We start from the raw sequence: 72,089 nt of genomic DNA, 5'->3' as shown, positions 1-72,089 counted from the left end.
ATAAAATCCTTGTGGGTAGAGATAAGAAACTGCAAGGGTAAAAAGACCCTGATGGAAGTTATATACAGATCCTCTGAACAGTAGCCTGGATGTGCAATATAAATTACAACAGGAGACAGAAAAGGCATGTAATAAGTACAATGTTACGATCATCAAGGGGAATTTCAATATGCAGTAGATTGTGGAAAATCAGGTTGGTGCTGCATCTCAAGAGAAGGAGTTTGTAGAATGCCTACAAGATGGCTTTTTAGAGCAGTTTGTGGATGAGCCCATTAGGGGAAAGGTAATTCTGGATTGGATGTTGTGTATTGAACCAGATTTGACTAGGGAGCTTAAGGTAAAAGAATTTTTAGCAGGTAGTTATCATAATATGATAGAATTCACCCTGTAGTTTGAGAGGTAGAATCGAAAGTCAGATGTATCCACATTACAATGCAGTAAAGGGAACTACAGAGGCATGAGAGAGGAACTGGCCAAAGTCAATTAAAAGTGGACACAATCAGGGATGATAGCAGAACAACAATGGCTAGAGCTTCTGGGGGCACAGTTTAGATACATCCCAAAGATGAAGAAACATTCTAAAGGCAGGATGATGCAACCATAGCTGACAAGGGAAGTTAAAGACAACAAAAGCAAAAAAGAGGTCACTTAATATAACAAAAATTAGAGAGAAGTTAGAGGATTGGAAAGTTTTAAAAAACTAATGGAAGGTAACAAGAAGACAATAAGGAGAGAAAAAGATTAAATATGAAGGCAAGCTAGCCAATAGTATAATAGAATACAAAAGGTTTTTCAGATATATGAAGAGTAAAAGAGAGGTGAGAGTGAATACCAGACTGTTGGAAAATGATGCTGGAGAGGTAACAACATTAGACAAAATAATGGCACGCGAACTGAGTAAGTATTTTGTGTCAGTCTTCACTGTGAAAGGCACCAGCAGTATGCCAGAAATTTGAGAGTGTCAGGGGGCTAAACTGAGTGTAGTTGCTACTCCTAAGGGGAAAGTGCTCAGGAAGCTGAAAAGTCTAAAGATAGATAAGTCATGCAGACTATATGGACTACGCCCAGGGTTATGAAAGAGGAGACATTAGTAATGATCTTTCAAGAATCACTACATTTTGAAATGGTTCCAGAGGACTGGAAAATTGCAAATGCCACTCCATTCTTTAGGGAGGAAGGGAGGCTAAAGAAAAGAAATTATAGGCCATTTAGCCTGACTTCGGTGGTTGGTAAGATGTTGGAGTCCATTACTAAGGATGAGTTTTGGCGTACTTGAAGGCCTAAGATAAAATAGGCAAAAGTCAATATAGCTTCCTTAGGGGTAAATCTTGTCAGAAAAAATCTGTTGGAATTCTTTGAGAAAATAACAGATAGGATAGACAAAGATTATTTACTTGGATTTTCAGAAGGCCTTTGACAGGATGCCATACATTAGGCTATTTAACAAGATAAGAGCCCAAGGTATTACAGAAAAGATACTAGCATGGATAGAAAATTGTTGAGTGGCAGGGCAAAGAGTGGGAATAAAGGGGAACACGAGGAATTCTGCAGATGCTGGAAATTCAAGCAACACACATCATTCATTCGTAAGGCCAGTGATGTTGTGGCGATGGAACTGGACTCTCTGACGGTGGTGTCTGAAAAGAGGATGCTGTCCAAGTTGCATGCCATCTTGGTCAATGTCTCCCATCCACAACATAATGTACTGGGTGGGCACAGGAGTACATTCAGCCAGAGACTCATTCCTCCAAGATGCAACACAGAGAGTCATAGGAAGTCATTCCTGCCTGTGGCCATCAAACTTTACAAATCCTCCCTTGGAGGGTCAGGCACCCTGAGCCAACAGGTTGGTCCTGGACGTATTTTCTGGCATAATTTACATATTACTATTTAACTATTTATGGTGTTATTACTATTTATTATTTATGGTGCAACTGTAATGAAAACCAATTTCCCCCAGGATCCATAAAGTATGACAATGACTATGACTATGACTATGACTATGATGACTATGACTATCAAGGTTGCTGGTGAACACAGCAGGCCAGGCAGCATCTCTAGGAAGAGGTACAGTCGATGTTTCAGGCTGAGACCCTTCGTCAGGACTAACTGAAGGAAGAGCTAGTAAGAGATTTGAAAGTGGGAGGGGGAGGGGGAGGGGGAGATCCAAAATGATAGAAGAAGACAGGAGGGGGAGGAATGGAGCCAAGAGCTGGGCAGTTGATTGGCAAAAGGGATACGAGAGGATCATGGGACAGGAGGCCCAGGGAGAAGGAAAAGGGGGAGGGGGGGGAACCCAGAGGATGGGCAAGGGGTATAGTCAGAGGGACTGAGGGAGAAAAAGGAGAGAGAGAGAAAGAATGTGTGTATATAAATAAATAACAGATGGGGTACGAGGGGGCTTTGTGGAACAATCTATGTTCCAAACCTATTCTGGTATCTGTCCCCCAATTTTCCTTCGCTACATCGACAACTGCATTGGCGCTGCTTCCTGCACGCATGCTGAGCTCGTTGACTTCATTAACTTTGCCTACAACTTTCACCCTGCCCTCAAGTTTACCTGGTCCATTTCCGACATCTCCCTCCCCTTTCTAGATCTTTCTGTCTCTATCTCTGGAGTCAGCTTATCTACTGATATCTACTATAAGCCTACTGATTCTCACAGCTATCTGGACTATTCCTCTTCTCACCCTGTCTCTTGCAAAAATGCCATCCCCTTCTCGCAATTCCTCCATCTCCGCCGCATCTGCTCTCAGGATGAGGCTTTTCATTCCAGGACAAGGGAGATGTCCTCCTTTTTTAAAGAAAGGGGCTTCCTTTCCTCCACCATCAACTCTGCTCTCAAACGCATCTCCCCCATTTCACGCACATCTGCTCTCACTCCATCCTCCTGCCACCCCACTAGGAATAGGGTTCCTCTGGTCCTCACCTACCACCCCACCAGCCTCCGGGTCCAACATATTATTCTCCGTAACTTCCGCCACCTCCAATGGGATCCCACCACTAAGCACATCTTTCCCTCCCTCCGTCTCTCTGCTTTCCACAGGGATCGCGCACTACGCGACTCCCTTGTCCATTCGTCCCCCCATCCCTCCCCACTGATCTCCCTCCTGGCACTTATCCTTGTAAGCGGAACAAGTGCTACACATGCCCTTACACATCCTCCCTCACCACCATTCAGGGCCGCAGACAGTCCTTCCAGGTGAGGCGATACTTCACCCGTGAGTCGGCTGGGGTGATATACTGCGTCCGGTTCTCCCGATGTGGCCTTCTATATATTGGCGAGACCCGACGCAGACTGGGAGACCGCTTTGCTGAACACCTACGCTCTGTCTGCCAGAGAAAGCAGGATCTCCTAGTGGCCACACATCTTAATTCCACATCCCATTCCCATTCTGATATGTCTATCCACTGCCTCCTCTACTGTAAAGATGAAGCCACACTCAGGTTGGAGGAACAACACCTTATATTCCGTCTGGGTAGCCTCCAACCTGATGGCATGAACATTGACTTCTCTAACTTCCGCTAATGCCCCACCTCCCCCTCGTACCCCATCCGTTATTTATTTATATATACACATTCTTTCTCTCTCTCTCTTTTTTCTCCCTCTGTCCCTCTGACTATACCCCTTGCCCATCCTCTGGGTTTTTCCCCCCTCTCCCTTTTCCTTCTCCCTGGGCCTTCTGTCCCATGATCCTCTCATATCCCTTTTGCCAATAAACTGTCCAGCTCTTGGCTCCATCCCTCCCCCTCCTGTCTTCTCCTATCATTTTGGATCTCCCCCTCCCCCTCCCACTTTCAAATCTCTTATTAGCTCTTCCTTCAGTTAGTCCTGACGAGGGTCTTGGCCCGAAACGTCAACTGTACCTCTTCCTAGGAATAAAGGGGACATATTTTGGTTGAATGCTGGTGACCAGTGTTGTTTTGCAGGGATTTGTATTGACCACTTCTTTTCATGTTATATGTCAACGATTTGAATGATGGAATTGATAGCTTTGTGGTGAAGTTTGCAGATGGTACAAATATTGGTGGAGGGGCAGGTTGTGTTGAGGAAGGAGAGAGTCTGCAGAAAGACACAGATAATGTGACAGAATGGGCAAAAAAGAGGCAAATGAAATATAGCATGGGGAGTATATGGTCATGCGCTTTGGCAAAGGAATAAAGGCGTAGATTGTTTTCTAAATGGAGAAAATTTTAAAAATCGAAGGTGTTCTAGGACTTGGGAGTCCTTATGCAGGATTCCCTAAAGGTTATCTTGCAGGTTGAGACTGTGGTAAGGTTAGAATTCATTTTGAGAGGACTGTGATAAATAAGCCAGGATGTGATGCTGAGGCTTTGTAAGGCATTTGTCAGACCATACTTGGAGTATTGTGAGCAGTTTTGGGCACTTATGAATGAATGAATGAATGAAATTTATTTTGGTCAGTACAAACATAACAAAAAGCATCATTTTCAACGATGATGTTATAGGACAAAATTAGAATAAAAACCATAAATATTCTTTAAAACAGACCGAAAGGGTGTAGGCTGAAGCTACAGCTTATTACGCCTACCCCTCTTACTTATACAACAACATATTTGGCATCAATCATCACATCAAAACAAAAAAATTTCATAATCTTTTAACACAAAATCCAATTCCAAGTATCATTTATTTACATTACTCCCATTCATTTAAAATCATATATTTTATATTTGTTCATTAAGTTATTTTTAAATAATTTTTTAAACTTGTTAAGTGTGGTGCATGTTTTTAAATTCTCACTACAACTGTTCCATAGATTCACCCCTCTGACTGAAATACAATGACTTTTTACGTTTGTTCTTATCCTTTGTTTTTGAAATATACATGTTCCTCTCAAATCGTGTTGACTTTCTATCATTTTAAACAACCTTTGGATACTTTGTGGTAGCTGTCCATCTTTTACTTTATACATAATGTGTATTATTTTAAAATCTACGAAATCTTTGAATTTTAAAGTGTTTAGTTGAATAAATAGTGGATTGGTTGGCTCATAATAACTTGTCTTATTTACAATTCGTATGACTTTCTCTTGGAGTAGAAAAATTGAGTTTGTATTTGTTTTGTATGTATTTCCCCATACCTCTACACAGTAAGTCATGTAAGGGACTATAAGTGAACAGTATAATGTATACAAAGATTCCTGATTTAAGAAATCTTGTGCTTTGTACAGTATTGTAATAGATTTTGACATTTTTGCTTTGACATAATTTATATGTGGTTTCCAGCTTAATTTATTGTCTATTACCACTCCTAAAAATTTTGTTTCAGATACCTTATCAATTTCAACATCATTTATTCTAAGTTTACTATATGAGTTTGGTACATGGTTTCCAAATATTATGAATTTAGTTTTACTTAGATTCACTGATAATTTGTTAGTATCAAACCATTTCTTTATAATTTTTAGTTCTTTCTTCACTGTATCCAAAAGTTGTTTCAGATGTTCCCCACTACAAAATACAATTGTACCATCAGCAAATAATATACATTTTAATGTCTGAGAGACCATACATACATCGTTTATATACAAAATGAACAGCAATGGACCAAGCACTGAATCTTGTGGAACCCCACAAGTTACCCTCAAAAGTTTTGAATTCGAGTTGTTTATATGTACATACTGATACCTGTCTTCCAAATAACAACTTAACCAGTCATGTGCCACCCCTCTAATACCATGTCTTTCTAATTTTGTTAATAATAATTTATGGTTAATGGTGTCAAATGCTTTTTTTAGATCAAGGAATATTCCCACTTTGTATTCATTTCTTCTACAAGGAAATTTGTTTGATATCTCTTCTACAAAATCTATTAATGCTATTGTAGTGGTTCTGTTTTTTCTGATTGCTGTTCCCAGAGTATATTATGTTTTGATATGAAATCATTTAACCTTCTTACAAATATTTTTTCCAATATTTTGGAAAACTGTGAGAGCAAAGAAACTGGTCTATAATTTGAAAATACATGTTTATCCCCAGCTTTGTATATTGGAAAGACGGATTACAAATATGAGTCAGTGGTTTCACAACACAGTCAATGATGTTTTTAATTAAATTATTATCATAGCCCTTCCAATCTGTTGATTTCTTGCTAAGAAAAGATGTGCTGCATTAAAAAGGGTCTCGGGGAGGTTCACAGGGGTGATTCTGGGAATGAAAGGGTTAACATATGAGGAGCATTTAATAGCTCTAGTCCTGTAATTTAGAGATCAACTGGAGTTTAGAAGAATGATACTTGATTTTAATGAAACCTATTGAATAGAGATAGAGTGGAATTCCAGCGGTGGGTGAGTCTGGGACCAGAGGGAATAGTAGGATATCTATATCGAACAGGGATGAGGAGAAATTTCTTTATTCAGAGGGTGGTAAATCTGTGGAATTCATTGCCAGGGATGGCTCTGGAAGCCATGTCATTGAGTATCTTTAAAGCACAGGTTGATATAATTTTGATTAGTCAGGGCATCAAAGGGTACAGGGAGAAGGTGGAGAATGGTGTTGAGAGGGATAGTAAATCAGACATGATGGAATAGCAGTGCAGAGTTGATGGGCTGAGTGGCCTAATTCTGCTCCTATGTGTTATAGTCTTATAGTCATGTTACAGTTGTACAAAAAGTTGGTTAGGATGAACTTGAAGTATTATGTGCAGTTTGGCCACTTCACTTTAGAAAGGATATGATTAACCTAGCGAAGGTGTAGAAGAAGTTCACAGGAATGTTGCTTGGATTGGAGGGCTTAAATTAATGTAGAGATTGGATAGGCTGGGACTGCTTTTTTCCCCAGATAGAAAGAGATTGAGATTTATATTAGATCTTTATAAGTTTTGAGGCTAGTTAGTCCCAGTCTTTTTCCTAGGATAGCAGAGCCTAAAACTAAGGGACGAAGGGTTTAAAGGGAATCTAAATGTCAAGTATTTCCCAGAGAGGATGTATATGGTAGGAGCTGCCAGAGGAAATGGTAAAGGCCTATACAACTACAATGCTTAAAAGACATTTGGACAGATAGATGGAGGTAAAATGGTCTAGAGGGTTATGTACCACAGTCAAAACCAATTATTGTTAGTAGGCATTTTGGTAGGCTTGGATGAAATAGGCTGTACGGACTGTTTCTAACCTGCATAACTCTATGTTCTATGTATCAACAAAGGGACGAAATATCCACAATGTGATCTTTACTGTGATGGCTACTTTTGTGTGTGGCTGCAACAAGTGGGTCGAGGTGTTGAGATTATTTCCATGCCCCGCTTACCTGTTGTAAGGATGGGTCCGACCACACTGCCTTGAATGCTTCTTTTAATTGCATTGTGTCGCACCACCAGCCTCACATTGAACACTTCTCCATAAAACTCACTTGACGACAAAATGATTATGCGGTACAGTAGATGAACAAAATGTCATGGAGTCCTACAGGAGAAGGAAACTGTTGGATCAGTGGTCAGTTTCCCTGAGCAGACTGTCATAGTCATTTGACAGAATGCCTCATCACCAAAGTTTTCAAACAAGCAACACGATCTTGCTGAGTTAGCGATGAGGAAGGCCTTTTCCATGGATTTTTTTTTGTGTATGATCGGCATATTGACCTGACTATACACCATCCTTTGGATGTCCGTAGTTGAGGTGAGACTATTGCCCATCTCCTCAGAGAATGTCCTTGCCAAAAAAAAATCTGGGATGAGGTACAAGTTTTTCTTCAAAAAAAAACCCCTGCATGACATGGAACTCCGTGTTGTTTATGCTTTGGGGACATACAGGTATCAACGTCACTCTCTAGGTGGCACAGTCTATTTCCAGGACTGTATGCTGTATGGTATGCTGAACATGATGTAGCCACTGCAAGGGCTCAGTAGACGAGGGTCAGTGTTCAGGCCTCTTGCATTTCCACACAAATTAGTCGAAATCTGTGTTGGAATGCACCCCCTTCACTCCCCCCCCCCCACCCACCCAGCAACATCACCTTTAAATTACAGTACTGCTTTCAATATGTAACTGAATGGCAATTAATGATTTGCTAATGTTAAATAACAGGAATAATATGACTTATACTGGAATTTTAAGTTATTATTTTGACTTTTTTTAAATGAAAAAATATATTTTGAAACAGCAAACGTAAGACTTGTAGCTGTATTTGTAAATATTCTAAGTAAATATAATGAAATCAATCTAAAATCTTGGAGTCAGACAGCTCAGAAACAGACCCTTCAGCCCACAGTGTGTATGCCAATAAAGCAACTACAGTATACGAATCCCATTTGTGAGAATATGTTTCTTAGCTCCATTGTCCTGATGATTCCAAGTTATTTGTCTGGATTCTTCTTGAGTATTGCAAGGGGATCTTCCTTCGCCTATAGAAACATAGGAACATAGAAAATAGGTGCAGGAGTAGGCCATTCGACCCTTCGAGCCTGCACCACCATTCAGTATGATCATGGCTAATCATCCAACCCAGAACCCTGTACCTGCCTTCTTTCCATACCCCCGATCCCTTTAGCCACAAGGGCCATATCTAACTCCCTCTTAAATATAGCCAATGAACTGGCCTCAACTGTTTCCTGTGGCAGAGAATTCCACAGATTCACCACTCTCTGTGTGAAGAAGTTTTTCCTCATCTTGGTCCTAAAAGGCTTCCCCTTTGTCCTCCAACTGTGACCCCTCGTTCTGGACTTCCCCAACATCGGGAACAATCTTCCTGCATCTAGCCTGTCCAATCCCTTTAGGATTTTATACATTTCAATAAGATCCCCCCTCAATCTTCTAAATTCCAGCGAGTATAAGCCTAGCCGATCCAGTCTTTCATCATATGAAAGTCCTGCCATCCCAGGAATCAATCTGGTGAACCTTCTTTGTACTCCCTCTATGGCAAGAATGTCTTTCCTCAGATTAGGGGACCAAAACTGCACACAGTACTCCAGGTGTGGTCTCACCAAGGCCTTGTACAACTGCAGTAGTACCTCCTTGCTCCTGTACTCGAATCGTCTTGCTATGAATGCCAGCATACCATTCGCCTTTTTCACCGCCTGCTGTACCTGCATATCCACTTTCAATGACTGGTGTATAATAACACCCAGGTCTCGTTGCACCTCCCCTTTTCCTAATCGGCCACCATTCAGATAATAATCTGTTTTCCTGTTTTTGCCACCAAAGTGGATAACCTCACATTTATCCACATTAAATTGCATCTGCCATGAATTTGCCCACTCACCTAACCTATCCAAGTCACCCTGCATCCTCTTAGCATCCTCCTCACAGCTAACACTGCCGCCCAGCTTCGTGCCATCCGCAAACTTGGAGATGCTGCATTTAATTCCCTCGTCTAAGTCATTAATATATATTGTAAACAACTGGGGTCCCAGCACTGAGCCTTGCGGTACCCCACTAGTCACTGCCTGCCATTCTGAAAAGGTCCCGTTTATCCCCACTCTTTGCTTCCTGTCTGCCAACCAATTCTCTATCCACATCAATACCATACCCCCAATACCGTGTGCTTTAAGTTTGCACACTAATCTCCTGTGTGGGACCTTGTCAAAATCCTTTTGAAAATCCAAATATACCATATCCACTGGTTCTCCCTTATCCACTCTACTAGTTACATCCTCAAAAAATTCTATGAGATTCGTCAGACATGATTTTCCTTTCACAAATCCATGCTGACTTTGTCAGATGATTTCACCGCTTTCCAAATGTGCTGTTATCACATCTTTGGTAACTAACTCTAGCATTTTCCCCACCACCGATGTTAGGCTAACCGGTCTATAATTCCCCGGTTTCTCTCTCACTCCTTTTTTAAAAAGCGGGGTTACATTAGCCATCCTCCAATCCTCATGAACTAATCCAGAATCTAAAGAGTTTTGAAAAATTATCACTAATGCATCCACTATTTCTTGGGCTACTTCCTTAAGCACTCTGGGATGCAGACCATCTGGCCCTGGGGATTTATCTGCCTTTAATCCCTTCAATTTACCTAACACCACTTCCGAACTAACATGTAATTTCCCCCAGTTCCTCCATCTCACTAGACCCTCTGTCCCCTACTATTTCCGGAAGATTATTTATGCCCTCCTTAGTGAAGACAGAACCAAAGTAGTTATTCAATTGGTCTGCCATGTCCTTGTTCCCCATAATCAATTCACCTGTTTCTGTCTGTAAGGAACCTACATTTGTCTTAACCAATCTTTTTCTTTTCACATATCTATAAAAGCTTCTTTGCAATTGATACTATCCCTAATTTCCCTCGTCAGCCACGGGTGCACTACCTTCCCTGATATATTCTTTTGCCAAACTGGGATGAACAATTGTTGTTGTTCATCCATGTGATCTTTAAATGCTTGCCATTGCATATCCACCATCAACCCTTTAAGTATCATTTGCCACTCTAATCTTAGCTAATTCACGTCTCATACCTTCAAAGTTACCCTTCTTTAAGTTCAGAACCTTTGTTTCTGAATTAACTATGTCACTCTCCATCTTAATGAAGAATTCCACCATATTATGGTCACTCTTACCAAAGGGGCCTCTCACGACAAGATTGCTAACTAATCCTACCTCATTGCTCAATACCCAGTCTAGAATAGCCTGCTCTCTAGTTGGTTCTTCGACATGTTGGTTCAAAAAACCATCCCGTATACATTCCAAGAAATCCTTTTCCTCAGCACCCTTACCAATTTGGTTTACCCAATCTATATGTAGATTGAAGTCCCCCATTATAACTACTGTTCCTTTATTGCACGCATTTCTAATTTGCTGTTTAATGCTATCCCCAACCTCACTACTACTGTTAGGTGGCCTGTACACAACCCCCACCAGCGTTTTCTGCCCCTTCGTGTTATACAGCTCTACCCATATCGATTCCACATCCTCCTGACCAATGTCCTTCTTTTCTATTGTGTTAATCTTCTCTCTAACCAGCAACGCTACGCCACCTCCTTTTCTTTCATGTCGATCCCTCCTGAATATTGAATATCCCTGAATGTTGAGCTCCTATCCTTGGTCACCCTGGAGCCATGTCTCTGTGAACCCAACTACATCATAATAACAACCTGCACTTTTAATTCATCCACCTTGTTACGAATGCTCCTTGCATTGACACACAAAGCCTTCAGGTTTGCTTTTGAAACACTCTTGGCCCTTATACAATTATGTTGAAAAGTGGCCCTTTTTGATTTTTGCCCTGGGTTTGCCGGACTGCCACTTTTACTTTTCACCTTACTACTTTTTGCTTCTACCCTTCTATATGTGTTATGAATAGAAAACATTTTTAGACATTGTTAAGAATCAAAATTATTTACAAGATTATATTTTCATTAATTTCTAGATAAAATTTATGTTCGCTAAAAGACACAAAATGTGTCAGGAGTGGGATTCGAACCCACGCCTCCAGGGGAGACTGCGACCTGAACGCAGCGCCTTAGACCGCTCGGCCATCCTGACTTGTGAAATAAAGTTTCGTTAAACACACTTCTGACTGATAAATAATGTAGTTCTCTCTTCCAAATTTTTGTTTATTCTTGTGCATTGACCCTTCACAAAAAGGCCTCGCTGCTCTCCCATACTCAACCGTGAGAGCGGCACCGATCGTGGACATGCTGTATCCTAAATTAGCGCTACAGGCAAGCGGCAACCTGTCAATCACATCACTGACCCGCCCTTTAAAACTACACGCCTTCCTGGTTGGACGATTGACCGTATGTTGATAGGCTGAGGTTTGGAGGCACGATTTTTATTTTAAGAATATTTCAGATTTGCTTGTGCGGTTAAACTGGAGGAAACCGAATATAATTCGGTGCCCGCACCTATGGTTTATCTATTGTTTCATTGAGCTGGGAAATTATCACTGCAGAACTACTGTTCAGTCAAGAAGGATTACAAGAGGATAGAAGTGCGAGGGGGCAAATAGGAGGCTGAAAAAGGACAGGAACTGAAGAGAAGTGAAACAAATTAAGGAATGATCCCTATCTTGTGGGTAAATTCCCTGATACAGACTGGGACCTTCTTACAGATTTTCGCTTGAACGGGAGTCTTTCCCATTCAGGGTAAAATGCGATTTTGCATTCTTCAATTCTTAGCCGTTGACGTAGCTAGGACTTTATAGTTTCCTACTCAGTCCCCAAAACTGGTCCTAGTGCAAGGTTGGGAGATTTCGAGGTAAATAAAACTTTTGTCCCTCAGCATGGAAATTGGTACAAGGAAGTGCTGGCGGTCATTTCCGTCGAGGAGACGTAGATCTACTCAAAAACATGCACTTATAGAGTATCTTCTAATTGTAAAATATCCCAGAACATTGTCCAAAAATCTGTTCAAGGTAGAATTTTGTCACTCAAATCTGACCCCAGCCCTTCATTCCACATTGGCTTTCTTACATTCTAGCTGGATCCCACATACCAAAACAACTCTGTTATTCACAGCGACGAGAAAGTCTGCAGTTGTTTGAAATCCAGGCAACGCATTCAAAATGCTGGAGCAACTCAGCAGGCCAGCACAGCCTAGATGAAGGGTCTTGGCCCGAAACGTCGACTGCTTACTTTTTTTCCATAGATGCTGCCTGGCCTGCTGAGTTCCTCCAGCATTTTGTGTGTGTTGCTATTATTAACAGTGTTCAATCTGATCGTGTGTCCAGCTCTGGCTCTATCCCTCCCCCTCCTGTCTTCTCCTATCATTTTGCATCTCCCCCTCCCCCTCCAGCTTTCAAATCCCTTACTCACTCTTCCTTCAGTTAGTCCTAACGAAGGGTCTCGGCCTAAAACGTCGACTGCACCTCTTCCTATAGATGCTGCTTGGCCTGCTGCGTTCACCAGCAACTTTGATGTATGTTGCTTGAATTTCCAGCATCTGCAGAATTCCTGTTGTTTGTCAGTTGTTTTCATCTTTTTTTGATGTACTCCTCCATTGCTCTCCTCCAGCACCTCTTCAAATTGGCAACAATCAGTGCCTGAGAAGAATAATGAGAGCTGCCTTAATGACTATCACCCAGTAGCACTCACATCGACAGTGATGAAATGCTTTGAGAGGTTGGTCACGACTAGACTGAACTCCTGTCTCAGCAAGGACCCATTGCAATTTGCCTATCGCCACAATAGCTCAACGGCAGATGAAATCTCAATTGCTCTCCACACAGCTTTAGACCACCTGGACAACACAAACATCTACGTCAGGATGCTGTTCATCGACTATAGCTCAGCATTTAATACCATCATTCCCACAATCCTGATTGAAAAGTTGCAGAACCTGGGCCTCTGTACCTTCCACTGCAATTGGATCCTCGACTTCCTAACCGGAAGATCACAATCTGTGTGGATTGGTGATAACATATCCTCCTCGCTGATGATCAACACTGGCGCACCTCAGGGATGTGTGCTTAGCCCACTGCTCTACTCTCTATATATCCATCACTGTGTGGCTAGGCATAGCTCAAATACCATCTATAAATGTGTTGATGATACAACCATTGTTGGTAGAATCTCAGATGGAGACGAGAGGGAGTGAGATATACCAACTAGTGGAGTGGTGTCACAGCAACAACCTTGTACTCAACGTCAATAAGACGAAAGAGCTGATTGTGGACTTGAGGAAGAGTAAAACAAAGGAACACAAACCAATCCTCATAGAGGGATCAGAAGTGGAGAGTGAGCAATTTCAAATTGCTGGGTGTAGAGATCTCTGAGGACCTAACTCGGTCCTAACATATCCATGCAGTTATAAGAAGGCAAGACAGCCACTATTCTTCATTAGGAGTTTGAAAAGGTTTGGCATGTCAACAAATACACTCAAATACTTTTATAGATGTACTGTGGAGAGCACTTTGACAGGCTGCATCGCTGTCTGGTAAGGGGGGGCGCGAAAGGAGCCGCAGAAGGTTGTAAATCTAGTCAGCTCCAGCTTGAGTACCAGCCTGCAAAGTACCCAGGACATCTTCCAGGAGTGGTGTCTCAGAAAGGCGGCGTCCATTATTAAGGACTTTCAGCACCCAGAAAAAGACTTTCATCATCTTTTCTCACGGTTACCATCAGGCAGGAGGTACAGAAGCCTGAGGGCACACACTCAGCGATTCAGGAACAGCTTCTTCCCTTCTGCCATCCGATTCCTAAATGGACATTGAACCCATGAACACTACCTCACTTTTTTGATATATATATATTACTTCTGTTTTATTATTATTATTTCTTCTTCTTCTTCTATATTAGGTATTGATTAAACTGCTGCTGCTGCTAAGGTAATAAGCCTTACGACACATGCCAGTGATAAGAAACCTGATCCTGAATCTGAAATTGGACTATCTAAGTGACACCAAGCTCACCTTATATGTACAGTTACCTAAAAAAAAATCAGGTTGTCTGTTGATTGCTTTGGAAGGCCGGTTAAAAAGTGTACAGCATTGCAGTAATCTAGTCTACTGGATATAAAGACGTGAATTAGTTTTTCATCATCATTACGTGACAAATGATAACGCAGAGGACAGAATATGTACCACAAATTTTAAACATATGTAGCTTAAAACTTGAACATTTTTGACACAGAAGATTGCAACTAATTTTTTTTAAAACTCGGTAGCATACCCGCCACCTCGGCCACTGGGCCTTGGTACGCTGAATTGAATAACTTTTCCTAGCCTTCGTATCAAACTAAACACAAAACTGAGCTTTGGTCACACATCCGGACCAACATTGAATGACTGTCTTTATCAACTGTCTCCACCCTTGCTGTAAGTTATCGGGAGCATGTTCCTGTTATAGCTCGGGGGGGGGGGGGAGAGAGCAAAGTATTCGTAGAAGAGTCCTTGTATTTCAACAGTTTCCTCCATATTTCACAGATAAATTGATCATTTATGCAGGAAGTATGTTAACTGTTATTTTCCAATTTTTGTGTTCATAGTTGTATTTTTGTATCCCATGCGTGTATTCAAAAAAAAATACTGGAGTTACTCGGGAAGGTGGACTAGAAGAGAACAGGTGGAAATATGAAGAATAGGAAGAAGTATTATTATGGAGAGAGGAAAGAGAGCTAACATTCACCTTGATAATTATCTATCAGAACTGTAAAAAAGTAAAAGATGTCTGTAGCCGAAATTAGATTAAAAGCGGCGGACAATGCTATTGCAAACTGTAATATCTATATAAAACAGTGAAAAGCTATGAGACTTGAGATGCTTCCCAGCCGCAGGAACCCTACTGCCAACACTATCAGAGTCAGCAGGAAACCTCCCACTCCCCCATGCAAGGTGACGCGGACCGAGCTTTCCCGGATGTGACGCAGACAGCGTCCCCTAGCAACCATGAGCTGGTTAACAGTGGAGGACCTGTGGCAGGTGATAAGGCTTCAGGTAAAAGAAAGCCGGGCTGGCGGCGTGTACCCGCGCAGGACTGGGTGTCCGCAGCAATCCCGAGGCGGGAGTGAGGTTAGGGAGGGCTGGATAGGTTGGGAAGTTGGTCCTCAGAATGGGGAAGGTGACGAGAATGGATTGAGATGAATGGGGAATCTCCAATGCTACTGCCGTGAGGATAGACTCGTGCAGATTACACTGAATATCAAAAGAAACGCGCTTGTCTCCCTAAGTATAAGGAAAGACGAGCATTTATGCAATACCTTTTACAGCCTCAGAGTTGTGTAAATTTGAGTTCATATATAAACCTCTGATTTGCAGCCAATAAAACACTACTTGGAGCATTCATAATGATTCAAAAGTGTGGCAAGTTTAGATAGATAAAAAGTCTATAAACGTTTAAAAAGTACACACCAGGTAATAATATTTTTCTAGTGTGTATAGAAAAAATAATTTAATGGTAGACTAAACTACCCTCACCGCTTAAGGACTTGACTAGCTCTCGTAACTTCCGTGAGGATTACACTCCAGTAGGAATTTTAAAGGATAATGGATGGGAAGAAGTTTTAAAATACTGTATTTGTACCTGTTATTTCATTAAATGAGTGAATATTGTAATCGTTATTTTGTACACAATGAAATACTGAAAATGTAAGTTACATTGATTCACTTTATGTCCTTCTGATTCAAGGGGATTGACAGGACAGATAATTTAATGACTTTCCAGGTTCTGGATGCCAGGTATTATATTGAACTAACATTTAACAGCGCCTATTGCCAGATTTGCATCAGATATCACTACATCATTGTGGTTAATATCACTTGAAATTAGTGGGGCATTTTGCTACCTGTAAAATTAGGATTAGTTTGATAATTGAGGGTTAAATGGTGGTCAGGACATTGGGGCAAACTATTGGTGCTATACCGTTATGGTGCAGCTCAGTTTGGCTGCCGTGAAGAAGCTATTACTGTGTGCAGCTACTGGAGTAAGCAGAGTAGATCTTGACATTATTCATCATGTACTGCTGTCACATCAGGATGATTGGTTCCAGCTAACAGCGTCTTTTAACCTGGATTTATTGAGGAGATAATTGCATTTTGTTATCCAGCATTACACTGCTCGTCTTCTGCAACTGCAGCCTAAAAACATTATTCCTCCTTGATCTACGTTGTCATTGAAATGGGTGATCATGTCTTCTGACCCACAGCACATTAAGCCTTAGATGGTATATCCTAAAGGCCCAGCTTTGGGACACCCTGTTGGGCTTTTGACAGCATGCTTTTGTCAAAGACCTTTTTCACTGGTTTCAAGTACTGCTGAAAGTCGGAAACATTTCAAATCAGGTTGAATAAATTTAAACCAATATCAGAAGAATTAACTAACCTCTTTTGTACTTACGTTTTTAATCAAGGATGGTGATCTGTGTGAAGCACATCCAGCTCCTCGTGTTTGTGTCCCAATGCAAAACTCATTGATGATTCAAAGAGCAGAGTTGGAGTTTGGAAGGGATATCTTGTGCTTAGTGTTTTTGCAGACGCTAAACAAAAACATATATTTGAATAATATCACAGAAATAAAAAATATTACTCAAAAGAGAATAAAAAAAGTTAAAGTCAAAATGTACTTTTAAGTTTATGGACTTTTGAAAAACAAAACAGTCACATTTCAGAAACAGAAGTTTAAAATTGGATAAGGTGTTTTAGTTGTAAAACCTTCGCCCTAGTTGGTTCCAATGAAAAAACATTACCTGCTCTGCTCCGTTTGATAAACACATTCTGTCATGTCTTTCCTTGTATTCTGCTTATCTTTGAATCACATTGTTTTCCAAGTATGTTGTTCAGACAGTTTGGTATGATCTACTCAGTGCATACTTACACCCTTCACTATTTGTCCTTTACTATTTCCTTTCCTTAAGTAGAATTTCTGGATTTTGTTTCACCAAAAGTTTGTGGAGGAAATAGAACATTTCAATGACCCTCTAGAATTCTTCTGAACTTACTTTATTGCTTTCCTTGTGTTTACACTAACTATTTTTTATTTCTTAACAGACGCACCCAGTGCCAGTGACTTGGAAATTAAATAACAGTGTATGGTTTTAATGGGCAGACCCTGCTGCTCACTATCTAGCTGTAGCTAGTACATTTCTGACTTCTCTGTGAGTTGAGTGTGGAAGTCAGGAACACTTTGAAGTTCAGATGTTGGTGTCTCTGATCTTGGTGCACCACGAGAGTCTGAGGCCTAGTGACCTAAAGTCTTCCTATTTCACAGGTAGTGAGGCTGAAGAATTTTTCAGGTCATGGGATGAAAAGAAAATTACATTCATAGGAATTGTGAGGGCGTGTGAGTGAGCCAGATCAGGTATAATCCAACCCATTGTACATAGAACAACACAACACAGGAACAAACCCTTTGGCCCATGATGTTGTTCTGAGCTAATTAAATTAGGAATTAAATTCTTAACTAAGTTGATTGCTTCTGCCTACACAGTGTCCTTTCCCACCATTCTCTGCATATTTGTGTACCTTTCTAAGAGCCTCTTGAACATCTCTATCATATTTTTTCAAGGAAGTTACAAGCAGGGTAGACAAAGGAAATGTAGTAGATGTGGTGTACTTGGATTTTCAGAAGGCCTTTGAAAAGGTGCTGCACATGAGGCTGCTTAGCAAGATAAGAGCCTAAGGAATTACAGGGAAGTTACTGGCATGGGTAGAGCATTGGCTGATTGGCAGAAAACGGAGAGTGGGAATAAAGGGATCCTATTCGGGCTTGCTGCCGGTTACTAGTGGAGTTCCACAGGGGTCGGTGTTGGGACCGCTGCTTTTAACGATGTATGTCAATGATTTGGACTATGATATTAATGAATTTGTGGCTAAGTTTGCCGGTGATACAAAAATAGGTGGAGGAGCAGGTAGTATTGAGGAAACAGAGAGCCTGCAGAGAGACTTAGATAGTTTAGGCGAATGGGCAAAGAAGTGACAAATGAAATGCAAAGTTGGAAAGTGTATGGTCATGCACTTCAGTGGAAGAAATAAATGGGCAGACTATTATTTAGATGGGGAGAGAATTCAAAATGCAGAGATGCAAAGGGACTTGGGAGTCCTTGTGCAGAATACCCTAAAGGTTAACCTCTAGGTTGAGTCAGTGGTGAAGAAGGCGAATGCAATGTTGGCATTCATTTCTAGTGGTATAGAATATAAGAGCAGGGATGTAATTTTGAGGCTCTATAAGGAACTTGTAAAACCACGCTTGGACTATTGTGTGCAGTTTTGGGCTCCTTATTTTAGAAAGGGTATAGTGACATTGGAGAGGGTTCAGAGAAGATTCACGAGAATGATTCCAGGAATGAAAGGGTTACCATATGAGGAATGTCTGGCAGCTCTTGGGCTGTATTCCCTGGAGTTCAGGAGAATGAGGGGGATCTCATCGAAACCTTCCGAATGTTAAAAGGCCTGAACAGATTAGATATGGCAAAGTTATTTCCCATGGTAGGGGAGTCTATGACAAGAGGGCACAACTTCAGGATTGAAGGATGTCCATTTAGAACAGAGATGTGGAGAAATTACTTTAGTCAGAGGGTAGTAAATCTGTGGAATTTGTTGCCACGAGTGGCTGTGGAGACCAAGTCATTGGGTGAATTTAAGGCAGAGATAGATAGATTCTTGATTAGCCAGGGCATCAAAGGGTATGGGGTGAAGGCAGGGGAGTGGGGATGACTGGAAGAATTGGATCAGCCCATGATTGAATGGCGGGCAGACTCGATGGGCTGAATGGCCTACTTCTGCTCCTATATCTTATGGGCTTATGGTCTTATATTTGCCTCCTCCACCACCCTGGAGTACATTCCAGGCACCCAGCAATTTCTGTGTTAAAAAAACTTGCCCTGTACATCTCTTTTGAACCAACCCCCTTTCACTTTAAATGCATGTCCTCTAGTATTAGATATTTCAACCCTGAGTAAAAGATATCTAAGCTTCTCATAACCTTCTAAATGTCTGTGTAATAATAATAATAATTTTTGACAGAAAGTAAAACATATCTCTTACCTTAAGGAAAAATCACAAATGACCCATCAAAATATATCCTATTACTTGTTTATAAACAAAATAAAAAATTGTAACATCATGGATTTCGCAACTACTCACCACTCACTTAGATACCCACAATATACTTGCAGAAGCACAGAGAGGATGTCGTCAGGGTACGAAAGGATGTAAAGAACAAGTGATAATAGATTCTGTAATTCTAAATCAAGCCCGGAGGATAAGCAGAAATCTTTCATGTTGCCATATTGAGTACCAAAAAGCATTTGATTCTGTCCCACACTTATGGCAAATAGAAGTTCTTAATATATATAAATTACACCCAATATTCTGAAATTCCTATAATATCTGATGAAGCATTGGTGTGCTATAATCATCCTGTCTATTAACAACCAAAAAAGAACAACCACAGTTATCAAAATAAACTGAGAGATTTTTCAGGGTGACTCTCCAAGCCCACTATGGTATTGACTAGGTTTAAACCCACTCGCTAATTAACTGAATCAGAGGAAAATAGGGTATCATATCAGAAACAAACAGATTAATTATACCTTGACACACCTTCTATATATGGATGATTTGAAATTATACCCCCCCTTGATCAGTAAAGCTAAAGTAGTTAATTCGAGTAGTAGAACTATTTTCAAAAGATATAAACATGAACTTTGGACTCGACAAAGGCAGAACATAAAGAAAGGTGAAGCAGAGCTAATAGAATACGAACCAGAGCAGTAGGATACAATACAACCAAAGAATGAATATGAAACTGTAAGTATTTGGGATATCAACAAGCAAAGAAAATAGATCATACTGCAATAAAGGGAAAATTTTCGACAGAATTTATTTCAAGGTTTAAGAAAATCTGCCAAACAGAGCTCAATAGTAAAAATATAACAAAGGAAATAAACACCTTCACTATACCCATATTAACATATACTTTTGGCCTAATATCTTGGTCTGAAACTGATCTGGGAAATTTACAAAGAAAAGTAAGAAATGAAATGGCAAATTTTAGAAAACACTATGTACACTCTCAGTACGCTGGATGAACTCAGCAGGTCGGGCAGCATCAGTTAGAAACGATGAGTCAGTCCTGACGAAGGGTTCCGGCCCGAAACGTCGACTCATCGTTTCTAACTGATGCTGCCCGACCTGCTGAATTCATCCAGCGTACTGAAAGTGTTGCTTTGATCACAGCATCTACAGATTATTTTGTGTTTACTATGTACACTCACCTATACAAATACCCATGTCAGGATACTGTTCGTTAGAAACATAGAAACAAAGAAAACATACAGCACAATACAGGCCCTGCGGCCCACAAAGCTGTGCCGGACCTGTCCCTACCTTAGAACTACCTAGGCTTTACCCATAGCCCTCTATTTTTCTAAGCTCCATGTAACCATCCAGACGTCTCCTTAAAGACCCTATCGTTTCCGCCTCCACCACAGCTGCCGGCAGCCCATTCCACACACTCACCACTCTCTGCGTAGAAAACTTACCCCTGACATCTCCTCTGTACCTACTTTCAAGCACCTTAAAACTATGCCCTCTCATGCTAGCCATCTCAGCCCTGAGGAAAAGCCTCTGACTATCCACACAATCAATGCCTCTCATTATCTTGTACACCTCTATCAGGTCACCTCTCATCCTCCGTCACTCCAAGGAGAAAAGGCCAAGTTCACTCAACCTATTCTCGTAAGGCATGCTCCCTAATCCAGACAACATCCTTGTAAATCTCCTCTGCCCCCTTTCTATGGTTTTCACGTCCTTCCTGTAGTGAGGTGACCAGGGTCCTATATAGCTGCAAAAATATGTCAGGAGTGGGATTCGAACCCACGCCTCCAGGGGAGACTGCGACCTGAACGCAGCGCCTTAGACCGCTCGGCCATCCTGACTTGTGGAAAATTCATCCTGACTTGTGAAAAATGTTGACTATAGCTCAGCATTTAACAAGATCCTGATTAGTAAGCTACAGAATCTGGACCTCTGTACCTCCCTCTGCAATTGGACTAACTGGAAGACCACAATCTTGTGGATCAGTGATAAATTCTCCTCCTTGCTGACGATCAACGTTGGCACACCTTGGCAGTGTGTGCTTAGCCCACTGCTCTACTCCCTCTGTACCCATGACTTTGCGGCTAGGTATAGCTCAAATACCATCTATAAATTTGCTAATGATGGTAGAATTTCAGATGGAGATGAGAATGCATACAAGAGTGAGATATACCAGCTAGTTGAGTAGTGTCACAGCAATAACCTTGCACTCAGTGTCAGTAAGACGAAAGAGGTAATTGTAGATTTCAGGAAGAGTAAGATAAGGGAACACAAACCAGTCCTCATAGAGGGATCAGAAGTGGAGCAAATGAGCAATCTCAAGTTCCTGGGTGTCAAAATCTCTGAGGATCTTACCTGATCTCGACATATCGATGCAGCTATAAAGAAGGCAAGACAGTGGCTATATTTCATCAGGAGTTTGGGGAGATTTGGTTTGTCACCTAAAACTCTCAAAAACTTCTAAAGATGTACCATGGACAGCATGGTATCCAGGACATCTTCAAGGAATAGTGTCTCAGAAAGGCAACGTCCATCACCCAGGGCATGGCCTCTTCTCATTGTTACTGTCAAGAAGGAAGTACAGAAGCCTGAAGGCACACACTCAGCAATTCAGGTTTTACCCCTCTGCCATACGATTCCAAAATGGACATTGAACCCATGAACACTACCTCACTTTTTTTTCTTTTTTTTATATATTCTTTCTATTTTTTCACTATTTGTAATTTATTCAATATACATATATAAATAAATAAGCATCCATTAGTCTCTTGAGACCATGGATTTGAGCCTTGGAGGGTTTCCAGGGCACAGGCCTGGGCAAGGTTGCATGGAAGACCGGCAGTTGCCCATGCTGCAAGTCTCCCCTCTCCACGCCACCGATGTTGTCCAAGGGAAGGGTACTAGGGCTGATATAGCTTGGCACCGGTGTCGTCGCAGAGCAATGTGTGGTTAAGTGCCTTGCTCAAGGACACAATGTCACGTACCCCGTGATGGGTTAAAGAACCAGCAGAGATGGAAAACACTTTGGAGTCCAGAACTGCTATTAACTAATGGAATTTATTAGTATTTACACAATACTGTAATATAAATGCAGATATATAAAACAGGTTAGCAATGATTATATATAAGTAAGTGTGGAAATATATGAAAACCAAGCTTCTTCAAGTCTAGGGGTAAATAGATAGTCTTACGATGATGAGTAAAGTTCAGTTCAGTTCGTGGTATTGAGTTGAGTAGTGATGGGGAGAGAGAGAGAGGGAGAGATTTGAGTCTTCAGGTGAGTTGACACCTTCGATCTTCCCATTGTCCTCCGAAATCCTTTAGAAGTCACCGACTGTGACCACAACAAAGGGGACCGTTCTTCTGTGGTGGAATTATTAACCCAGGCGAGGGTTGGACACACGAATAATTCCCCACTGATCACACCCTGTTCACACTGCAAGAGCCACTGATCGATCCGCCTAATCGATCCTCCAAAACCCACTTTTTCTGTGGGCACAACAAAGCTCATTCAGTGTCCAAAACCATGTGTCTGTCCATTTATCATCTGACCTTCCATTTATCTCACTGTGCCAAATACTAGCTATCCATCAACCAGGTCCTCCCCTCTCTCTCTCTAAGAATATAGAAGCTGAAACCAGTGTGCTTGTAAAAATGTAAACATGCTGCAGGAAATCCATAACATCATCTAAAGCTGTCTTCATCTCTCTCTCTCTCTTAAAAACAAGATGTCGGTGTTAAATAACTCTCTTTTAAAAGCACAGTTCATAGGGGTAATTCAGGGCCCCATCACAACAACACACTGCCTCAACTGAGGCTTGAACTAGCAACCTTCAGATCACCAGACCAATACCTTAACCACTTGGCCATGCATCAACACATGTATACATACATATATATGCTTACTGTAATTCAGTTATGTAGTTATTTATTCATTTATTTTCATTCTATGTTATCATGTATTGTATTGAACTGCTGCTGCTAAGTTAACAAATTTCATGACACATGCTGGTGACAATAAACCTGATTCTGATTCTGATAATACACTCGAACACACTTAGATTAACATTACCTAGGACAGAAGAAGTGGAATAACAGGCATAAAAAAATGACACAACAGGCTATATTTTCATCAATGGAAGCAGGATTCAACACTCCGTGTGAGTAATTCTAATAAGTACACAGCGCTAAACTTAAAGCACAACCCAGAACTGAGGAAATTATCACTGTAGAAGAAAAAGTTAACCAATGGAAAAGCATGACCCTCCATGGAAGACATCCCCATGATCTGAGTAGACTAGATGTTGGCAAGGAAGCGTTGAACGTCTGGCTTAGGGTTGCAGTCTTCTTCCCTGAAAAAGAGGGGTTCCTTGTCGCAATACAGGACTAGGTGATTAACACAAAAAAAAAATCAAACATGCACAGTAAAAGACCAACAAATTTAAGATGATAAATGCAGAAGGTGCGAAGAGAAATTAGAAACAATCCAACTCATTACAGGATCCTGCAGCGGTTTAAACTAATTTGACAGGGGTATGGGAATCGGAGTGATAGCGACGAGGATGAGGTTGTTGGCTTACAAACAAAGGTAATGCAAGCAAAGCAAGGAGGGGCATATAGGGCAAAATTGCAGTTACCAGGATGAATTACAATATAAGGGGCGGACAAAATCGAAAAGGTTGAATACAGGACTGAAGGTGTTATATTTGAATGTGTGCAGTATACAGAATAAGGTAGACAAACTTGTAGCACAGTTAAGATATGATGTGGGCATCACTGAATCATGGCTGAAAGAAGATTATAGTTGGAAGCTTAACGTCCAAGGATACACATTGTGTCAAAAGGACAGATAGGTAGGCAGAGGGGGTGGCATGACTCTATTGGTAAAAAAGTTAAATCAACTCATTAGAAAGAGGTGACATAGGATTGGAAGGGGTAGAGCTAAGGAACTGCAAGGATAAAAAGACCCTGATGGGAATTATGTACTGACCCCCAAACAGTAGTATGGATGTGGTCAACAAGTTACAACAGGAGATCAAAAATACATGCCAAAAGGACAATATTACAATAGCCATGGGGGATTTCAATATGCAGGTAGATTAGGAAAATCAGGTTGGTGCTGGATCTCAAGAGAGGGAGTTTCTAGAGTGCCTCTGAGATGGCTTTTTAGAGCAGTTCGTGATGGAGCCCACTAGGGGATCAGCTATTCTGGATTGGGTGTTGTGCAGTGAGTCAGAATTGATTAGAGAGCTTAAGATAAAAGAACCCTTAGGAGAAAGTGATCATAATATGATCAAATTCACCATGAAATTTGAGAAGGAAAAGCTAAAGTCAGATGTATCAGTATTACAGTGGAGTATAGGGAATTACAGAAGTGTGAGAGAGGAGGTGGCCAAAATTGATTGGAAAAGAACACTGGCAGGGATGACAGCAGAGCAACAATGGCTGGAATTTCTGAAAGCAACTCAGAAGGTGCAGGGGTATACATCCCAACGAGGAAGAAGTATTCTAACTGTGCCTAACAAGAGAAGATAAGATGACATAACTGTGACATCTAACAAGATGACGTAACTGTGCCTAATAAGAGAAGACAAAACACAAAACCAACATAAAAGCCAAAGAGGAGGGCAAATAACAGAGCAAAGAGTAGTGTGAAGTTAGAGTATTGGGAAGCTTTTAAAAATGAACAGAAGGCAACTAAAAAGACATTAAGGAGGAAAAGATGGAATATCAAAGTAAACTAGCCAATAATATTAAAGAGGATACCAAAAGTTTCTTCTGACACACAAAGTATAAAAGAGAGGAGAAAGTGGATATTAGACTGCTGGAAAACAATGCTGGAGAGGTTGTAATCTGTTACAAGGACATGGCGGATGAACTGAATAAGTATTTTGCATCAGTCTTCACTGTGGAAGATATTAGTAGCATGGTGGAAGTCCCAGAGTGTCAGGAGTCAGAAGTGTAGGAAGTTGCCATTACTAGGGAAAGGTTCTTAGGAAGTTGAAAGGTCTGAAGGTAGATAAGTCACCTGGACCTGATGGTGTACACCCCAGGGTTCTGAAAGAGGTGGTTGAAGAGATTGTGGAGGCATTAGTAATGATCTTTCAATAATCACTAGATTCTGGAATAGTTCCGGAAGACTGGAAAATTGCAAATGTCACTCCACCATTCAAGAAAGGAGAGAGGCAGAAGAAAGGAAATTATAGGCCAGTTAGTCTGACCTCAGTGATTGGGAGGATGTTGGAGTCAATTGTTAAGGAGGTGGTTTTGGGGTACTGTTCAAATAATAAGTAGGATAGTCAAAGAAGTATCGGTTGATGTTATATACTTGGATTTTAAGAAGGCCTTTGACAAGGTGCCACACATGAGGCTGCTTAACAAGTTAAGAGCCATGGTATTACAGGAAAGATACTAGCATGGACAATGCAATGGCTGATTGGCAGGAGAGAAAATGTGGGAAAAAAGGGAGCCCTTTCTAGTTGGTTGCCAGTGACACCACTAGCCATGTTCTATAGTGCCCTGTGTTGGGATCGATTCTTTTTACATTAAATGTCAATGATTCGGATGATGGATTTGATAGCTTTGTTGCAAAGTTTGTGGACAATACGAAGATAGGTGGAGGGGCAGGTAGTTTTGAGGAAGTAGGGAGGCTACAGAAGGATTTAGACAGATTATGGAACAGGCAGAGAAGTAGCAGATGGAATACAGTGTCAGGAAATGTATAGCAATGCACTTTGGTAGAAGAAGTTAAAAGGGTAGACTATTACTAGAGCAAAAATTCAGAAATCTGAGGCGCAAAGGGGCTTGGGAATCCTTGTGCAGGATTCCCTAAAAGTTGATTTGCAGGCTGAGTCTGTGGTGAGGAAGGCAAATGTGATTCATTTCATTTCAAAAGGGCTAGAATATAAAAGCAAGGATGTAATGTTGAGAGTTTATAAAGCACTGATGATGTCTCACTTGGTGTATAGTGAGCAGTTTTGGACGTCTTATCTTAGAAAGGATGTGCTGACACTGGAGAGGGTTCAAAGGAGGTTCACGAAAGTGATTCCAGGATTGAACGGTTTGTCATGTGAAGAGCACTTGATGGCTCCGGGCCTGTATTCACTGGAATTCAGAAGAATGAGGGTGACCTAATTGAAAACTATCGAATGTTGAAAGGCCTTGATAGAGTGGATGTGGAGAGATATTTCCTATGGTGGGAGAGTCTAAGACCAAAGGTCACACCCTAATTATAGAGGGGTGTTCTTTTAGAACAGAGACGAGGAGACATTTCTTTAGCTAGAGAGTGGTGAATCTGTGGTATTCATTGCCACAGGCAGCTGTGGAGGCCATCTTTATGTATATTTAAGGCAGAGATTGATAGATTTTTTATTAGTCACAAGGCAGGAGATAGGTGCTAAGAGAAAAATGGATCAGCCATGATGAAATGGTGGAGCAGACTTATTTTTGAGTCCTACGTATTTTAACTCAGTGGTTGAGCCTTCCATTATGTTCCCTCTGGGTGTGCTGTGATAGTGTCCATGGATAATAATGCAATTCCCCCGCCTCCACCTTTTACCTCCTTCTCTAGATTTTCTAAAACATTAAAACCTGGAACATTAAATATCCAATGCAATCCTATCCTTCTCTCAAAAGTCTTTATCATAGTTCCATGTATTGATCTAAGTTCATCACCCTGATACTTAGCATTCTATCTAGCCTTAAAATAAAAGCCCTTCAACCTATCCTATTACTTAGCCCCTGCCTGTTACTAGACATATCTACCTTCCTCTCAATCCTTCCGTGTTATGAACTGATGCTCTGATTTCCACCCCCCTGCCAAACTAGTTTAAATCGTCCTGAGCAGCATTAGTGATTCTCCCAGCCTGGACATTGGTTCTCATCCCGTTAAGGTGCAATCTGTCCCTCTTGGAACCTGCTCCAGAAGAGTTTCCAATGATCCATGAACCTGAAATCCTGTCGCCTGCACCAGTTCCTGAGTCACACAGTCTCTTGTTCTATCTTTCTATTCCTACCCTTACTAGCTCATGGCACTTAGAATAATCCAGAGATTTCTACCTTCAAGGTCCTACTTTTCAGCTTCTTTGCTAACTCCCTATACTCACTGTGCAGGACTTCTTCCTCTTTTGTACCTGTAGATTGGAGCCAATGTGTACCATGACCTCTGGCTGCTCACCCTCCCCTTCGAGAATGTTCTGCAACCACTCTTAAGACATTTTTGATCCTAGCACCTGGGAGGCAACATATGTAACATTTGGTTTTAGTTAAAATCAATTGTGAAGTGCAAGGATTGCTTTGTGCACCTTTTTGAAACTGTGGATTGCATGCTTCCCAGTGAGGAATGTGTCAAAGTGCAAAGGATATTTGTCTTAATGCCATTTGGGCTGTTCTCTGGAACATGTGGAAGCAAGACCATTGGTGCAGTACGTAATGGGGTGCACATTATCTGAATATTTATTGGAAAAGCTTCGACAGAAGCCATTGATGGAGTCAGCTGATCTACAATAGTTGATCAGGTTTCTGTTCATATGAAATGTGGTTTACTTTGCTTTTAGAGGCATCCCACCACTCTCTCTATACACCCACCAATACCAAGTGTGCTGAAACTTTCTTCAGGATCTGTGATACGACTCCCTCCATATGTTGTTTTAGAAGCATTGTAGTAACACTTGTGTCTGTCCAGGAAACATTTAGACATTTCATCCCAAGGAGTCCCGCAGGTTCCTTGCAACATTTGCAGCTGATCATTACCACTTTTAGAGATACAACGATCACGCCACATAACCGAGGTTTGTTCAGGTGTTACTCCGCAAGTTTCATGTGGTTTATATCTATATCCCAAAAAAATATTGCAGATCACATTCCCCATACTCATGAAGTCTTGCATAACATATGCCAGTGGAAGGCTCAGTTCAGTAGTGCCAAACGTGTGCCATCCACCTCATTTAGTGCTTATTTTGGTTTCTATCTGTGGTTATTTTGTAGATGATATATTTGCTCACTCAATGTTGGGGTAAACTTAAATTCACTTGAATGGCTAATTTCTTATTAATGGTTGACAGCACAATATTGCTCACATTGTCTTTGCATATTTAATCAAAGGAAAGGTTATGAAAGGTCCAAAAAACTAGGTAATGATAGAGATCTAGAAAATTATAGGGCCAACAGGAAGGAGCTTAAGAATGAAATTAGGAGAGCCAGAAGGGGCCATGAGAAGGCCTTGGCGAATAGGGTTAAGGAAAACCTCAAGGCATTCTACAAGAATAGGACCAATCAAGTGTGACAGTGCAAAAGTGTGTATAAAACCGGAGGAGATAGTGGAGGTACTTAATAACTACTTTGCTTCTGTGTTTACTACGGAAAAGGACCTTGGCGATTGTAGGGATGACTTACAGTGGACTGAAAAGCTTGAGCATATGGACACTAAGAAAGAGGATGTGCTGGAGCTTTTGGAAAGCATCAAGTTGGATAAGTCACTGGGACCGGACGAGATGTACCCCAGGCCACTGTGGGAGGGGAGGGAGGAGATTGCTGAGCCTCTGGCGATGATCTTTGCATCATCACTGGGGATGGGAGAGGTTCCGGAGGATTGGAGGGTTGCGGATGTTGTTCCCTTACTCAAGAAAGGGAGTAGAGATAGCCCAGGAAATTATAGACCAGTGAGTCTTTCTACAATGGTTAGTAAATTGATGGAGAAGATCAGGAGAGGCAGGATTTATGAGCATTTGGAGAGGCATAATACGATTAGGAATAGTCAGCATGGCTTTGTCAAGCAAGTCGTGCCTTACAAGCCTGATTGAATTTTTTGTGGATGTGACTGAAGGTTCATTGATGAAGGTAGAGCAGTAGATGTAGTGTATATGGATTTCAGCAAAGCATTTGATAAGGTACCCCATGCAAGGTTTATTGAGAAAGTAAGGAGGCATGACATACAAGGGGACCTTGCTTTGTGGATCCAGAATTGGCTTGCCCACGGAAGGGAAAGAGTGGTTGTATTCTGCGTGGAGATTGGTGACCAGTGGTGTGTCTCAGGGATATGTTCTGGGACCCCTTCTCTTCATGATTTTTATAAATGACTTGGATGAGGAGGTGGAGGGATAGGTTAGTAAATTTGCTGATGACAAAAAGGTGAGGGATGTTGTGGATAGTGTGGAGGGCTGTCAGAGGTTACAGCGGGACATTAATAGGATGCAAAATTGGGCTGAGAAGTGGCAGATGGATTTCAACCTAGATAAGTGTGAGGTGGTTCATTTTGGTAGGTCAAATATGATGGCAGAATATAGTACTAATGGTAAGACTCTTGGCAGTGTGACGGATCAGTGGGAACTTAGGGTCTGAGTCCATAGGACACTCAAAGCTGCTGCGCAGTTTGACTGTGTGGTTAAGAAGGCATACAGTGCATTGGCCTTCATCAACCATGGGATTGAGTTCAAGAGCTGAGAGGTAATGTTACAGCTATATAGGACCCTGGTTAGATCCCACTTTTTGGAGTACTGTGCTCAGTTCTAGTCACCTCATTACAGGAAGGATGTGAAAACCATAGAAAGGGTGCAGAGGAGATTTACAAGGATGTTGTCTGGATTGGGGAGCATGCCTTACGAGAATAGGTTGAGTGAACTTGGCCTTTTTTCCTTGGAGCAATGGAGGATAAGAGGTGACATGATAGAGGTGTATAAGATGATGACAGGCATTGATTGTGTGGATAGTCAGAGGCTTTTTCCCAAGGCTGAAATGGCTAACACGAGAAGGCACAGTTTTAAGGTGTTTGGAAGTAGGTACAGAGGGGGTGTCAGGGGTAAGCTTTTTACGCAGATTGGTGAGTGTGTGGAATGGGCTGCCAGCGACTGTGTTGGAGGCAGATACAATAGGGTCTTTTAGGAGACTCCTGGATAGGTACATGGAGCTCAGAAAAATAGAGGACTATTGGTAACCCTAGGTAATTTCTGAAGTAAGTACATGTTCGGTACAGCATTGTGGGCTGAAGCGTCTGTATTGTACTGTAGATTTTCTATGGTTTTCTCTGAAAATAACTGCTTTATATCAGCATTTTTCTGGGAAATCCACACATTTCTAAAACTTATTTAAAAGAAACCCCATTATTAATGCGAATACTGAGTACATGAACCTTGAACACCTGAAATCGAAATGAGAACAGTAGTAAACATGATGCAATTGGACAATTGCCTCAGAATGACTGGCTTAGAAGTTAGGAATGGTTATAAAAATGAGGGGAACTCAATTTATTTTTGTGTATTTTAAGAACTTATTTTAGGTACAGAGGAGATGTCGGTTAAGTTTTTTACGCCGAGAGTGGTGAGTGCATGGAATGGGCTGCGGGCGGCGTTGGTGGAGGCGGATACGATAGGGTCTTTTAAAAGACTCTTGGTTAGGTACATGGAGCTTAGAAAAATAGAGGGCTATGGGTATGCCTAGGTAGTTCTAAGGTAAGGACATGTTCGGCACAGCTTTGTGGGCCAAAGGGCCCACATTGTGCTGTAGGTTTTCTATGTTTCTTTGTTAACATGAGCAGACAAAGCAGCACATGGGAATAGATTACAAGATGCAATCCAGAGGGGAATTGTAGACTGCCTTGTTACAGTTTGTCATAGAGCCATACAGCATGGAAACAGGACCTCCAAGATGACCATTAAGCACACATTTACACTTATTTCATTTTAATTTTATTCTCTCCACATTCCACAATTTCCCCCATCCTTGCTCTAATTCTATCACATGCCTATGCATTAGGGACAATGTGCTATGATCAATTAATATACCAGCCCACATAGTTTGTGATGTGGGAGGAAGTCCACGTGATCACTGGGATAATTTGCAACTTCACACAGGCAGCATCCAAGGTCAGGATCAAACTTGGAGTTGTGAGACAGCAGTTCTACCAGCCGTGCTATTGTGCCACCTCTTGCATGCTTCAGACCTTGTTGTGTACCTTTGGGAACTGTGTCCAGTGATCGAGGTCTGCAGTTTGTTTGTAAACTTAATTACGTTCATTAGATTTGTCTCAAGATATATATTTTTTTTCTTTTTTGGTTTTAGAAAGAAGATGGTCGTCGACATTTAACAAAATTGCTAAAATGGGAAGATTTTGATGAAGAGAGAGATTTAAAACCAGGCATACTTCTTGACTATCTATATGACACTATTATATTTGCTGCTGACAAAGGATTTCCATGGCCCAGTGTTGCAGTGGCAGTTTGCTTTTCACAGGAATTACTTTGTGAAACTAAAGGTAGTAACAAAATTCAGTTTATGGCAATTATTTTTATAATGGAATTAGCTCAGGGACATAGTTGTTTTAAAAGGTGTTGATGATTAATACACTTGTTTACACATAATAATTATTTCTTGAATACTCTATGTGATGTCCTTGGATATTGCCTAAGTATCACATGGAAATTGGGAATTCACATTCTGATGTACAGATTGAAACTTTCTAATCCAGCACCCTAGGGACCCGACTGGTGCTGGACTACAAAAAAATGCCAGATTACAGAAATAGTCCCAAGAACCTCTTGTCAGATTCTAAAGTAAATCTGTGAAGTGTCCTCCCCCTGTGAATCAGCATCCTGCAATGGTACAAGTATCAATGGAAGAAATTGCCTTGTCAGTTTCCATAGCAAATCCTTTAGGTGGCCTTGCATTGTGAATCAGCAGCCTGTAATTCAGTAAACCAATTCAATTCTCTGTATTGATTTATTGTTAATTAATTATTTAAATTATTTAATTTGTTCATTCATTCATTTACTTGTTCACAGAAATTTCATAGAAGCATATTTTGATTCTGCATCTCTGTTTATTAGTAGTGATAAGTAAACTTCATAAGGGCAAATTTCTTTTACCACTACTGTTGTAATTCTAGGGTACATTGTATATATTATAAAGTTTAAAACAGAAGTAGAAAATGATTTTACTAATAAATTTGCTAATACATCCACCTTTGATAGACACTCTGCAAACCAAAGGTGCCAGATTCAAAACATGCTGGACCAAGAGTGTTGCCAGATCACAGAATGCCAGACCAGAGTTTTAACCTGTTTGCAAATGCTTGTTTGCATGTAGAAGTGGATTTGGCTAGCTAATATATTAACATAAAATACAGGAAAACTACTGAAGTTATACAGTGCCTGGTGTCACAGTTCACAAACTTGACCTGTCTTGCTAATATTAAAGGATAAAGAGGTCACAGATAATTATTTACAATATTATTTCCTAGTATTTACTAAAATTATATAAATTGCATTTATTTTTTCTCGAAGTTCAAGTGTATTTTCATGCTTTTTTTAACCTTCACCTCCCATTAATGATTTTATCTTTTTAAAAGTATTGCTATAGTACCAGTCTGATTTATTTTTAAGGATGTATTTAATTATTTATGTTTGAAAGATTGAATATTTACTCACATCAGTTTAATCTGTAACTGACTTTTGTCCTAAATGGATTGAAGAAGGTAGGTTAGCAACACTGATTTTAATCAGCTATGATCAAATAAAAATGTGTGAAATACTATATTGTGAACATTTCTGAGATGTGACATTTCTGAGAAGTGTCTGACTGCATCTTCTATGAAAAATAGGAAAATGGGAAGATTTGTGGGATACTACATTCAAGCATAAAAGTCTGGCCAACAAAATTTTGTACTAAACTTGAGATATCAGAAATTAAAGTGTCTATTTATTATTATAGCTTAATTCTATGCTAATCAGTGTTTTAATTAGTGAAGTTTATCTATATGAAAGCAGCTAGTTCAACTAGTGAAAACCCGTGATTCATTTTGCCATCTTTGCATTGAAAAATTAGATAAGTTAACTTGGTAAAAACTTCATTCTTGAAAGTAATATTCTTCACAAAGCAGATGAATGTTTTGTTTGTTCTGTTAGATCTGGGTTTTGTGCAATTTCATGATCCATGCGTAGCTGTTGTGGCTCTAATTCAACCGGTAATCATTATGCCTGTTCTTCAGTGCATTCAGGTATATTCCAGAATAGCAGGGTATGTCTGTATTAATTTTGAAAAGGCAAACCTGGTTTCAGAACCTGTTTTGATGTACGGGATGTGAAGTGTAATTGTAAGATTAATCCAGTATTGGAATGGGGAGTTCAATTTCATATATACTGTACAAATATTTCACACAATAATTATAAGGGAAGCTTTCCATTTTTGACAACTAATGCACCTTTGTCTGGAAGTGAGAATACATTAATTCCTCAAGTTCCCCTCACAATATCTCTAGATTTTTACTCTCTAAGTCAATCGATCACACAAAAGCTTTTCACCTTCCACCACTCCTTTTATCCCCTTTCTAATTGTATAAGAGAGGTAATAGAGACCATAGTAAACTAGTTACAGCTGTTGTGACAGGGCCACTCTTGTGCCATTGCTTCTGCGTGGATCTGTGGCATTTTTCACTTTCCAATCCTGTGTAATAGGCCACTACTATGTGATAGATATTTAATCCCAGATATAAATCAGCCAGTTTAAGATCCTGAGTTGTTTTCTACACCAATCTAAATCCATCACTGTGGTGGCTTTCAACCTGTCTTTCTGTACTTCATCATTTCTCTCTTAATTTCATTTGCTTACCTTTCTTGCATGAATTAAGAAATCCTTTATCACACTCCATCATGAGATTAGTATTTTATCATGAGATTAGCACAATACTAATCTCATGATGTTCTCAAAATGCTCAAGCAAATTCAGAAAGACATTTCCTACAATGATTTGAATCATTGAATGGTTACAGTACAGAAAGAAAGAATTTAACCCATTGATTCTCTCCTGGCTCTCAGCAAATTGTTTTTGTGGGCTAAAGGTTCTCCGTTATATGGGTTTGCATTATCGTAGTATGACTAGTATTCTCAACGCACTGAAGTTATTTTCCCATCGAGTTTTTAATAAACCTAATTATCAATCCTTTTGTTTTGATTTCACTTTCAGGAAAAACTATTCAGGAAGCTATTGGAAAATTGTGGGATAAATGTGAACAATACCAAAATAAACTGAATTCTAATTACCTCCAACATTTAGCCAATTATTTACTTGGAACTTTCTTCAAACATTATCATCTCTACCAATTTGTACTGTGTAAACTCAGAGAGGTTGATCAAACCATACATAAACTTGTAGTCCATGTACCCCAAGAAGTTCCACCTTTAAAGAATGGAACAGACATTGAGCTTTGGGAATACCAGCAACAATTGGCAAAGCTCAGTGAAGCTGAAGCCCAGTTACGTAATGGTATGTCAGCATTTCGTGAAGACAGACTGTTGAAAAGTGAACAAGAAATGGACAAGTTTTACAAGGACCTTAAATTTCAAAATAGAGAAGTGATTGATAAAGCAGTAAGTAATCCCTTCTTATACAATTTCAACAACGTGTTTAAGTATATTGTGACAAAATTCTAGCTGAAGGTTTTATGTAATTAGTTAATTGGTAAAGTTGGAGTTAGGCTATTTTGATATAGGAGACAGGAGTTTAAGGTTGTAACAGGACTAGACAATATTTTCTTAGGCCATAGATGTGCTTTTACAATTGTGCCTTTCTATTTTTTTTTTACTTGAACAAAAATAAATTAGTAATTGGTGTTACATTTGAAACTAATTTAGGCTGCAGTTATATTACAACTACTGCTTTGACTGGTGCAGTGGGTATATTATAAATGCAGGCTTAATTACTGCCCTCACTAGTTTTGTACATCTTCATTGTCTACACAATCAATAGAGTAAAATGTAGCAAGGAAATCTAGCAAGTTCCTGATTTACAATTCTAATTGTCAATTGAGTACTATATCTGCACCAATGCTAAACAGAATTAAAAGAAGTTCTTCATCTGGTCAGAGAAAGCGAGGAGGTGATAGAGAGGAGCTGTAGGCAAGTAGTTACACCAGGGCTTCAGAGACAGGTAAGTGGGTAACAGTCAGGAGAGGGAAGGGCAAGAGTCAGATACCAGTGAGTACCCCTGTGGCTGTCCCCCTTAACAATAAGTACTCCTGTTTGAGTTCTTTTGGGTGGGACGACCTACCTGGAGGAAGCAACAGTGGCCACGCCTCTGGCACAGAGTCTGGCCCTGTGGCTCAGAAGGATAGGTAAAGGAAGAGGATGGCAGCAGTGATAGGGGACTCTATAGTTAGGGGGTCAGACAGGCAATTCTGTGGACGCAGGAAGGATTCAAGATTCAAAAAACTTTATTGTCATTCTAACCGTACATCAGCTCTGCAGGGCAGAATGAGACAGTGTTTCCCAGGAGCAGAGCAATCATAACATAACAAATGCAACACTAAATAATAAACATAACAATAAATAGTAAAACACATCAGCCACATGTCAGTTAAAATCAAGTTATAAGTGTCCAGTGCAAGTTAAAAGTGTCCAAAAGCAGAGTCAGGTAGAGCAGCTATTTAGCAGTCTGACTGCCTGTGGGAGGAAGCTGTTTAGTAGCCTTGTGGTTTTACAAATGTAGTTTTGATGCTCCTGTAACATTTGCCTGTTGGCAGAAGAACAAACAGTTCATAGAGAGGGTGTGAGGGGTCTTTAATGATGTACTGTGTCTTCTGGAGGCATTGACTCTGAAAGAGGTCTTGGACAGAAGGTAGGGAGACCCCAATAACCTTCTCTGCTCCCCTAACCACCCTCTGCAAGGCTTTTTTGTCGACAGCACTGCTGCTGGAGTACCAGGTTGTGATGCTAAAGGTCAGCACACTGTCAACCACGCCTCTGTAGAATGTAGTTAAGATGTTAGTGGGGAGTGATGCTTGTTTGAGCTTCCTCAGAAAGTGCAAACTCTGCTGGGCCCGTTTCACAATCCCAGTGGTGTTCCTGGACCAGGTGAGATTGTCTGAGATCTGCACTCCAAGGAACTTGATGTTTTCCACTCTCTCCACTGTGGAGCCGCTGATGCTGAGGGGTGTGTGCTCAGGCTGAGACCGTCTGAAATCAACTATCATCTCCTTGGTTTTGGTGACATTAAGCAACACGAATAGTAGTTTGCCTCCCAGGTGCCAGGGTCCGGGACATTTTTGATCGTGTTCACGATATCCTGAAATGGAAAGCTGAACAGCCAGAGATCGTGGTACGTATTGGTACCAATGATATAGGTAGGAAAAGGGAGGAGGTCCTGAAAACAGAAAACAAGGAGTTAGGAAGAGAGTTGAGAAGCAGGACCTCAAAGGTAGTAATCTCAAGATTACTGCTTCTGCCACACGACAGTGAATATTGGAATAGAGCGAGGTGGAGGATAAATGCGTAGCTGAGGGATTGGAGCAGGGGGCAGGGATTCAGATTCCTGGATCATTGGGACCTCTTTTGGGGCAGGCATGACCCGTACAAAAGGATGGGTTATACTTGAATCCAAGGGGGACCAATATCCTGGCAGGGAGGTTTGCTAAGGCTATTGCGGAGAGTTTAAACTGGAATTGCTGGGGCTGGGAACCAAACTGAAGAGACCAAGGTAAGGGCAGTTGGCTCACAAATCAAGAAAGCTTGCAGACAGTGTGAGAGGGAGGATAGGCAGGTGATAGAGAAGGGATACGCTCAGACTGATGGTTTGAGATGTGTCTATTTTAATGCAAGGAGTATCATGACCAAAGCAGATGAGCTTAGAGCGTGGATCAGTACTTGGAGCTATGATGTTGTGGTCAGTACAGAGATTTGGACGGTTCAGGGGCAGGAATGGCTACTTAGAGTGTCAGGCTTTAGATGTTTCAGAAAGGAAAGGGAGAGAGACAAAAGAGGTGGGGGCGTGGCACTGTTGATCAGAGATAGTGACACAGCTGCAGAAAAGGAGGAAGTCATGGAGGGATTGTCCACTGAGTCTCTGTGGGTGGAAGTTAGGAACAGGAAGGGGTCAATAACCCTACTGGGTGTTTTTTATAGACTACCCAATAGTAACAAGGACATCGAGGAGCAGATAGGGAGACAGATTCTGGAAAGGTGCAATAATAACAGGGTTGTCGTGGTGGAAGATTTTAATTTCCCCAATATTGATTGGCATCTCCCTAGAGTGAGGGGTTCAGATGGAGTGGAGTTTGTTAGGTGTGTTCAGGAAGGTTTCCTTGCACAATACGTAGATAAACCTACAAAAGGAGAGACTGTACTTGATCTGGTATTGGGAAATGAACCTGGTCATGTGTCAGGTCTCTCAGTGGGAGAGCATTTTGGACAGTGATCACAATTCTATCTTCTTTACCATAGCATTGGAGAGGGATAGGAACAGACAAGTTAGGAAAGTGTTTAATTGGAGTAAGGGGAAATATGAAGCTATCAGGCAGGAACTTGGAAGCATAAACTGGGAACAGATGTTCTCAGGGAAATGTACGGCAGAAATGTGGCAAATGTTCAGGGGATATTTATGTGGCATTCTGCGTAGGTACGTTCCAATGAATCAGGGAAAGGATGGTAGGGTACAGGAACTGTGGTATACAAAGGCTGTTGGAAGTCTAATCAGGAAGAAAATAAAAGCTTCCAAAAGGTTCAAAAAACCAGGTGATGATAGAGATCTAGAAAATTATAAAGCAAGCAGTAAGGAGCTTAAGAATGAAATTAGGAGAGCCAGAAGGGGCCATGAGAAGGCCTTGGCGAGCAGGATTAAGGAAAACACCAAGGCATTCTACAAGTATTTCAAGAGCTAGAGGATAAGATGTGAGAGAATAGGACCAATCAAGTGTGACAATGGGAAAGTGTGTATGGAACCGGAGGAGATAGTGGAAGTTCTTAATGAATACTTTGCTTCAGTATTCACTACGGAAAAGGACCTTGGCGATTGTAGGGATGACTTACAGTGGACTGAAAAGCTTGAACATATAGACATTAAGAAGGAGGATATGCTGGAGCTTTTGGAAAGCATCAAGTTCGATAAGTCACCGGGACTGGATGGATATACCACAGGCTACTGTGAGAAGTGAGGGAGGAGATTGCTGAGCCTCTGGCAATGGTCTTTGCATTCTCAACGGGGACGGGAGAGGTTCTAGAGGGTTGGACAGTTACAGATGTTGTTTCCCTATTCAAGAAAGGGAATAGAGATAGCCCAGGAAATTATAGACCAGTGAGTCTTACTTCAGTGGTTGGTAAGCTGATGGAGAAGATCAGGAGAGGCAGGATTTATGAACATTTGGAGAGGCATAATATGATTAGTAGTAGTCAGCATGGCTTTGTCAAAAGCAGGTCGTGCCTTACGAGCCTGATTGAATTTTTTGAGGATGTGATTGAACACAGTGATGAAGGTAGAGCAGTAGATGTAGAGTATATGGATTTCAGCAAGGCATTTGATAAGTTACCCCATGCAAGGTTTATTGAGAAAGTACGGAGGCACGGGATCCAAGGGGACCTTGCTTTGTGGATTCGGAATTGGCTTGCCCATGGAAGGCAAAGAGTGGTTGTAGACGGGTCATATTCTACATGGAGGTTGGTGACCAGTGGTGTGTCTCAGGGATCTGTCCCAGGACCCCTTCTCTTCGTGATTTTTATAAATGACCTGGACGAGGAAGTGGAGGGATGGGTTAGTAAACTTGCTGATAACACAAAGGTTGGGGTGCTGTTTATAGTTTGGAGGGCTGTCAGAGGTTACAGCAGGACATCGATAGGATGCAAAACTGGGCTGAGAAGTGGCAGATGAAGTTCAACCCAGATATGTGTAAGGTAGTTCATTTTAGTAGGTCAAATATGAAGGCAGAATATAGTATTAATGGTAATACTCTTGGCAGTGTGGAGGTTCAGAGGGATCTTAGGGTCCGAGTCCATAGGACACTCAAAGCTGCTGCGCAGGTTGACTCTGTGGTTAAGAAGGCATACAGTGCATTGGCCTTCATCAACCATGGGATTGAGTTCAAGAGCTGAGAGGTAGTGTTGCAGCTATATAGAAACCTGGTCAGACCCCATTTGGAGTACCCTGTTCAGTCTGGTCACCTCACTACAGGAAGAATGTGGAAACTATAGAAAGTATGCAGAGGAGATTTACAAGGATGTTGCCTGGATTGGGGAGCATGCCTTATGAGAATAGGTTGAGTGAACTCGGCCTTTTCTCCTTGGAGTGACGGAGGATGAGAGGTCACCTGATAGAGGTGTATAAGATGATGAGAGATGATGACAGGCATTGATCGTGTGGATAGTCAGAGGCTTTTCCTCAAGGCTGAAATGGCTAACGTGAGAGGGCACAGTTTTAAGGTGCTTGGAAATAGGTACAGAGGGGATGTGAGGGTTAAGTTTTGTTTTACGCAGAGAGTGGTGAGTGCGTCATTGGGCTGCCGGTGTCAGCGGTGGAGGCCAATACAATAGGGTCTTTTAAGAGACTCCTGAGTAGGTACATGGAACTTGGAAAAGTAGAGGGCTATAGGTAACCCTAGGTAATTTCTAAAGTAAGTACATGTTCGGCACAGCATTGTGGGCTGAAGGGACTGTATTGTGCTGTAGGTTTTCTATGTTTCTATCCTATGAAAGAAATTTTCTTCCTCAATACACAATTAGTGAATTATTTTTGTAGTCTAATTACTATTAGTGTGTTGATTCATTGCCATAAATATAATTGTACATTAGCGTTGAATTATTTTCAGATCCAAGTGCTTTTAAAGTTGATAATCCAACAAAATAGTCATTGCAGTTGCAGTACCCTAATTAAATGATGCTCATGCTTCTTCAGAAATTATGTTAAATTTGTGCTACCAATTGCCTATAGGTTGCTGCATGCAGCTATCTGTACTTGCATTGTTCATTTCATATTTACATCAGCGGAGGTTTAAATGGGAGAGGGTAGATGGTATGAAAATGCTGTGGACATAGGATAAGGTGGCATAATATATTAAGGGTGGCAACCGACAAGGGTTGTTGTGGCTAACCTTCTCTAGTATTTGCAAGAAATGATGAGAGACGATTCAAAACTGAATCTTGTGCTGTAAAATATGGTTCTCTGACACAGCTTCAGTGCCTTAGTGAGTGAGAAGGTGAAATGTCCTATCTCCACAGAAGGGCAGCAGGCCCACATGGCATGTACCCAAGAGACAGAATGAAGAAATAACAGTGGAGCTCAGTGCTAAGAATTTACTTTCATCAGTATCGATGTTGTTTGGAAGAAGATTAACAAACTGATATTGGTTTTCAACGTTTTGTAGGAGTACTACCAGTAGCATTTGCATTAGTTATTGCTCATTTCTGCGTCATCCACCTTTCCATAATTTTCATTAGACCATAAGACCATAAGACAAAGGAGCAGAAGTAGGCCATTCAGCCCATTGAGTCTGCTGCGCCATTTTATCATGAGCTGATCCATTCTCCCATTTAGTCCCACTCCCCCACCTTCTCACCATAACCTTTGATGCCCTGGCTACTCAGATACCTATCAATCTCTGCCTTAAATACACCCAATGACTTGGCCTCCACTGCTGCCCGTGGCAACAAATTCCATAGATTCACCATCCTCTGACTAAAAAAATTTCTTCGTATTTCTGTTCTGAATGGGCGCCCTTCAATCCTTAAGTCATGCCCTCTCGTACTAGACTCCCCCATCATGGGAAACAACTTTGCCACATCCACTCTGTCCATGCCTTTCAACATTCGAAATGTTTCTATGAGGTCTCCCCTCATTCTTCTAAACTCAAAGGAATACAGTCCAAGAGCGGACAAACTTCCTCATACGTTAACCCTCTCATTCCCAGAATCATTGTAGTGAATCTTCTCCGTACCCTCTCCAATGTCAGCACATCCTTTCTTAAATAAGGAGACCAAAACTGCCCACAGTACTCCAAGTGAGGTCTCACCAGCGCCTTATAGAGCCCCAACATCACATCCCTGCTCCTATACTCTATTCCTCTAGAAATGAATGCCAACATTGCATTCGCCTTTTTCACTACTGACTCAACCTGGAGGTTAACTTTAAGGGTATCCTGTATGAGAACTCCCAAGTCCCGTTGCATCTCCGAACTTTGAATTCTTTCCCCATTTAAATAATAGTCTGCCGGTTTATTTTTTCTGCCAAAGTGCATAACCATACACTTTCCAACATTGTACTTCATTTGCCACTTCTCTGCCCATTCTTCCAATCTATCCAAGTCTCTCTGCAGACTCTCCGTTTCCTCAGCACTACCGGCCCCTCCACCTATCTTCGTATTGTCAGCAAACTTAGCCACAAAGCCATCTATTCCATAGTCAGTAGTATTCCATTATATTCCATGATCTAATATTCCATTAGTCAGTACATAACCTATGTTTAGGGATTGAATTTAAGAGCAGGGAGGTTATGCTGCAACTCTATATGGTACTGGTGAGGCTGTACCTGGAGTACTGCATGCAGTTCTGGTCTCCTTACTTCAGGAAGGATATACTGGCTTTGGAGGCAGTGCAGAAGAGTTTCACCAGGTTGATTCCAGAGATGAGGCATTTGACTATGAGGAGAGATTGAGTCGCCTGGGACGGAGGGGAGATCTTATTGAAACATATAAAATTATGAAAGGGATAGATAAGATAGAGGCAGGAAAGTTGTTTCCACTGATAGGTGAGACTAGAGCTAGAGGACATATCCTCAAGATTTGGAGGGGTAGGTTTAGGGTGGAAATGAGGTGGAACTGCTTTTCGCAGAGGGTGGTGAATCTGTGGAATAAAGCAGTGGTGGCAACCTCTCTAAATATATTTAAGACAAGTTTGGATAGGTTTTTTACATATCGGAGAATTAAAGGTTATGGGGAAGAGACAGGTAGGTGGAGATGAGTCCATGGCCAGATCAACCATGTTCTTATTGAATGGCGGAGCAGGCTTGATGGGCCAGATGACCTACTCCTGCTCCTATTTCTTATGTTCCATAGAACCCTCCCTCCTCCCTTCTCCGTCACTAACGATGGCCACTGGTGGCAGCAATCAAATGGATGATGATGTGAATAAAGCCTGCTTATTTAACATTTTCCCCCATCCCACAGATTTTTTTTACTTGAGTGCTGCATATAATGTAAACGTGCACCACATTCCCTTCACCAAAACCCAACTCTTACCTGCTTTTTACTTCAGGTATCCAATAACTGGGCCCTCTCAGTCAGAGAGAAATAAGGAAGGAGATTACGAATGTGGGGAGAAATGCGCACTTCATCTGATACACTTCTTCTAAAAGCATTGTAGGAGTGATATGGATGTGGTATAAACCAGTTTAGGGACGGAGTATAACACAGGAACCAGCTTGCTGGCGGACATGGTTGCACAATAATTCTGCTTCTGCTGTCAGAACTTCTAACAATTAAGCTACAGTTGTACACAACTAAGTAGGATGAGGGAAGCCTGAAAGAAGGAAGATATTCTCAATTTCATCATCCCAGCCAACTCAAATATTCACAGGCATTGGTTATTTCTCTTTCCATGGATGCCGTCTGACATGCTGAGTTTTCCCAGCATTTACTGTTTTATTTCAGATTTCCAGCATCTGTGTTTTATATCCTTTTGCTCCAGCTCTTGGGGAAACATCTTAGAGAGGCATTTGAAAGATTGGCACCAAAGAAATTCAGAAGGGTTAAATGTTTGATTTCATGTGCATTATTAATGCAAATTTATAAAATTGAAATTGAACTTTGTTTTTATAGAGGATTTTTATTTTGTTTTGGTAACTGTACGATCATAGTAGCAGATATAAAGGAAAAGCATTGACCGGAGAAGTACGTTTCAAAATACTGAATTGCTTATGAATAGTATCACCTGGAAATTACCATATTGTAGACTTTCTTGTCCATTATGTTCTTCCAGATGTATATATTGCTGCTTTGCAAAGTCTTGCTTCATTATAATAATGAGATGGTGCAATAAGTATAATGCTATCACAATCTTGGTCTACACAACGAAGTACTCCAGAAGTTCAAGGCATTGAAAACAATGCTTGAGAATGCCTTGAAGGTACTGGATGGATGTTGCTGCCAGCTGAGTATCCTCTGCTCTCCTTCCTTCTGTAACTTCTAGCAACTTGTTTTGCTCTGTGGTCTCTTCATTATTTCAGTCACATTCAATTTCCAGAAGCTTAACTAAGTATCTCCTTTCATCACAAATTCTTATATATTTAACTAGACTGTTTCGTATATACGATGCAAACATTAGCCTAGTGCAGAACAGGAATGCAACAATTAGACCAGTATGCAAGTAATCCAGCCACCAATTTGCAACTACTTCATGATCCTTTTCATGTTGCCGGTGGGGGCTTTATCGTTCGATTTAGTGCCTGTTAGGCAGTAGTACCTTTTTTAAAAGATTGGCATATAGTGTAATTACCTTACTGCTTTAGACTTTGTTCGAGTAGTTCTCAGATCCCTTTTGGATTTTTGTGACATGTAGGGTGTGTAGAAAGAAAGAGCATTCCTCAGTTTTCTAGAAGTTTTGTAACTTTTGTGCCTTTTATTTTGAACATAATACTGCTCAGTTGACATAGAACTACTTTAATTTTGCAGGAGTGCAACTCTGAGTTTTACATTTTTAAATCTTTTTATGTTGCATTTGGTAAATTTAACAGCAGAGGGCAGATTTTCTAACCTGTGACCACTTGCAGAAATTTCTAATGATTTATAAATGAGGAAGCTCACTTAAGATTTTGTATTAGAGTTTCCTCCCTTCACTGTTTCCTCACCAAGTTTCTGTCTTCATAAGGTGATTTAGAAACAGAAAAAGCAGGTTTTTACTGCATTTTGACAAGCAACCCAATATTAAAGCTTTAAAACACTGCACTCAAGTTGATGAAAGCGGAGCTGTGTAATGTAGAAATACATTTGCATGGTGCATGAGCAAACTGTGTTTCATAACTTGCTTACAACTATATAGTGCATAATGTGTAGATAAATGTCTATATATTGCAAAAGAAACCAGACATACAACTGTGATGTCATTCATTATGGCCAATGCCTCTCTGCATCAGTGGATCTCATTTTCAATGAAAAGAGCAGCGTTGTCTAAAAACAGTACAAATGCTCTTAATTTACCCCAAGCCATTGCAGTTAAACATTGCATTTTATGATCTATGACTCATACTTAACATCATGTAATTTTGTATGTAATCTGTGTGCAATTACAAAATAAAGAACAGATCAACAGCGTATTAAAATCCAGCATTTGTTAATAAGTAAGCTAATTAATATGCCTGGCTCTCTGCCTGACATAGCATTACTTTCGACTGTTAGATTGAAAATTAGAGTCTCTTTCAGAGACTTACAATTTTTTTTAATGTGTTCTTTACGCTGGTCTACATGTTTCTTTCCTTCTTCTTTCAATCCTTCTTGATAAATCTTGACACGTTATTCCCAATGTAGAAATGCTGTATGTAAAATTCTATCTCAATCTCTGCTTTTAATTTTAAATGTGAACATGATGGTTTTTTTAGAAAATATAAGTCTCTGAAGGTGTTAGCTTATTTGGCGTACTGAAGAGTTTGGCTGGCAGCAAAAATATTTGCATCCGGAATTACACATCAGGATTTGAATTCTAGCTTAATTCTAGCTTAAAATATTTTATCAACTATTATGATCTCAAGTGCTTTGCCAAATTTACAAGGTAAGTAAGTAAAGAGCATAAGACTATAAGATATAGGAGCAGAAGTAGGCCCATCGAGTCTGCTCCGCCATTCAATCATGGGCTGATCCAATTCTTCCAGTCATTCCCACTCCGCTGCCATCATCCCATACCCTTTGATGCCCTGGCTAATCAAGTACCTATCCATCTTTGCCTTAAACACACCCAATGACTTGGCCTCCACAGCCGCTCATGGCAGCAAATTCCACAGGGTTACCACCCATTGATTTCTCCACATCTCTGTTCTAAAAGGACGTCCTTCAATCCTGAAATTATGCCCTCTTGTCCTAGACTCCCCCACCATGGGAAATAACTTTGCCATATCTAATCTGTTCAGGCCTTTTAACAGTCGGAGTGTTTCGATGAGATCCCCCCCATTCTCCTGAACTCCAGGGAATACAGCCCAATAGCTGCTAGACGTTCCTCATACAGTAACACTTTCATTCCTGGAATCATTCTTGTGAATCTTCTCTGAACCCTCTCCAATGTCAGTATATCCTTTCTAAAATAAGGAGCCCAAAACTGCACACAATAGTCCAAGTGTGGTCTCATGAGTGCCTTATACAGCCTCAACTTTACATCCCTGCTCTTATATTCTATACCTCTAGAAATGAATGCCAACATTGCATTCACCTTCTTCACAACTGACTCAACCTGGAGGTTAACCTTTATGGTATCTTGCACAAGGACTCTCAAGTCCCTTTGCATCTCTGCATTTTGAATTCTTTCCCCATCTAAATAATAGTCTGCCCGCTTATTTCTTCCACCAAAGTGCATGACCATACACTTTCCAACATTGTATTTCATTTGCCACTTCTTTGCCCATTCCCCTGAACTATCTAAGTCTCTCTGTTTCCTCAACGCTACCCACTCCTCCACCTATCTTTGTATTAATGGCAAATTTAGCCACAAATCCTTTAATACTGTAGTCCAAATCATTGACTTACATCGTAAAAAGCAGTGGTCCCAACACTGACCCCTGTGGAACTCCACTGGTAACTGGCAGCCAGCCAGGATCCCTTTATTCCCACTCGCTGTTGACCGCCGACCAGCCAATTCTCCACCCACGCTGGTAATTTCCTCGTAATTCCATGGGCTCTAATCTTGCTAAGCAGCCTCATGTACAGCATCTTGTCAAAGGACTTCCGAAAATCCAAATACTCCACGTCTACTGCATCTCCTTTGTCTACCCTGCTTATAATCTCCTCAAAGAATTGCAGTAGGTTTGTCAGGCAGGATTTTCCTTTCAGGAAACATAGATAGAACATAGAATAGTACAGCACAGTACAGGCCCTTCGGCCCACAATATTGTGCCGTCCTTTAAACCGTGCTTCCCATATAACCCCCCCACCTTAAATTCCTCCATATACCTGTCCAGTCGTCTCTTAAATTTCACTAGTGTATCTACCTCCACTACATTCCATGCACCAACCACTCTCTGAGTAAAAAACTTTCCTCTAGTATCCCCCTTGAACTTCCCACCCCTTACCTTAAAGCCATGTCCTCTTGTATGGAGCAGTGGTGCCCTGAGGAAAAGGCGTTGGCTGTCCAGTCTATCTATTCCTCTTATTTTCTTGTATACCTCTATCATGTTTCCTGTCATCCTCCTTCTCTCCAAAGAGTAAAACCCTAGCTCCTTTAATCTCTGATTATGATGCATACTCTCTAAACCAGGCAGCATCCTGGTAAACTCTCCTCTGTACCCTTTCCAATGCTTCCACATCCTTCCTATAGTGAGGTGACCAGCAATGAACACAGTACTCCAAGTGTGGCCGAACCAGAGTCTTATAGAGCTGCATCATTACCCCACGACTCTTAAACTCTAACCCTCGACTTATGAAAGCTAACACCCCATAAGCTTTCTTAACTACCCTATTTACCTGTGAGGCAACTTTCAGGGATCTGTGGGCATGTACCCCCAGATCCCTCTGCTCCTCCACACTACCAAGTATCCTGCCATTTACTTTGTATTCTGCCTTGGAATTTGTCCTTCCAAAGTGTACCACCTCACACTTCTCCGGGTTGAACTCCATCTGCCACTTCTCAGCCCACTTCTGCATCCTATCAATGTCTCTCTGCAATCTTCGACAATTCTCTACACTATCCACAACACCACCAACCTTTGTGTTGTCTGCAAACGTTCCAACCCACCCTTCTACCCCCACATCCAGGTCATTAATAAAAATCATGAAAAGTAGAAGTCCCAGAACCAATCCTTGTGGGACACCACTAGTCAAAACCCTCCAATCCGAATGTACTCCCTCCACCACAATCCTATGTTTTCTTCAGGCAAGCCAATTCTGAATCCATCTGGCCAAACTTCCCCAGATCCCATGCCTTCTGACTTTCTGAATAAACCTACCGTGTGGAACCTTGTCAAATGCCTTACTAAAATCCATGTAGCTCACATCCACTGCACTACCTCATCTATACGCCTGGTCACCTTCCCAAAGAACTTTATCAGGCTTGTTAGACATGATCTGCCCTTCACAAAGCCATGCTGACTGTCCCTGATCAGACCATGATTCTCTAAATGCCCATAGATCCTATCTCAAAGAATCTTTTCCAACAGCTTTCCTACCACAGACGTAAGGCTCACTGGTCCGTAATTACCTGGACTATCCCTACTACCTTTTTTGAGCAAGGGGACAACATTCGCCTCCTTCCAATCCTCCAGTGCCATTCCCATGGACAACGAGGACATAAAGATCCTAGCCAGAGGCTCAGCAATCTCTTCCCTCGCCTTGTGGAGCAGCCTGGGGAATATTCCGTCAGGCCCCGGGGACTTATCTGTCCTAATGTATTTTAACAACCCAAACACCTCCTCTCCCTTAATATCAACATGCTCCAGAACATCAACCTCACTCATACTTAAATACTTACAATTTACATATTACATATTACCATCTAACTGTTTATGGTTTTATTACTATTTATTATTTATGGTGCAACTGTAACGAAAACCAATTTCCCCCGGAATCAATAAAGTATGACTATGACTATGACTTGCCCTTACCGTCATCAAGTTCCCTCTCATTGGTGACTACCGAAGAGAAGTATTCATTGAGGACCTCACTCACTTCCACAGCCTTCGGGAACATCTTCCCACCTTTATCTCTAATTGATCCTACCTTCACTCCTGTCATCCTTTCCTTCTTCACATAATTGAAGAATGCCTTGGGGTTTTCCTTTACCCTACTCGCCAAGGCCTTCTCATGCCCCCTTCTTGCTCTCCTCAGCCCCTTCTTAAGCTCCTTTCTTGCTTCCCTATATTCCTCAATAGACCCATCTGATCCTCGCTTCCTAAACCTCATGTATGCTGCTTTCTTCCACCTGACTAGATTTTCCACCTCACTTGTCACCCATGGTTCCTTCACCCTACCATTCTTTATCTTCCTCACCAGGACAAATTTATCCGTAACATCCTGCAAGAGATCCCTAAACATCGACCACATGTCCATAGTACATTTCTATGCAAAAACATCATCCGAATTCACACCCGCAAGTTCTAGCCTTGTAGCCTCATAAATTGCCCTTCCCTAATTGAAAATTTTCCTGTCCTCTCTGATTCTATCCTTTTCCATGATAATGCCTAAAGGCCAGGGAGTGGTGGTCACTGTCCCCCAGATGCTCACTCACTGAGAGATCTGTCACCTGACCTGGTTCGTTACCTAATACTAGATCTAGTATGGCATTGACCACACTTAACAAACTCAGCCCCATCTGAACCATTGGAACTCATCAGGTGCCAATCAGTATTAGGGAAGTTAAAGTCACCCGTGATAACAACCCTGTTATTTTTGCACCTTTCCAGAATCTGCCTCCCAATCTGCTCCTCGGTATCTCTCTGCTACCAGGGGGCTTATAGAATACTCCTAATAGAGTAACTGCTCCCTTCCTGTTCCTGACTTCCACCCATACTGACTCAAAAGAGGATCCTGCTTCATTACCCACCCTTTCTGTAGCTGTAATAGTATCCCTGACCAGTAATGCCACCTCTCTTCTCCTTTCCCCTCCCCCCATCCCTTTTAAAGCACTGAAATCCAGGAATATTGAGGATCCATTCCTGCCCTGGTGCCAGCCAAGTCTCTGTAATGGCCACTACATCATAATTCCATGTATGTATCCAAGCTCTCACTTCATCACCTTTGTTCTTGATGCTTCTTGCATTAAAGTACATGCACTTCAACCCTTCTACTTTACTACCTTTACACCCTTTATTCTGCTTCTCTTTCCTCAAAGCCTGTTTATATGTTAGATCTGACTTTACTCCATGCACTTCTTCCACTGCTCTATCGCTCCACGTCCCATCCCCCTTGCAAATTAGTTTATAACCTCCCGAACCACGCTAGCAAACCTACCTGCAAGGATATTGCTCCCCCTCGAGTTCAGGTGCAACCCATCCAATCTGTACAGGTCCCACCTTCCCCAGAAGAGATCCCAATGATCCAAAAATCTAAAACTCTGCCCCCTGCGCCAAGTCCTTAGCCACACATTCAACTGCCATCTCCTCCAATTCTTACCATCACTATCACGTAGCACTGGCAGCAATCCTGAGAATGCCACCCTCGAGGTCCTATTCTTCAGTCTTCTGCCTAGTTCCCGAAACTCACAGTTCAGGACCTCATCCCTCTTCCTGCCTATGTCATTGATACAAACATGTATCATGACTTCTGGTTGCTTTCCCTCTCGTACCAGGATGTCGTGTACCCGGTCAGAGACATCCTGGACCCTGGCTTCCGGGAGGCAACAAACCATGCGGGTGTCCTTCTCACGTCCACAAAATCTCCTGTCTGCTCCCCTGACTATAGAGTCCCCAGTGATGATAGCTCTCCTCTTCTCCGTCCCACCCTTCTGCACCGCAGTGTCAGACTTAGTGCCAGAGGCCCTGCTACCGTGGGTCACCCCGGTCGGTCGTCCCCACTATCAGTATCCAGGATGGTAAACTTATTATTCAAGGGAATGGCTACAGGGGTGCTCTGCACTACCAGTCCACTCACCTTTGTTTTCCCCCCTCTGACTGTCACCCAACGACCTGCTTCCGGCAGCCTAGGTGTGACTACCTCCCTGTAGTTCTCATCTATGACTGCCTCATTTTCCCTTATGAGTCGAAGGTCATCCAGCTGCTGCTCCAGATTCCTTACACGGTCTTCCATATCGCCCAGCTGCATGCATTTCTGGCAGATGTGACTCTGCGGGAGAGGGGAGTTCCCCCAAGACTGCCACATCTCATATGAGAGGCACATCACCATCTCAGGAGGCATTGTAGAACTTAACTGGGAGCAAGCTCATCCTCTGCCTTTTCTCGTCAAAGCTTCAAATCTCCACTCCTTCACTAAGCTATTCAAATCTTGATTGTCTAATCAACGGCTTTCTGCTGAGCTATTCAAATCTTGATTGACTTGATTGCACAGTCCAACTGCCAAAACTGCCAGAATCTCTCGAGTCAAAGCCTCAAAGCTCCACTCCTTCACTGGCCCACTCACTCACTGGCCGCTTTCCATGCTGGCTTTGGCCTATCTTGTCATGTGCCTCCAGGTACTCTGTAATCTCATCCTCAACAATCGATTCCAACAACTTCCCAACCACCGATGTCAGGCTAACAGGTCTGTAGTTTCCTTACTGCTGCCTCCCATCCTTCTTAAATAGCGGAGTGACATTTGCAATTTTCCAGTCATCTGGTACAATGCTGGAATCTATCAATTCTTGAAAGGTCATTGATAAAAGGATTGGATATATATTCTAATATGTAGTTCCTTGTAATAGCGCATGCAATAATTTGAATCCAAAGTTATAGACTCACATCTAGGACAGGAACTGTATTTCAGAACAAAATTGCTTTGCCAATATGTTCAGCAGAAAGTAGGAAGAAGGAAGGATTAGAGTTGTTACACAGCCCCAGAATGACATAATATATAAATATGAGCGTACAGCAGGACTATGAGAGCATGTGCGTTTCCTGGAGTACCATGATGACCATTACTTTTGCTTTACCAAGAATCCTATGTGAAGACCCTTAAAAGATTGAACGTTTTATAAACTTCTGTTTCTAAATGTGATAACCAATTATTGTATGGTTAAAAATCAAAAACTTGCACATGCTGGAAATCTGAACTAAAAACATAAAATGCTGAGGAAAAAACTCAGCAAGTTGGGTAGCTTCTATGGAACTAGCGATAGTCAGTGTTTTAGATCTGCAACTATTCATCAGAACTGAGAAAGAGTGTGGTATAGTTTTCAGTAGAAGAGAGGGAAGGGACATGGAAAACAAAGGGAACATTTGTGATTGGTGGAGTTTAAGTATCTTAATGTTGCCTGAACTCCTGAATGTTTCTGTTTATTGTAAAGTTATGCTTTCATCCCTCAGAAACACTTTGCCTTCATCATTACTGGGCAAAATGTTTGAAGAAGATAGTCCTGTCTCTTAATTTGAGAAATGAGCAAAATCACATTGAACTGATCTGTCGAAGTTTGAAAGATGGAGATAGTTGGGTTGATGAGAGGGAATCAATGGAGGTGGTGTATTTGGATACTCATAAGACTTAAGGTTGACACAGGAGGTTGGTGAACAAGGTTTGAACGTATAAAATTAGAGATAATATACAACCATAGACCGAGAGTTGGTTAACAGATGGACAATAAAGAGCAGGAATAAATGTATCTGTGTCATCTGAACAGGCTGTGATTAGTAGGAATTGCACAAATCAGTGCTTGGAGCTTGGATTCAATCTTTAGCAACAACTTGGCTGAGGGAACCAAATATATATAAATATATATTAGCTTTTTGATCATAAAAATAGGAGAAAATGAGTTGTAAGATGCTAGGAGGCTTCAAGGGGATAGGAACAAACATGTTTGCAGATGGGATACATGTGAAAAATTGGAGGGTTATCCATTTGGGTAGAAAAAAAAAGATGCTCTATTAATTGAATATTACATCACTACTTTTTAATTTCTATTTTTGCATTGCTTATTTAATTTAACTTGAGTGTATATATACACACACGCGCGTGCACATACAGTGGTGCTAGGAAGTTTGTGAACCTTGTAGAATATTCCCTATTTCTGCATAAATATGACATAAAATGTGATCAGGTTTTCACCTAAGTCCTAAAACAAGATAAAGAGAACCCAATTAAATAAACAACACCAAAAACATTTTACTTGTTCATTTATTTATTGTGAAAAATGATCCAATATTACATGTATCTGTTGGAAAACATACGTGAACCTTTGCTTTCAGTAACTGGTGTGATCCCCTTGTACAGCAATAACTTCAGCGAAACGTTTCCAGTAACTGTTGATCAGTCCTGCACATTGGCTTGGAGGAATTGTAGACCATTCCTCCATACTAAACTGCTTCAACTCTGGGATGTTGCTGGGATTCCTTGCATTGCATTAGGTCCTTCCACAACATCTCTATAGGATTAAGGTGAGGACTCTGACTCAGCCATTCCAAAACACAAATTTTCTTCCTTTTAAACCATTCTGCTGTTGATTTACTCTTGTCTTTCAGATCATTGTCTTGTTGCATTATGCAACTTCTATTGAGCTTCAAGTGACGGACTGCTACCCTAGCATTCTCCTGTAAAATGTCTTGATACTATTTAGAATTCATTGTTCCCTCAACAACTGCAAGCTGTCCAAGCCCTGAGGCAGCAAAGCAGCGCCAAACCATGATGCTTCACAGTTGGGATGAGGTTTTGGTGTTGGTGTGCAGTGTCCTTTTTCCTCCAAATATAGTAATGTGCATTTCTGCCAAAAAGTTCAACTTTTGTCTTATCTGTCTACAGAACATTTTCCCAGAAGTGTTGCAGAACATCCAGTAGTGCAGCAATTTTTTTTGGAGAGCAGTGATTTCCTCTGAGGTGTCCTTCCATGAACACTATTCTTATTCAGTGTTTTTCTTATAGTGGATACATGAACAGAGACTTTAGCAAGTTAATAGAGATGTTGTTGTGATGGGAGATTTTAACTTTCCTAATATTGATTGGCATCTCCTTAGAACAAGGGGTTTAGATGGGGTGGAGTTAGTTAGATGTGTTCAGGAAGGTTTCCTGATGCAATATGTAGATAAGCCAACTAGAGGAGAGGGCTGGACTTGATCTGGTATTGGGAAATGAACCTGGTCAGGTGTCAGATTTCTCGGTAAGAGAGCATTTTGGAGGTAGTGACCAAAACTCTATCTCCTTCACCATAGTGCTGGAGAAGGACAGGAGCAGACAATTTAATTGGAGTAAGGGGAAATATGATGCTATCAGGCAGGAACTTGGGAGCATAAAATGGGAGCAGATGTTCTCAGGGAAATGCACGGCAGAAATGTGGCAAATGTTCAGGGAACATTTGCATGGAGTTCTGCATAGGTATGTTCCATTGAGGCAGGGAAAGGATGGTAGAGTTAAAGAACCATGGTATACAAAGGATGTAGAAAATCTAGTTAAGAAGAAAAGAAATGTTACCGAAGTTTCAAGAAACTGGGTTCTGTTAGAGCGCTAGAAAATTACAAGGTTGCCAGAAAGGAACTTAAGAATGGAATTAGGAGAGCCAGAAGGGGCCATGAGAAGGTCTTGGTGAGCAGGATTAAGGAAAACCCCAAGGCCTTCTCCAAGTATGTGAAGAGCAAGAGGATGAGCCGTGTGAGAATAGGACCAATCAGGTGCAATCGTGAAAACATGTGCATAAAGTTGGAGGAGGTAGCTGAGATACTTAATGAATACTTTGCTTAAGTATTCACCAGGAAAAAAGACCTTGGCAATTGTGGTGATGACTTACAGTAGACTGAAACGCTTGAGCATATAGACATTAAGAAAAGATGTGCTGGACCTTTTGAAAAGTAGTAAGTTAGATAAGTCACCAGGACCAGATGAGATATAACTCAGGCTACTGTGGGAAGTGAGGGAGGAGATTGCTGAGCCTCTTGCGATGATCTTTGCATCATCAATAGGGACAGAAGAAGTACCGGAGGATTGGAGGGTTACAAATGTTGTTCCCTTGTTCAAGAAAGGGAGTAGAGATAACCCAGGTAATGGTAGACCAGTGAGTCTGACTTCAGTGGTGGGAAGTTGTTGGAGAAGATCCTGAGAGGCAGGATTTATGAGCATTTGGAGAGACATAATCTGATTAGGGATAGTCAGCATGGCTTTGTCACAGGCAGGTTATGCTTTACAAACCTGATTGAATTCTTTGAGGATGTAACAAAACACATTGATGAAGATAGAGCAGTGGATGTAGTGTATATGGATTTCAGTAAGGCATTTGATAAGGTTCCCCATGTGAGACTCATTCAGAAAGTAATGAGGCATGGGATCCAAGGAGACCTTGCTTTGCAGATCCAGAATTTGCTTGCCTACAGAAGGCAAAGGGTGGTTGTAGATGGTTCATATTCTGCGTGGGGGATGATGACCAGTGCTATCCTGCAGGGATCTGTTCTGGGACCCCTCCTCTTTGTGATTTTTATAAATTACCTGGATGAGGAAGTAGAAAGGCGGGTTAGTAAATTTGCTGGTGATACAAAAGTTGGGGGTGTTGTGGATAGTCTGGAGGGTTGTCAAATGTTACAGCGGGACATTGATAGGATGTGGAACTAGGCTGAGATGTGGCAGATGGAGTTCAACCCAGATAAGTGTGAAGTGGTTCATTTTGGTAGGTCCAATTTGAAGACAGAATATAATATAAATGGTAAGACTCTTGGCAGTGTAGAGGATCTGAGAGATCCATGTCAATAGGACACTCAAAGCAACTGCGCAGGTTGACTGTGTTGTCAAGAAGGCATATGGTGTGTTGGCATTCATCAATTGTGGAATTGAGTTCAAGAGCTGTGAGGTAATGTTGTGCTATGTAAGACCTTGCTCAGACCCCACTTGGAATACTGTGTTCATTTCTGGTCAACTCACTACAGGAAGGATGTGGATACTATAGAGAGATTACAGAAGAGATTTACAAGGATGTTGCCAGGACTGGAGGGCGTACCTTATGAGAATATGTTGAGTGTACTTGGCCTTTTCTCCTTGGAGTGACAGAGGATGAGAGGTGACCTGATAGAGATGTGTAAGATGATGAGAGGCATTGATCGTGTGGATAGCCAGAGGCTTTTTCCCAGGGCTGAAATGTCTAACATGGGGGGGCATAGTTTTAAGATGCTTGGAAATAGGTACCGAGGGGTAAGTTTTTCACACGGAGAGTGGTGGGTGTGTGGAATGCACTGCCTGCAGTGGTGGTGGAAGTGGATACATAGGGTCTTTTAAGAGCCTCTTAAATAGGTACAGGGAGCTTAGAAAAATAGAGGGCAATGCGCTAGGGAAATTCTATGCAGTTTCTAGAGTAGATTGCATTGTTGGCATAACATTGTGGGCCAAAGGGCCTGTAATGTGCTATGTTGTATTTCTGCAGGTCTTTTGCTGTTACCCTTGGGTTCTTTTTCACCTCCTTCAGCACTGCACATTGTTGTCAGTGTGATCTTTGCAGGATGCCCACTCCTAGAGGAAGTACCAACAGTATTGAGCCTCCTGCATTTGTAGACAATTTCTCTTACTGTGGACTGATGAACACTCAGGTCTTTAGATAAGCTTTTGTAGCCTTTTGCAGCTTCATGAATCTCTAAGGTCCGCTGCAAGTTATTGTGATTGAGGCACGGTGCACATGAACAGATCTTTCTTGAGAAGAGCAGGCTCTGTCAGTAATCTGACTTTGTGTGTCTTTTTTTATAGGGTAGTGCACCTCTACAACACACAGTTCCAGTCTCATCTCATTGATTGGAACATCTGACTCCAAATAGCTTTTGTAGAAGGCATTACCCCAGAGGTTCACATACTTTTTCCAACAAATGCATGTAATATTGGATCATTTTTCTCAATAAATAAATGAACAAGTATAATGATCTTTTGCATTATTTATTTAATTGGGTTATTTTTATCTAGTTTTAGGACATACGTATGGATCTCATCACATTTTAGGTCATACTTATGCAGAAATAGATAAAATTCTACAGGGTTCACAAACTTTCTAGCAAGATCGAGGGAGTCAGCACACACAAAACGCTGGTGGAACGCAGCAGGCCAGGTAGCATCTATAGGAAGAGGTACAGTCAACCGAAGGGTCTCAGCCCAAAACGTCAACTGCACCTCTTCCTATAGATGCTGCCTGGCCTGCTGCATTCCACCAGCATTTTGTGTTTGTTGCTTGAATTTCCAGCATCTGCAGATTTCCTCGTGTTGTCAAGAGAGTCAGTGCTTTTTATCTGATGGTCTTATTACTGCAAAGTAGATCTAACGAGAAAGATTATCTCTTGTCTAATGTTTATATTTACTTGCTGACTTAGAAATTGCTTGTTTGATTACTGTAAATACTTCATTTTCAGAAATTAGAAGAAATTGTCAAAGTTGCACACAATATGCAGATGACAGCGACTTCTGAAGTACTGCAAAAAGAGATTGAAACTACATTTCAAATTCTAGATGTAAAACTCCAAAAGACAACCATACCCGTCCCAGCATCTAAACATCCTCAATCTTCTTCGATGATGGGAACTAAAGCTAGAAAATCAAACAAGAAGAAATAGACAACTTTAAATATTTCTATTATTAATTGATTTGTTAACAAGAAAATAAAGTAGTCCTTATAAATGTAAAAAAAGTCAGTTTTTTCTGTTTGATTGTATGTCAACAATCACAGCTATCACAACAGTACTTTATTGGATACTTGTATATTTGGAATTTTAATTGTAGCATTATGCATGTCCAAGTTGCTTTACATTCAATTTTTTTTTCCTGTTAATCAGTTTAAGAGTATCCAAAATGAATATTTGAAGTAATTTATTAATTATTTGCATCTGTGACACATAAGTACTTATGATGATTTAGCCCCATCTAAATTGAACTCTACTGGTTTGCTGTATAGTGCGTAGCAGCACCCTGTCCCATCTTTTACCTGAGTGATGTACAATTGAAAATAGATATTAACCGCCCTCCCTCCACTACAACCCGCCCCCTTGCCATATGAGTGAAGCACAATAATGTCAATTCTATGTCATGTGCTTTAGTCAGGAAATTGAATTGGATACTTCCTTGAGCGAATACTCCTCTAAGGAATTGCAAAGGAACTTGGACCATTTTGGGCATTCCTATGAATGCACTACTAAACCAGGAGTCCTGAAATGTACATTCCTGGGCCAACACCCACCCCCACTTCCACATTAACAATATACCCTTCATCTCTCTACAAATCTGAATTCCACGTAACACCACGATCCACTAAGCAGAGTGTTTTTCCCTGCCCACAAACCATTCTGAATCCTAGTCCCTTACCCCTTCTGTTCCTCCAACTTCGGGTCTGCAAGCAGCACTATTTCCTTTCTCCTAATACTCACGCCAACCTGACAATCAGTTTCCTACTTTCCTCAAGCTAGCAGAGTGATAATTTCTTTTTTCCCACCCCTCTCCCACCAACACAAACCATATGGCACAATCCTTAAATAGAGTTAGTTCCTTAATCACCTGCCACTGGAGTGGAGAAATGGGAAGCAATTTTTTAAAAAAATGTCCACAACCAGTCTGGATAGCTACAATAATAAATGAAATTCAGTGCTGTGGGTTGATCATCAAAATGGTTGTTGGCTCATTGTATTCATACCATTTTGGCAAAGCCTTCAGGCTGTGAAGGAGTTGAGTTTTTTTTTGGAACCTCTTAGCAGTTTTTAATCTTAAGAGCACTTAGAATAAATAAATAATAACCTTTTGATTTAATTAACTGGAATCAATTAATTTTAAACCTCACTCAGAAGATATTCGAAAGGCAAGCTAATAATCCACATATTTCAAATAGGATCACTGTATTCACAAAGTATGACATTAACATTGTTAATATTTTGTTTAATATTTTATGGGCTTATCAATCATAACTATTAGCAGAACTTAACTCTTGATCTGCTATTTGCTAGGAAAAATACTTCTTAATCTTCTTATGTGGCTACTGGTCCCCAATGATGTTAATCAGCAAATTTCTTTTATTTCCCCTACCAACTCACCCCCCCCCCCCCCAGATTAATATCATTAAGTGTCCGTTCTTCGGTCTGGTGACTGTGGTAAAATAACTACAAACATCCTGATAGGGTAGTAGCTGTGTTATCAACCAGGAAACAGAGCTCTATCCACTTCCGCCAGCTTCAAAATCAAAGTCCCAAACTCAGGAAAACAGACATCAGTCATGGTTAGTCAATCTCATTCCTTTATTTTAAAAATCAGTGAAACAATATTCAGTACAGTTTAGTTCTGTGAATAGATTTTAAATTATAGCAGAACATTACTTCACTAATGTATACTAATTTAAGAGATAAGTTTGAATTTGTAGGTTAGTTGGCAGTTGCACAACTGGATTAGAAATGCTATAAATTTGTTCCAACTGCTCCACTTCAAACATTTTAAAATAGAAACTGAAATTGGGAAAGTAATATACATGTTTAGAAATATACAGTTACATTAAAGTAGGACATTTCATAATTATGTAATCTGCAAATTTCAGTATTAAAACAAATTTTATCAATTTAAAGCATTAATTTGATACTTTAATAGGTATGTACGTATTACACAAAGCAGACAAAACTGTGAACAAACTATGGTGTGGTATCAAAAACAAAATTAATGACTGTATGACAATGCATATTTTTCTGAAAATGCAACCCCAAAGTAACACCTTCTGATAATTGTAGGAGGCTCACCTTGACAATGATATAATTAAGCATTGATAGCTATTCAAAAATACATTGGGAACTAAATTCTGTGATGAATTGGGTCTATATTTCAAATAGCCCTTTGAAAATATATTTCTAAGAGTTCTAAAATATTGGTAAGCTTGATAAAACAACTGCTAAAGTGCATAAGGCTCTACATGTTTCAAACCATATTGTGTCTCTAAATTTTATGTAGATATTTATGAGAAACCCAAATAATTCATAAAAATTAATGAATAATTGAAACAAGTCTTTGTTTAGTGTATGAACATTTTCAATCTCAAGTCCAATTTCTGGAAAGCTTCATAGTTTGAAATAAAATGTTATATCCAGGTAATTATTTTTAGTTTCCCCATTTGTTGCAAGTGCATCTAAAAATCATCTATTGGAATAAAATTTTTTATTGGAAATATTTATATTTTTGCTTAAAGTTGCCACAAAGGATAAATTAAACATAAAACTTAAAAGTTTCATGAAACAGTAATTAAAATAAATATACTGTAAATCACCATCTGAACTGTTAATACCTAATGGAGGTAAAATTCCTTTTATGATCAAAATGGGTGATTCCTTATTTATTCCCTACAAATAATGACGCTGAGGGTATGTATGTCTTTGAAACTTATGAGCATATGAGCATCTGATTTTAATAAGGATCACTAATTGTGAAGTAGCATACACATATTCCTTTGTATTAAAAAATGTTAGATAGTTTATTTTGGACATAATGAAATAATGACAAGAAAAATGCTGATAAAGAGCTATGTATAGATGCTTATATATAGTGAACAAGCTTGCAAACTAACAAATTTTAAGTAGTCATTGGATATTAAATGCATCATAAACTGTTTACAAACATTAAACACACACACGCACACAAGAACTTTTTCCATTTAAAAAATGTCATAAAGAATTTACCTACATAAATAACTTGGTTCTTCACTTATGAAAGTAACTAATGGTTCATTTGAAAACCCTGAGGAAATTTCCAGTCCAAAGATCTTTGTAAGTAATACTGTTATTGGCCAGTAAAGTTCTAGTGCATTAATATTGGGACTAGGAGCCATTATAATATGCTGCAGTAGCATCAGCTAAGACTGAAATTAGACTCCTCTCTGAATTTGTGCCTCCCGATGGACTCACATCATGTAAATGTGAATTTATTACCATCCCTGCTTGATGCAGTTGACTGGAGGTGTTCAAATATTGATCAAACTCATTGCGGTCCACTTCCCCCAACAGCTCAGCCTGGCTGATATGCTCCAGATTATCTAGGTGATGGTGGTCCCGTGGGGGAGAAAGGTGGACTGAGGTGCTTGAATTCATGGGCTGGAAGGCTGGATGTTGCATTCGGTTATAATAAGGAGGCGGCGGAGGGTGGCTGACTGAAGGGTGCATGATGGGTGATCTGTTTTGGGGGATAGAGATCTGATTGAGATTTCCACATTGAATGGGGCTTTGGCTGTATTCTGACTGATATATCACTCCATTCATCTGAGAAGGAGAATCTTCCGTACATGGAGGTGGAAAGAAGCTGTGATCAGCATCCACTACGTCTAGAGGGGACATCTCGGGTGTGGGTAGCCCATAGTTGTCGAAGTTATTCTTCGTGCTCTGTGCATCCCTGAATCTGCTGATTGCAGGAAGCCTTGAGGTTGCTAGATAGCCTTTATCCTCTTCCTCCTCCAGAGGGCCCCTACAAATTCTTCCACTGTGAACAGCAGTCTGATCGTGGGGGAAGTTGTTGAGCAGGAAGCTGGGGTCCACACGTTTGCACAGTCGTTTGATCTGTTTTTTCCTCCGAGGTCTGTATTTGTAATTGGGATGATCCTGCATGTGCTGCACTCGTAATCTTTCAGCTTCTTCTACGAAAGGTCGTTTCTGTGAAGGTGTGAGGGCTTTCCATGATTTGCCTAAAATGTATTGCAGGGTTTAGATCAGATGTAGCAAATACTTATCCACAATTTATGATTCTTTATCAGACAGTTCAATTATAGTTTTACTTATTACAACATCAACAGTTTTAAAGATACTTAAAGGAATGTTTGAAATAGTATACAACTTGCGCTCAGGTGGTATCAATAAAAGGTAATAAACTCCAAGAATAAGCATAAATAAAATGAGAATTAATATTGGATTTACAGTTCACCATGTGATGCTTCACCACATTATCTGGTAATGTTCCCAGACACATTTTCCTTCACAAATCAAATCTAATCTGTGTAAAATACAGATGTGAAACTAAACAATGCCAGGTACCTTCTCCCATACCTACTTCATGTACGGCCTAGTGTTTAGCTGGAAACTGAAGCCTGAGAACATATACATCAATTAAATAAAGATGCTATATTTTGATATTAACAAAAATTGATTATGTTTTTATTTTAAAGGGAAACACAGAAAAGAACAATAAAGGATTTATTACTACAATGTTTTTATTTTATATATTAAGTTTCAGACCTAAATAAGATTTGTACTATGTGAATACAAAACAACATGTCCTCTTCTAATGCCCTACTTGCCCTTGAACCTTTTTTAAAAAGGTAGTAAAGTTTTTAAAGGCTAATGAAGCTAACTGAAGTCTGAATTTTCATTTATCATGCAAATTAATCTGGTATTTGATGTGAGAACCTCATGCTGCCCAGATGAGGGAGCTCTTATCTGCAGGAGTATAATGGCAAAATGGTCAAAGTTGTCAAGGATGTGTGCTTGAAAAATGATGTAATATTCAATGGGAAAAATCACTAAAAATACCTCCCTTGAAAGAGCGGTGAACCAAAGATACTGAACAGAACAGAGAAATATTTTGTAGCCAGAGATCTGGTATACTAAACTACTCATAAATCTTTCTTCAAATCTGTCTACATTATTTCCGTACTGCGTCTATATGTCATCATGAACAACAACACCATCTTCCACATACTTGGTCCATCAGTGGTAGCTCATATACATGTCTTTAAATTTGGCAGCCTTATTAAATGGATTGTCTCTAATAGGGAGACGATATTTATCCATATGGAACAAATGGTAGTTTAAGAGTGACTATTATTTAGTACCTTGCCTTAAAAAACTCAGCACAGTAATGAATTTGCGAAAACTCATAAAAACACAAAAATCACACAAAAGAACTGAATATTTTCATGTACCAACTTAACTAATATTTATTGTTAAAATGTGATCAATGGCACCCAGTCTTCTGCTGGTGCTCCTGACCTGACCTGACACTAGCTGACAGTTCACACAATAAAATGAATGGCTGCCAAGGTCTCCGTAAATGCTTGTTCTGCTTTAATCTCCCTGAATAGGTATTGTTCCACTGGTTCCAATCACTCTCCAGGCCTCACCCTAATTATTTGTAAACTATTGCTGGTGAACTGTTTAACAACAGATCATCCCTTCTCAGTCTAATCTCAAATCATTAAAGAATAATTTTTAATGATGCATATGTAAACTGATATTGTCCAGCACTATTCTGTAATTTAATAGCTGATGATATCCCTGCCGTATATTTATGTATTCTAAATAAAGAATTTTTGTTTTTGCTTTCAGTCATATGGAGCACTTGAAAGCGTAGTCATAGTACATACAATGAAGAAACATTTTCAGCTAAAATGCTTTATTTCTAAAAGGAATTGAATGAATTGAGTAAATATAGACTGTTCAATTTAACATTGACAGTCTGTATGTATATCAATGGTGAGATACAAGAGAGAGAAAAAGATTCTCCCACAGAGGACTGCCACTACAGACCGGTATGGGCATTTGGGTCTGACAAAATTTGTAGAGCCATTTAAGGAAATAATGAAATGTACTGCTAAAGGAAAGGCTTTTATATATATAAAATTCAGAGGGTACCAATCTGATATATAATTACAAGGAAATGATATTCATAAATTTATCATACTTTATCACAGCGATTCACAAAATAGTTACCATATGGAGGAAGTCTGTTTTACCCATCAAGTCTGCACCCGCTCAAAGCAGGAACAATTCCGATGGTTACACACTTTCATCATTTCCTTACAGCACGTTCAAGCTGCTCCTGTATAGCTCCTTTTAGAATGCATCCACAATTATTCCCAGCAGTACATTCCAGACTCGAACCACATGCAAAACAATTTTTATGTGTGACACCTTCATTCGACGTGCTTTCTCCTTGACCCCTCTGCTGATGTGGATAGATTCTATCAACTGTCCATAATCTTAAAAACTTGCAATTTCCTCTGTTATAAAAAGAACAGCCCCTGTTGCCCAATGTATTTATATAACTAAAACCCCCATCATTAGAATCATTTAGTTATTACCCAGTATCAAAATTATATACCATCTTAGTGTCACAGCAAGGGGACAAGATTTGTGCTGGTTGAAACCATACAGTATCAGTCATATGCAAAATATCATCAAAAATCTGTATAAATACTAATTCAAATAGCATGAGGAAAAAGTTACAGTCAAAGCGCATGTATTTGATACTATTGAATAATTGGTTTAGTATCTTATAATTTGATAAATGCCATTTTCTAAAGCAAGTTAAAAATATATACAGTGTTTAAAATTGTGGCTTGAAGAATTTAACAATCAGTAATAATACCGAAAACTTAATACTTTGTTAGTTAGATAGGACAAAATCATTGTGGATAATATTAACATGAGAATTCTAGCTCTTATTTTAACAGGGAATGGTAATTCATTTCTTAAATTGAGGTTTTTAGGAGGCTAATAGGCCTTATAGTCCTTCCTTAAATTACTTTGTATAATTTTACCTCAAACTCCATAAGACCATAAGTCATAGGAGCAAAGTAGGCCACTAGCTCTGTCATTCAGTCTTGGCTGATTTATTATCTTTCTCAATGCCATTCTCCTGCCTTCTCCCTGTAACCTTTGATGCGCTGACTAACCACGAACCTATCAACCTCTGCTTTAGATTTACTCAATGACTTTGCCTGCACAGCCATCTGTGGCAATGGATTCCACAGATTCACCACCCTCTGGCTTAAGAAATTCCTTCTCATCTCTGTTTTAAATGAACATCCCTCTATCCTGAGGCTGTGCCCTCTGGTCCTAGACTCATCTACTATACGAAACATCTCTCCATGTCCACTCTCTCTAGGCCTTTCAATATTCAATAGATTTCAATGAGATCCCCCTTCATTCTTAAGAACTCCAGCGAGTACAGGCCTAGACCCATCAAATGCTGCTTGTCCATTAACCCTTTTATTCCCAGATTCATTCTCATAATCCTTCTCTGGACCTTCTCCACTTCCAGTACACCCTTTCTTAGATAAGGGGCCCAAGACTGCTCACAATACTCCAAATGCACTCCGACCAATGTTTTTTTAAAGCCTCAGCATCACATCCTTGCTCTTATATTCTGGGTGTCTCGAAATGAATACTAACATTGCATTTGTCTTTCTTTGACGGCGTAGTGGACGTATAATTTGTCCATCTGTGCTGATCACCCCATCCTTGACTAAGCTGTTCCACCGTGAACACGATCTGTTATGAGTCAACATGATGCTTTCAGATCAGGTCATGCATAGCACATACCTCCGCCGCACTGCTCAGGTGTGTTTCTGGGGTACAGGGGCTAGCGACCATTGTGCCTGTTATCGCTGAGCAGCAGTGAACCATCTGATTGGCCTATCAGAGTTCTCTTTGGGAACTAGTTGACTCGATCAGCATATCTGATCTGGCTATTGTTCACAATTGCACTTAATAAAAAAAAACACCAACTCCACCTGCATGTTAACCTTGAGGGAATCCTGCACAAGGACTCCCAAGTCCCCTTGCACCTCTGATTTTTTTAAATTTTCTCCCCATTTAGAAAATAGCCCCTCCATCTACAAACGTTGTATCAATGCAAATTTGACCACAAAGCTATCAATTCCGTCATCCAAATTGCTGATATATAATGTGAAAAGAACTGGTCCCAATTCCAACGCCTGCAGAACACCACTAATCACTGGCAGACAACCAGAATAGCCCCCCTTTATTTTGGCTTTTTGCCCCCTGCCAGTCAGCCTATCTTCTATGCTAGTATCTTTCCTGTAATATCTTGTTAAGCAGCCTCCTGTATGGCACCTTGTCAAAGCCCTTATGAAAATTCAAGTAAGCAACATCCACTGACTCTCCTTTGTCTATCCTGCCTGTTATTTCCTCAAAGTATTTCAACAGATTTATCAGTTAAGATTTCCCCTTAAGGAAACCATGCTGACTTTGGCCTACCTTCTCAAGTGCCTCCAAGTACCCCGATATGTCATACTTAATAATTGAATCCAACATCTTCCCAACCACTGAAGTCAGGCTAACTGGCTTATAATTTCCTTTCTTCTGCCAATCCTTCCTTCTTAAAGAATGGAGTAATATTTGCAATTTTCCAGTCCCGTGGAACCATTCCAGAGCTCATAAAGTGGCATTCTTCACAAGAGTAGTCAACTGGAAATTGCCTTGATTTCCTCTGGTAAAAACATTCATTGGTGTAAATTAAATTAAAATTTGGAAGGAAAGTACATCCCTTGCTGCAATTTTGCAAGTATCTTTAGCACTTCCAATAGAAGAAACATTACTCCTTCTATTGTTGAATGATGTAGTTTTGAATAGGATGATTAGAGAGCTGCAAACAAAATAGGTAAACCAAGAATTTGTCAGGAAGCTCTATGAAATTTTGATTGAGATCCCATATTATGGCCTGAATTTATAGTTCTAATAGCAACTGATTTGTTACAACTTTCGCAGCCTGGCTAAGTTTAGCCTATTTTTAGACCAATTTACATTTGGGCCAAGTGCCTTGCTCAAACTATCAGCTCCCATTGACAGGGTCTCGCACAGCTAGTAACAATTCCAGAATAAGCTCAAACACAACAAAAACAAAATGTTGGGAAAAAAATGAGTCAGTCAGCATCTGTGGAGAGAAAACGTAAGTTGTTTCAGGTGTGGGCGAAGGACTGATAAAAGGTCTATTCCCAAATAATAAACCTCCCCTATCAAAATCTAACTTATTTATCTCACCACAGATTCCATTTAATGGTTCAAATATTCTTTTTGTTACTGTATTTGGCACCTGCTGTTTTAATTTTGATTTTGTTTCCTGAGTAAAAGTGCTAGAAATGTGTTAAACTGGCTGAGATTTGCTCCATGTCCCTGCTGCTCTGCAGCCATAAACCGTTGTATTATCCTGGCTGAATGTAGATGATCTGGCTATATTGTGACACTATGGTACCTCCACTCTGCTTATGGCAGCAAAGCAAGTCTCAGATAAAACTATCAAAACACTGACTTGCAACTGATAAAAATTATTAACAATACGACTGATGACAATTATTAACAGTATACCAACAGTGCTGTAAAAATGAAAAGGAAGAATAAGCTAATTTTATATGGTCTAAAAAGAATGCCTGTACTATCACTGCAGAACTTTTGTATTACAGTTTTTATGGGATTAAATTAATGTATTTATTTAACAGATACAAAATGACAATTGAAAATTCTTCTTGTATATAATAAAAATGAGTTTAGTCAAAATCAGATCAGCTCTATTTCTCAGTTTAAACTAATCTCTTGGATACAAAACCGGAAAATAATTAGTAATAAAAAATGGGTAGAAGTGTATAAGGCATTTACCAAGTTCCAAAATTTCCTTTTATGAATATGCCAGAAAGAGGCATTAATAAGTCAATTTGCCTTAAAAAATTGCACAGTATCTCATTGATCTATTTGATTCATTTTGTGACCGATAATTCAATATCATTTTGTGGCACAATGCTTTCTTTGGATTTGGTAACTTCCTTTCTGTTTCCATGATTATCTCTTTTTGGCAGCATGAACTGAATGAATCTTCTGGAACGTGATAAATATTTGCAAACAAAATGCAGGAGCAATGTGCACTCTTGCACCTCGGCTATTTATGCTTAGTTTTCTTTTTGGAATCAATTTGCCCCTATCCTTACTTTTTCCCCCCTTTCTTTGTAATACATGCATTCTGGGATATAAGATCCGATTCATCTCCATCCCTTGTTTCTCTTTTTATAATTCTAGAAGCTATATCACTCAGAAACGCTGTATCAGTTATGTATTCCAGCATCTTCCATTTTTATCAAATTTGTTTGAAGAATTTATTATTTTAGAAAAATGTGAATTAATGTGGTCACTCAATAACACAGGAGAGAACACCATGACCCAAAGCATTGTGACCTTCATTATAAAGCAGGCAGGATTTGAGAGAAAATGGTCCTAACAGGATCAACTCTTGTATAAAGTTAAACTGGAGCCTTTACTAACATTGAAATATTTTAGCTTTTATTATAGATGCATGAAAAAAAATGTTAATTCCAATGTTCTGCTACTGTATTGCTATCTTCCTTATTGTAATTATTTACAGAACACCAGCCATGAAAAAGAAAGGACATAACTCAGTCAGCCCACTGTCCCTGGAAATAGTTTTCCTATTGCTAACTATGAACTGAATGCTGCTGGTAAAACACTGTTTTACGAAAGAAGGATTTAATATTACAATAGTTTTGAGGTATTGAATAACATGATGATGTTCAAGTTCCAAAGTATTTCGTCTACTAATCCACCTGAGATAGCAGAGGACTGGCAAACCCACCCTAAATCAAAATGCATATCTTCAGGTAAGAAGCAGATAAAATAAAAAAGCAAATTTCAAATCTACATCATCTGTGTAGTTAGAGGCAGAGCATTTCAGATCGTACAATATAAGGCTATATACTAAGATTATCTGGAAAAATACCTTTTAGATTGGTTCATAGCATTTGTCAAAAAATATATATTTTTACTTAGGTTTGTGTTAATTATATGAACTACATTTACTATACACTTCTGTTTTAGCCAGAGACTTCCCCTGCCTGAGAGGTCAGTTTCGTGAAAAGAGGCTGCATTGCATTTATTTCTTCTTAAAATTTAAATGTGTTATCCATGCCTGACATTATATGAAAAAATTACATCTGAAAGAATCAACAAATAAAAGTGAAAAAACCAATGGGACTTAAAATTGAAGTTAATAATGATTTTACGCTCTGTAAATAATACACTAGCTAGTGATTTTTCAAAATGGTGGCAAAAGAAAAGTTTTCCTTTTTAGTTGGACTGCATATACCAACTTAAAACAAGTTAAATCTTATTTGTTGCCCTTAGGATTGGGGAAAAATGAATATAATTCTGAAAGAATAAGTATAGCTCTCATTCAAATATTAATTCAGGATTGATCATTGGTATTTTCTAAATAGCAACAATAATTACACGGTAAAACTGCTACTTACTTAACTTCATGTAATGATACAGTTTTATTGAATAAAAAAGCAGCATGTACTTAATTTAAATCTTTGATTTTTCATATAATCTATGCAACCATATTTATTAAAATTCGGCTAAGTAAATTTAAACTCGAGGGATTTTTTGGTCAATAACTATCCTGCAGATGTGAAATTTAGCTCTCTAATTACTTTAATGTTCAGTTGCTAAAAGTTATTACATTTTGTTGTAAAATGAGTGCAGAAATTGTAACTTTTCCTTAATATGAAATATGATATTGAAATTAAAATACTTTTCACAAATAGCTGACTCACACTTAATGTGGAATTTCAAAACTGAAATAATTGGATCTCTGTATTTGTGACAAATGATTGTATGTGTTGAAATTCAGATAAAATTTTCAGCCTTTTTGATTAGCCAGATCTGGGCGCTGTATAGATATTTGTGTGTGTGTTAGTGGAGTAAGTACTTCCTGGTGGTACTTTCCAAATACGTATAAGTAAATAAATTAAATCAATAAAAATTTGTCACTTGCTACAGCTGCTATTTAATACAACTTAATTCTGATGGCTTTCTGGTGTCTATTTGCTCAAGCTTACAGTGAAGATGGAAATAAAACATACTATAGATGTTACTATTTAAAAATGCTTCTACTTTCGTAGTTATTTAACATAAAGGACGCTTTGTTTATCATTGTAAGTAAAATTTACCTCAGGATATTTTCTTTTTCTCAACACTTACCCAGCATTTTGCTAAGTTCTGCATTGTGTAAATCGGGGTTCTGGATGGCAAGTTTTTTCCTCTCATCCTTCGCCCAGACCATGAAGGCATTCATGGGTCTCCGGATTCGTGGCTCAGCTTTGTTTCTGGCTGAAGATTCGTGACATGCGAGTCCAGCCCTGGGTTTTTCTTCTCTCACAGAAGTTTCCAAACCCTCTGACCATGAGTATGGACTCATTATTGTAGACATCACTGTGAATTGGGTTGCTTTTATCAGAAATAATCTATACAACTTTTTTGAAAATTATATAAAAGCAAGTAGGACTAAATCACAGTGGTGCTGATACTTAAAGCTGGTGAGTTGAAGTCCCAAATCAGGAACAGAGTCTCCCTGATTCATTTATTCCCTGTGTCAGTTGATGACAACTTTAACCAATGACCATGAGCCTGTTTTTAATAGAAGCTCCTCCCTTTAACTAGTGCTACAACCAAACAGCTCAGACTTGTAGCAACAAACTTAAAACAACAGAGCAAGGAAATAGATTTCCTTTAGATTAATTCAGGTGATTTTCCAGCTATGTATTTTAAACCAAAGTGGATTTGGCATAATTCAACTACTCAAAACATAGTTGTACTTTGTCATAGTACTTTTCTGTTGTCACTCTTTTACTAATTTTATATCTCTAAGACTTTATGAATTTTTCTGATGATAAATTTTCCATTCTTATTTCTACCTGATTCAAAATTGGTACATATTTTTTATATTTCTTTAATACAAAGTCCATTTGGGCCATTTAGTTAACGTTGGCTCCCTGGGCAGTCCTACTGGTCCCATTTCCCTAGTTATTTGCCTGTAATCTATACTATCATTAACTCCCACTGATTCTTCTGCCACCTCTCTACAAAAGTCTACAAATGTGTGATTTCCTATAGATTTTAATATTCCTATTCTAGTTGTTTGACTTAGTTTCTGTTGTCCGATTATCAAACAAACTACCAGATATGTGCAAATCAGGAAGGAAAAGAGAAAAGGAGAAGATCCAACCATGACATTAACTGTAAGGAAACAATTTACTTAGGGTGCCGATGGCTTTGCCAATCACATAACTAGAGCTTCAATGTTAATTCAGTGTCTGGCCCTTTCCCCTGCATTACATAATTCCACCTCTATCTAGCTTAACAATAATGCTTGTAAAAATAACATTGGAAATATGAAGATGACATTAAAACAAGATAATGTTACAAAAATTATCTGATTTTTTCAGACAACGTATGCTTATTTATGAAATGAAGTAAAAGAGAGTAATGAAGTAAGTTTAAGCTTTAGTTCCCCTCTAGAAGAGACATAATTTCTTGCAACTTTACTGATTCCTACGTTATGTTTTGTTCCAGAGTAATAGTGGGTTGCTATTTGATCTCAGTCATTGGTGCTATAAAAATAGAAATTCATGTTTTGTTACAATAACAGCAGCCCTTATAAAGATCTATTTTTGTTTTATTTCCTACTCATCCACTTTCAACCAAATCTTCCGTTTAGATTCTTTCTTAATCTGAACCCTCGTCAAGTGAAAATAAGTGTAGGTATCTGAAATGTATAAAAAACAGAAAATCCTGGAAATACTCATCAGATCAAGCATTGTTTGAAGAGAAAAAAAAAAGAGCTAAAATTCCAGATCAATAACTTTCTCCCTCCATTGATGCTGCCTGATCTGCTGAATATTTATACCATTTTTGTTTTTGTTTCAGAATTTCTGCTTTTTTAGGATTTGGTTTTAAGTGAGAATAGTGTAGTTTGACTATAACAAATTGCAGGAGAATAGGCAGATGATGGAGAAAGCAGGAGAACTAATAGCTAGGATGCCCTCCCATGACCAGTGATATACTGTAATTGCCATTATATCATTATCTGGAGGCTTGGACAGGAGAATCTCATTTCATTAACCCAAGAGATTCTGCTTGTTTCTCATTTCATTACTTTCTGATCTTCATGTGACCCCAATTGACATCAAAGGGCTCTTCACAACGGTTAGCACAGTAGAAGCTCATAGGTCATTTGGAAGTCAAACATCTACAGAAATCTAGCTTTAATGCATTGGTTATGCAAGAAAACAAGGTACATAATCTCATTGTATATCTGTAATAACTTCTGTTTTTTTGGTATTGTATTAATAAACTTCCACTTGGACAGCACAATTGAGGCCAACCTTGGATGAATCATTTGATTAATTTACAGCCGTAAATTCTCAATAGATGATATATTGAGATGGATGTTCAGATACCAACCATTTCTGAATTTCCACCAGGAATTTCTGTTCAATATCACTAACTGGAGATTTGCACAGGTGATTCTCATTTCATTACTTTTCTAATCGTAATATAACTCCAGTTGATATTTAAGGGGTGGGGTGGATTTGGACTCTTTAGGACCGTTAGCAGAGTAGAAGCTCATAGGACAATTGAGACAACTGTCCTAAAGAAATAGTAGACACCACGTCGTACAAAAGTACTAGCTAATAAATGGTAGACGAAACGGCGTATGTTTGGATTTGCTAAGAACACTAGCATCTCTGTATTCCTATTTTCCTGACTTCCCCATTTAACATTACATTTTTTCAGGTCTTCTCAACTTCCTGATTTTGCAGTGACGTGAGTGAATTAGTTTAATTATTCAACTATAAGTGCTGTACTAATGAATAAATATGTTTTCTCTATACAAGGAGCATGGTATCGAATTTTCCTCCCAGGCACCAGTTAGGCATAAAATGGCCAGAAGTGAGCAAAAACCTGTGCAGGACATTGCCTCACTGTGTCAATGTTCTTCTCAACTCCTGTATGTACTGGAATCCTCAATGCCCCCAGCTGCTTCACCTCATGGGAAAAGACCAATGTTCCTGGTCGATTTCTTCCTGCTGTTCATGCTAGGCCCATGAAGGGCCAATCTGTAGCACTAATACCTGGAAAGAAGAGCTGTTAACTCTGGGTACTTGTGCAAAGTAAAAACAGCTCCACAGTGTTGGTTCCACAGCATTGTATTCAAAGAATTTCATCTAACACAAATTCACAGATTGTTTGTGAGAGGGGTACTGGAAATAGACTTGCAGTAAACTGTTGGAGTTGAAATGACATTAATTTATCTCCCATTTTGTCTTCTTTTGATATAATATTATATAGTTTAGCTTTGATTATTTTGGTATATATCTACAAGAGTTTCATGCTCTGATTTCCTGAAAGTAAAGATGTCTTTACAAATAAATATTCGGTTGGAAAAATTATAAATGATTTGGTGTAGAAGGTAGTTTTGGCCAGAGGGACTTTGTCACTGGTGGTTACATGGAGCTAATGATTCTTGTTTGTTTAGATGTGATTTTTCATACTACCACGTCACCTTTCACATCAGAGTATTTAACTCAATCAAATTGAATGAA

The 72,089-nt window shown here is 40.0% G+C and overlaps 2 protein-coding genes and 2 non-coding genes across 4 annotated transcripts; 1 reads left to right on the top strand and 3 right to left on the bottom strand.

Annotated features, from left to right (window-relative positions):
* Positions 1 to 11,361: 11,361 nt before the first annotated feature.
* trnal-cag (transfer RNA leucine (anticodon CAG)) lies at positions 11,362 to 11,444 on the bottom strand. Its single transcript has one exon. It is a non-coding gene; the product is annotated as a tRNA-Leu (tRNA).
* A 3,832-nt stretch (positions 11,445 to 15,276) lies between these two features.
* On the top strand, positions 15,277 to 56,508 carry LOC134358557 (uncharacterized protein C8orf74 homolog). Its single transcript, XM_063070926.1, has 4 exons — positions 15,277 to 15,330; positions 31,483 to 31,675; positions 34,381 to 34,784; positions 56,308 to 56,508. Exons 1-4 carry the CDS (start codon positions 15,283 to 15,285, stop codon positions 56,506 to 56,508), a joined length of 846 nt encoding a protein of 281 aa, XP_062926996.1. The 5' UTR covers positions 15,277 to 15,282.
* trnal-cag (transfer RNA leucine (anticodon CAG)) lies at positions 21,187 to 21,269 on the bottom strand. Its single transcript has one exon. It is a non-coding gene; the product is annotated as a tRNA-Leu (tRNA).
* Positions 56,509 to 58,163: 1,655 nt separating the features above from the next.
* Positions 58,164 to 69,050, bottom strand: LOC134358549 (transcription factor Sox-7-like). The gene is made up of 2 exons (XM_063070912.1): positions 68,686 to 69,050; positions 58,164 to 60,587 (listed from the first exon to the last, which is right to left on the bottom strand). The coding sequence occupies exons 1-2, from the start codon at positions 68,912 to 68,914 to the stop codon at positions 59,731 to 59,733; spliced, it is 1,086 nt and encodes a 361-aa protein (XP_062926982.1). The 5' UTR covers positions 68,915 to 69,050; the 3' UTR covers positions 58,164 to 59,730.
* Between the last annotated feature and the right edge of the window lie 3,039 nt (positions 69,051 to 72,089).

The sequence above is a fragment of the Mobula hypostoma genome, chromosome 2 (genome assembly GCF_963921235.1).
Source record: "Mobula hypostoma chromosome 2, sMobHyp1.1, whole genome shotgun sequence".
Lineage (NCBI taxonomy): Eukaryota > Metazoa > Chordata > Chondrichthyes > Myliobatiformes > Myliobatidae > Mobula > Mobula hypostoma.
Note: the sequence above shows the minus strand (reverse complement) of the source record. Positions and strands in the feature narration are given on the sequence as shown.

Excerpts from the sequence above, each read along its gene's own strand:
- LOC134358557 (XM_063070926.1), top strand. The coding sequence starts at position 15,283 with ATGAGCTGGTTAACAGTGGAGGACCTGTGGCAGGTGATAAGGCTTCAG. Across the intron at positions 31,676-34,380 it reads ATTACTTTGTGAAACTAAAG|GAAAAACTATTCAGGAAGCT; the intron begins GTAGTAACAAAA and ends TTTCACTTTCAG. Across the intron at positions 34,785-56,307 it reads GAGAAGTGATTGATAAAGCA|AAATTAGAAGAAATTGTCAA; the intron begins GTAAGTAATCCC and ends CTTCATTTTCAG.
- LOC134358549 (XM_063070912.1), bottom strand. The coding sequence starts at position 68,914 with ATGTCTACAATAATGAGTCCATACTCATGGTCAGAGGGTTTGGAAACT. Across the intron at positions 60,588-68,685 it reads AGAACTTAGCAAAATGCTGG|GCAAATCATGGAAAGCCCTC; the intron begins GTAAGTGTTGAG and ends AATACATTTTAG.